Here is a 71,408-nt window from a genome sequence, read left to right as displayed (position 1 = left end):
TGCTCACTAGGGATGGGGGGAGTTCAATTCGGTTTGCATTTGAAAGCAAAGCTGCTTTGTTTGCACTTTCTGCAGCGGCCTGAGAGCTGACGCACAGCCGTCCTTCCAAAGGTGCACTTCTCCGAGGTTTGCAATGCAGTTCCGCACCCAAAGAGTGTTTACAAAGAAGCACATATTGGGGGAAGTGTGCATAAACATGAATAATTTGTGACACATGCATTATGTTTGGGGAACTTGCTTGCAATATGTACATTTGTTAGGAGAAATTTGCACTAAAATACTGACAAATTTTCTTGAGGGTTTTTTTTAAATTGGAAATTGCTGCAGAAATGTGAACTGAATTTAAGATTGGAAAAATAAGGATACTGAGAGAACGAAAACTGTCTGAACAAAAATTGATCAATATGTCCATCCCTAATGCCCACAAGGCGAAAAGTGGGGAGAGCAGCAACTCTACTATTCTATGATTCATAGAATCATGGAAGGGGCCTTGTAGGCCATCGAGTCCAACCCCCTGCTCACAGCAGGAAATCCACAGCTAGAGCATCTCTCGCAGATAGCTGTCCAGCCTCTGCTTGAAGACATCCAGCGAAGGGGATCCCACCACCTCCCTAGGCAGTCGGTTCCATTGCCGAACTGCCCTTACTGTCAAGAAGTTCCTTCTAATGTCCAGTCTGAATCTACGCTCCTGCAACTTAAAACCATTAGACCTAGTCCTACCCTCTGGGGCAGCAGAGAGCAAATCTGTACCCTCCTCTATGTGACAGCCCTTCAGGTACTTAAAGAGTGCAATCATGTCACCCCTCAGCCTTCTCTTCACCAGACTGAACATGCCAAGTTCCTTCAACCTTTCCTCATAAGACTTGTTCTCCATACTGGCTATCATCCTCATCGCCCTCTTCTGAACCCGCTCTAACTTGTCTATATCTTTCTTAAAATGAGGCGCCCAGAACTGAACACAGTATTCCAGATGAGGCCTGACTAATGCAGAATATAGTAGGACTATTACTTCCCTCGACCTGGAAACTATAGCTCTGTTTATGCAGCCCAAAACCACGTTTGCCTTTTTTGCCGCAGCATCACACTGCTGGGTCATGTTCAACTTGCGATCCACTACAATTCCAAGGTCCTTCTCACACGCACTACTGCTAAGCCGGGTATTTCCCATCCTGTACCCGTGCATTTTGTTTTTGTGACCTAAATGCAGAATCTTGCATTTGTCTTTATTGAATTTCATTTTATTAATTTCAGCCCAATTTTCTAGTCTATCCAGGTCCCTTTGGATTTTATTCCTGTCTTCCATTGTGTTAGCTATTCCTCCCAGTTTCGTATCATCCGCAAACTTCATAAGGCTTCCCTCCACCCCATCATCTAAGTCATTGATAAAAATGTTGAAGAGTATCGGCCCCAGGACAGAACCCTGTGGCACTCCACTCGAGACCTCCTTCCAGTCCGAAGCAGAGCCACCGACGACCACTCTTTGAGTACGGCTTTCCAACCAGTTGTGAATCCACCTGACAGTATTTCCATGTAGTCCGCATTTGACCAGTTTGCTAATCAAAAGGTCGTGGGGGACTTTGTCAAACGCCTTGCTGAAATCTAGATAGATGACATCTACAGCATTTGCACCATCTACTAAGCTAGTGACCCGATCAAAAAAAGAGATGAGATTAGTTTGACAGGATTTTTTCTTGACAAACCCATGCTGGCTCCTACTAATCACAGCATTGTCATCTAGATAGTTGCCAATGGATTCTTTTATTATCTGTTCTAATATCTTTCCCGGTATTGAAGTCAGACTGACCGGCCTGTAATTCTCTGGATCTTCTTTTTTACCCTTTTTAAAGAGCGGGATGACGTTTGCCCGTCTCCATTCCTCCAGCACCTCTCCCGTTCTCCAGGATTTCTCAAAGATGATGGCAAGAGGTTCCAAGAGTACATCCGCAAGTTCCTTCAATACTCTGGGATGCACTTCATCAGGCCCTGGAGATTTGAACTCATTTAGGTTAACTAGGTATTTCCTTACTATCTCCTTATCAATCTTGAACTGCAATCCTGACCCCTTACTGAGATTGCTACCGATGCAAGGTTGCACACTGTTCCCCTTCTGGGAGAAAACGGAGGCAAAATAGGTGTTGAGCAGTTCTGCCTTTTCCTTGTTATCTGTCATTCTATGATGGAGGGCTGCAGCAGAGGGGACTAAATCTCGATTCTGAGAAGGTCCTGCCCTTTTTCTCCAGAGTGGCCGCCAACATCAAGAAGGGCAGGAATCCCTTGCCATCTCTTTTAGGTGCTGCCCCCCTGCAAGGCTTCCCCTGACCCTTGCCCTCTAGCAATATATATTTCAGGCTATACTGCACTTATCCAGGGAAGTTCCATTTCAGCACTGCACCTGCTTGGCTGACTGAAGACAACCTTCCCTACCTTTTGATGTTGCTCGTCCACATTGACTAAAAATGTTTTGTTGGTCAGTGAAGCATGCTGTGAGACTCACAGACAGGGTTTTTTTAGCAGAGAGAGTGAAACCTGAAGCAGAAGGGTTAAGCTGTGAGAACAGAGTGCCAGGTTTGCCAAGGTCAGTAGCTGGCTGGGAAGCCTGATAAGGTGGGAAGCTTTGAAAAACAGAGAGTGGGGGGAAATGTCTGTGGAGAGAACTGTGTCTAATGTCTTTGCCTAGTAAAGACTCTTACAAGAAACTTGCCTGGCCTGGCTTATTCCTGTTCTATGCAGCTCTTGGATTCCATCCTTGTATGATCTACACACGCACACACGCAACAGGGGTTATGGGCCCAGATTATCATACAAAGTAGGGGGTTCGAGAGCTGTTGACGTGGCGTTGGTGCAGAGAGAAACAAAGTGCAAGTAAGAGGCAAGTAAGAGTGGGCAACATGGCTGTAAACCTGTTATCCGGGATGCCGATGGAGAGACTGAATGCTGTAAACTACTCCAGCTGGAAATGGAGAATGAGAGCAGTTCTGATTAAAGAAGAGTTGAATGATGTTGTAGAAAACCCCCCTCCGGCAGCTCCTTCAGCAGCGTGGTTGAAGAAAGACGAGAAAGCGAAGGCTTTTATTACTCTGGGGCTGTCTGATTCTCAACTGTTGCTGGTGAGTAATGAGCCGACAGCTAATCAGATGTGGGAGAAGCTAAGAGCCGCTCATGTGCAGCAAGCTGCTGGGAGCAGGCTGTGTTTAGCACGGAAACTTGATCAGATGCGTTTTACTGAAGAAGTGACTATGACAGAGCATCTGGCTGAATTTCGTAGATTAAATACTGAGCTGCAAGATAGAGGAGTGCATCATAGTGACATTCAGATGGTCTATATCCTGTTATCTTCATTTGATCTAAAATGGGACGTCCTGGTCTCTAGCCTGGAAACTTTACCTGACGGACATCTGAATTTGGACTTTGTAGAACAGAAACTTCAACAAGAGTGGAATAGAAGAGAAGAGAATAAGGAAACAGAGTTAAAAGAGACTGTGGCTGTACAACAACAACAAAATCAAAGAAGAAGGCAAGAGAATAAAATATGTTATTTTTGTGGGTCCCGTGGACATATACAGAAACATTGTTTAAAGAAGAGGAATAACAGGGACTTTGAAAGTCAGAGAACAAGCGTGAACTTTGTTACTAAGGAGGACAATAAACTCATTAACTCTAAGTGGCTTCTCGACAGTGGAGCGTCTAATTGCCTAATCACAGACTCTAGTTTATTTTACACTTCAAAGCTGATGCAGGAGAAGCTTTATCTGGCTGACGGATCGTCTCAGGACGCGATTGCAAAAGGCACTCTCAGGTTATGTAATTTGGGAACTATATTGACAGATGTATTACTGGTGTCTGGTTTAAAATATAACATTCTATCAGTAAGAAAATTGGCTCAAATAGGTTGTAAAGTTACATTTGAAGGGGATAGATGTTTTGTGAGAAAAGATGGTGAAATATGCATGCAAGGGAAATTACAGAACCAAATGTTTATGGTTGAGTGCAATCTTGATAAACCCACGTGTGCCTGGATAGGAGTTAATAAAGATAAACATGATAATTGTTTCCATGAATGGCACAGAAAATTGGCACACACACATTTTGAAAAGGTACAAAACACCCCAAAGCATAGTCAAGATTTGAAGTTAACACATTGTGAGCATGTGGATGAGTGTGAGGTATGCTATAAAACAAAAATGACTGTGACTCCGGTAAATAAGAGCTGTGAAAGCACAACCACTGAACCCTATCAGCTCATACATGTGGATTTGGCTGGACCTTTCCAGTGCTCAAAAGGTGGAGCAAGGTTTTATTTAGTGATTGTGGATGACTTCTCCAGATTTACACATGTGTTCTTATTGAAAAAGAAAAGTGAAGCAGAAGAGAAATTGAAGGCATTTATACAGAGGACAGAGACACAATATGGGGTTGTTATCAAGAATATCAGATCAGATCGGGGTGGTGAATTTACCAGTAATTCATTTAAAACATATTTGGAAAAGAAGGGAATAATACAGAATCTCACTGCTCCCTTCAGCCCATCCTCCAACGGAACTGCAGAGAGGAGGAACCGGTCATTGCAGGATTCAATGAGAGCCATGCTAGCAGATGCAGATATGAATAACACTTATTGGGGTAAATGTATTCTGTACACTGTTTATATTCAGAACCGTCTCATGCACAGAACAATAGGCATGTCTCCCTATGAGAAACTGACTGGAAGAAAACCCAGGGTGAAACACATAGAACGTTTTGGGGCTAAATGCTGGGTACATGTTGCAAAACAGAAAAGGCATGGTAAATTAGGCTCAAGAGCTCAGGCAGGACGCATTTTGGGATTTCAGAATTCATATTATAGAGTTTGGTTGCCTGAGAAACAACAAGTAGTGTTAAGCAGAAGCATAAAGGTGATAGATAAACCTTGGAGAGACAGTCAAACAGTTATCCTAGATAGTGCAAGCAAGCAGGAAGCAGCAGATGTTCCTTTTGGGCAGCAAATTCCATTAAGAACTGCATTGACTGATCTAATACACGGTGGCAAACGTACTGTAAAAAGGCTGAGAAGTGAAGACATGGCAATGCAAGATACAGAAATGCCAAGTACAAGTGCAGGAACAGGTGCAGGTCCAAGTAAAATAGAAAGTGGGGAAGAAATGGAAATAGTGTTAGAAGATCAGAAAGAAAAACGAAAGGTCAACCACCTCAGAGATTCACATTTAATGTTGCACAACAGAATAATGAAACAGACACATATCCAGTAGAATGGGGAAAAGAAGGACCAATGATAAAGAAACAATGGATCTCATGTGGAAGTTTTGTGTTGAGGAATGAAATATAAATGTATCATCAAATAAAAGTGAACAAAATGAATCTGTGAAACCTGTGTGAATAAAGAAATAAAGAAACAAGAACAGAACTGAAAATGTAAATAGAAACTGTAAGAAAACAAACCATGTACTGATATGTATTGTAATGAAAAGTTAATATTGTAGAAATGTAATGATGTACAATGAAGTTTTGTAATCTGTGAGTCTCAGGTGGGGGCTGTTGGTCAGTGAAGCATGCTGTGAGACTCACAGACAGGGTTTTTTTAGCAGAGAGAGTGAAACCTGAAGCAGAAGGGTTAAGCTGTGAGAACAGAGTGCCAGGTTTGCCAAGGTCAGTAGCTGGCTGGGAAGCCTGATAAGGTGGGAAGCTTGGAAAAACAGAGAGTGGGGGGAAATGTCTGTGGAGAGAACTGTGTCTAATGTCTTTGCCTAGTAAAGACTCTTACAAGAAACTTGCCTGGCCTGGCTTATTCCTGTTCTATGCGGCTCTTGGATTCCATCCTTGTATGATCTACACACGCACACACGCAACATGTTTGCCCTTAGTTACTGAGATTCCCCCCCCCCGAATATTGGTTTTTATTTTTTAAATGGAGCACTGCTGCATTTTTATGATGTGAACTACTGGGGTACTTCCTTTGGAAATTAAAAGCAGCACGGAAATCTTTTTGTTAAATATTTCTCCACTGATTCTCCCCCACTCCACCCCCACGCCATTCCAGGGGCAGAAGAGCTGGCAGCCGAGTCTTCCTTCCCCATTGGTGAGGGCCCAGGATCAATTGTCCAGGGTGGGGAATTGGCTCCTGGGACGCTGAAAGTCGGGGGAACACCCCCAGCTATCATCACATTAATAATGTTGCGTTCTCCCTGCTAAAACAAGATCAGCACAGCACATGTCTTATTTTTATTATTTGGGCTGATTGCAGGTGTTGCCACCACTCACCATATGCTTACCAAATTCTTCCAAGCTACACAGGAAGTGGATTGGACTGTGAAAGACTAACCCAAATTGTGTTTGCATTTTGACATGCAGAGGAGGTCAGGTCTCCTGCTCCCCACTATAGCTGCCCAATTCCCCTGCTTTTTAAAGCTTGATAGAAATATCTGTGGGCTATAGGTACATACTTAAACCGCAAGGTTTTTTGCCTATGAGTGAATTTATCTCCTTTTTAATCCAGGAGATAAGAAAGGGGATCCTGTGCAAGTTTGCTGAGAGTGGATTGATCATTTGCATGTTTATTGTGTTCAGTGGGATTTGCTCCCCTGCAATCATCCTTAGGATAGGTGAAACTGACCACAGGGGATGGGGAGGGGAGAGGAGGGGAGGGAGGGCGGAGGGCAGGACGGGGTGGGAGCAGGCAGAAGGGGGAGAGAAGGACAGGTTTGATCATCTGCATGCTTGGAAGAATTTAGTAACGTGCTATCCTTAGGATAGGTGAAACTGAGCACAGGGGATGGGAAACCAGGGTTTGAATCCCCACATAGCCATGAAGCTCACTGGGTGACCTTGGGCCAGTCACTGCCTCTCAGCCTCATGAAAACCCTATTCACAGGGTCGCCATAAGTTGGAATCGACTTGAAGGCAGTCCATTTACATTTATCCTGACTGTTATCTCTTTGAGGTGGCTAACTAACTACAAGTCTTTTTTGTATTAGTTCAGGCTAGTTAGTCCTGGTTATTCTTCTGTTTGTGATTGAACTCTCTCATGTTTTATGTTTTACATTCTCCCTCTTGGTGAGTTTCTAGGGCATATTAGGGGGCCATGTAAATGGAAAGATGCTCCAAGCACTGACTAGGTGGACCCTGGTCTTTTTTCTCCTCCTGTTCCTCCCTCATCTGAAAACAAACCAACCCTGAAGATTGGGGGTTCTTGTTCCTTAAAATGAAATTGCCAACTTATCTGCATTTATTGCTGCAGCCTAGAGCAATGTCTTTTTTGTTGCTCTGGGGGTCCAAAGAGAATAAAACACTGAGGTACTACTTGTGGCTGACTTAGCCCCTGATGTGTGTGCCAAGCTGAGCCAGTCTCTCAGAGCCAGGGGCAAAGCCAGATGTGGGATGCCTTTAGTGTGCTCTTCCCAGAATGTGCTGCGCTTGCCAGAGATTGTCAGTCGGGGGGGGGGGGTTGGGTGGTCTTATTCGGCTTTTTAAAAAAATTTCTCCAGAATGAGATGGGAGCATCTTTCCTTCACCCTCTTGCTTTTGTGTCTGTGGTGGAGCTGGACGAGATCATGGACACAGGATACAAAAGCAGAAGTGCCTACAGCAGGCATCTCATTCTGATTTTATTTTATTTTATTAAGTCATTGACAGATTTGCAGAAGTTAAGGCTCGAAAACAGAAACTAATCTTATTATTCATTACTGCAACAGACCAATCTGTAGGTATACGTTTCCCTCCCTTTTTTCAAAAAACACATTAATGTAATTAAAAAGTATTAATCCATTACTTTTTCCTTTTTTGTACTGTAATATCTTTTTATTTTTATTTTTTTTTACTGGCATGATTATATATACGAAGTTCAATAAAAGAAAATTTTCACTGTCTGTGTTTCTTTTCTGGCCATAATTATTATTCGTTTCATTTCATGATTATTACTGAATATAATTTTGTCGTATAGAGGAAAGGTAAAGGTGTCCCCGCACTTGTAGTGCGAGTTGTTTCCGACTCTTAGGGTAACGTCTTGCGACGTTTTCTAGGCCGACCGTATATATGGGGTGGGATTGCCAGTTCCATCCCCGGCCTTTCTTTACCCCCCAGCATATGCCGGGTACTCATTTTACCGACCACGGATGGATGGAAGGCTGAGTGGACTTTGACCCCTTTTACCGGAGATTCGACTTCCTCCTTCCGTTGGAATCGAAATCTGACCGTGAGCAGAGCTTCGGCTGCGCTGCTTACCGCTCTGTGCCACAGAGGTATAGAGGAGTTGGGTTGGCTGTCAAAGTGAGTTTATAGCAGCTCACAGGGTAGACAGAAAGGGTAGAGAATCTTCTTACTCTTACTCATTTCTCAGACTTCTTTCTGAAGTGAAGGGTCAAATCTGTAAAGAAGTTTGGAGCAGCCACGTTAAAAGATAAGGGCAGGGCATTGCCAACCCTGCTTGGATATGGATGTCTTTGCAGAGGATCCCTAGTCAAGCTTTACCAACAGCACAATCCAAACTATATCTACTCAGAAGTAAGTCCTGTTGAGTTCTATGGGGCTTAGTCCCTTAGTAAGTGTGTTTAGAACTGCAGCCTTCAGGGGCATCCGTCTTTACTCCTCAGTGCTCCTATCTAACATCTCCACAACGCTAGGCTCCTTTCTTCCTACAGTGGCCTTCTGGTGACTGGCCTGGACTGAAGGCACTTAAACCCTTCTTGCCGAAAGCAAGTAGGCTAGATTAAATGTTCCCTACCCAGGCTGCATCTTTTAGCTAAGATTTCTATCTTATTTATTTATTATTAAATTTGTTAGTCGCCCATCTGGCTGGTTGTCCAGCCACTCTGGGCGACATACAAGATAAAACAGTATATAAAACAATTAAAATTTAAAAACAGTAAAAAAAACTAGCCCATCTCAAACGCCTGCCTAAAAAGCCAAGTCTTCAGGGTCCTGCAGAAGCTCATTATAGACGGGGCATGGCGTATATCACCTGGGAGAGAGTTCCAGAGGGTGGGGGCCGCTATTGAGAAGGCCCTCTCTCGAGTCCTCACCAGCCTAGCTATTTTGACTGGTGGGATCCAGAGAAGGCCCTCTGAGGTCGATCTTGTTGAGCGGCATCCCTGTCGATGCTGGAGGCGCTCCTTCAGATAGGCTGGGCCACAACCGTATAGGGTTTTAAAGGTTAAACCCCACACCTTGAATTGGGTTTGGTACACAACCGGTAACCAATGCAACTCCTTCAACACAGGAGTGATGTGATCTCTACGGCGGCTGCCTGCAATCAGACGCGCCGCTGCATTCTGTACCAGCTGTAATTTCCGAACCGTTTTCAAGGGTAACCCCACGTAGAGCGCATTACAGTAGTCTAGGCGAGTGGTGATCAGGGCATGTACCACCGGTGGGAGCAGATGATTGGGAAGGTAGGGGCGTAGCCTCCGTATCAGATGGAGTTGATACAGAGCTGCTCGGCTCACAGCTGAAACTTGAGCCTCCATAGACAGCTGGGAGTCAAGAATGACCCCCAGGCTACGGACCTGGTCTTTCAAGGGCAATCGTACCCCATTAAGCACCAGGTCTATATCTCCCAGCCTTCCCTTGTCTCCCACAAACAGCACCTCAGTTTTGTCAGGATTCAGCTTCAACTTATTCCTTCCCATCCAGCCACTCACCGACTCCAGACACTTGGACAGGGTTTCCAAAGCCAACCTTGGTGAAGATTTAAATGAGAGATAGAGCTGCGTGTCATCCGCATACTGATGATATTGCAGCCCAAATCTCCTGATGATTGCTCCCAGCGGCTTTATATAGATGTTAAAGAGCATTGGAGAAAGGATAGAACCCTGTGGCACCCCACAAGTGAGGGGCCAGGGATCTGAAACCTCTTCCTCCAATGCTACTCTTTGGTATCTCCCAGAGAGGAAGGAATGGAACCACTGCAATACAGTGCCCCCAATACCTAACCTCTGCAGGCGATCCAAGAGGATAGCGTGGTCGACGGTATCAAAAGCTGCTGAGAGATCGAGGAGGACAAGGAAGGTGCCTTCGCCTCTATCCCACGCCTTTCTCATATCATCTACCAAGGCGACCAAGGCTGTTTCAGTCCCATGTCCCGGTCTGAAGCCCGACTGAAATGGATCCAGATAATCTGCTTCTTCCAAGTGTGCTTGCAACTGTTTAGCCACCACCCGCTCAACTGCCTTGCCTAAGAATGGCACATTTGAGACTGGGCGGAAGTTGTTCAGATCTTGAGGGTTCAAGGAGGACTTTTTAAAAATTGGTTTTATTATCGCTTTCTTGAGCACTGATGGCATTATTCCCTCTTCAAGCGATGCATTTATCATCAGCTTGATCCTCTCTCCCAGTCTATCTTTGCAGCTCATAATGAGCCACGAAGGGCAAGGATCAAGTAAGCAGGTGGTCGGCCTTAGAGTTGAAAGCACCTTGTCCACTTCATCAAAAGGAAGAAGCCGGAACCGATCCCACGCCACCGAAGCAACACTGTTCACCTCTGGCTCACTCTCTGTATCCACAGTGTACGGAATCTCGCTTTTAATATGATCGATTTTATCCACAAAGTGTTTAGCAAACTCGTCACAGGAGACCTTATCTTGTTCCATTGGTTCCGGAGCAACTGGGCCGACCAGGCTCCAGACCACTTGGAATAGTTTCCTGGGACAGCACTCTTAATTTCCAGTCAGATATTTTTTTAATTGTATGCTCCAAGCAACTGTGATTGATGCTTAATGTATCATGCTTAATGACATCACTTGGGCCCGCCCCATGACATCACTCGGGCCCACCCCATGACATCACTCAGGCCCACCCCCATGACATCACTCGGGCCCACCCCTAAAATCTCAGGCTTTGGGATGCTTCTGACCTGGCAACCCTACATGTAAGTGATGAAAATTATCTCAACTGATGTTTGTCTATGGCATGGGCACCACCACTTAAGGCTTGGCCAGCTCCAGTGTGTGGGATGGGGCTGGCTGCTGTCAGCTAGTGACCGCAGGCAGTGAGGCCGAGAAGGGAGGCAGTGCATAGAGCCCAGGAAGGACAAGATGAATCTCCAGAGGGGCCGTCTTTATTCCTAGCATAGTGGGCTCATTGCTTCTACGCCACTGTACAAAAACACAAGGCAGCTGCATTTATCCATCTCTCTGCAGACTCAAGGAGGGGATCTCAGATGCCCTCGCCTGGGGTGGCAGCTACGCAGGCCAGGAGCAGCATTTCAAATGTTACAGTATATATGTGTGGGAGAAGAGACAAATGGATTTTTAGTAGGTGAAATAAGATTCTCAACAGTATTGAAAGGCCCACTCAAATGGGTATGCTCAAGATTAAATTGCAAATGCACACATACACTCAGCACTGCACGCTAACATAATAGTGGGATAAGAACATAAGAACATAAGAAGAGCCTGCTGGATCAGGCCAGTGGCCCATCTAGTCCAGCATCCTGTTCTCACAGTGGCCAACCAGGTGCCTGGGGGAAGCCCGCAAGCAGGACCCAAGTGCAAGAACACTCTCCCCTCCTGAGGCTTCCGGCAACTGGTTTTCAGAAGCATGCTGCCTCTGACTAGGCTGGCAGAGCACAGCCATCACGGCTAGTAGCCATTGATAGCCCTGTCCTCCATGAATTTGTCTAATCTTCTTTTAAAGCCATCCAAGCTGGTGGCCATTACCGCATCTTGTGGGAGCAAATTCCATAGTTTAACTATGCGCTGAGTAAAGAAGTACTTCCTTTTGTCTGTCCTGAATCTTCCAACATTCAGCTTCTTTGAATGTCGATGAGTTCTAGTATTATGAGAGAGGGAGAAGAACTTTTCTCTATCCACTTTCTCAATGCCATGCATAATTTTATACACTTCTATCATGTCTCCTCTGACCCACCTTTTCTCTAAACTAAAAAGCCCCAAATGCTGCAACCTTTCCTCATAAGGGAGTTGCTCCATCCCCTTGATCATTCTGGTTGCCCTCTTCAGAACCTTTTCCAACTCTATAATATCCTTTTTGAGATGAGGCGACCAGAACTGTACACAGTATTCCAAATGCGGCCGCACCATAGATTTATACAACGGCATTATGATATCGGCTGTTTTATTTTCAATACCTTTCCTAATTATCGCTAGCATGGAATTTGCCTTTTTCACAGCTGCCGCACACTGGGTCGACATTTTCATCGTGCTGTCCACTACAACCCCGAGGTCTCTCTCCTGGTCGGTCACTGCCAGTTCAGACCCCATGAGCGTACATGTGAAATTAAGATTTTTTGCTCCAATATGCATAATTTTACACTTGTTTATATTGAATTGCATTTGCCATTTTTCCGCCCATTCACTCAGTTTGGAGAAGTCTTTTTGGAGCTCTTCGCAATCCCTTTTTGTTTTAACAACCCTGAACAATTTAGTGTCGTCAGCAAACTTGGCCACTTCACTGCTCACTCCTAATTCTAGGTCATTAATGAACAAGTTGAAAAGTACAGGTCCCAATACCGATCCTTGAGGGACTCCATTTTCTACAGCCCTCCATTGGGAGAACTGTCCGTTTATTCCTACTCTCTACTTTCTGCTTCTTAACCAATTGCTTATCCACAAGAGGACCTCTCCTCTTATCCCATGACTGCTAAGCTTCCTCAGAAGCCTTTGGTGAGGTACCTTGTCAAACGCTTTTTGAAAGTCTAAGTACACTATGTCCACTGGATCACCTCTATCTATATGCTTGTTGACACTCTCAAAGAATTCTAATAGGTTACTGAGACAGGACTTTCCCTTGCAGAAGCCATGCTGGCTCTGCTTCAGCAAGGCTTGTTCTTCTATGTGCTTAGTTAATCTAGCTTTAATAATACTTTCTACCAGTTTTCCAGGGACAGAAGTTAAGCTAACTGGCCTGTAATTTCCGGGATCCCCTCTGGATCCCTTTTTGAAGATTGGCGTTACATTTGCCACTTTCCAGTCCTCAGGCACGGAGGAGGACCCGAGGGACAAGTTACCTATTTTGGTTAGCAGATCAGCAATTTCAACATCATTTTTATTTATTCTTCATAAAAACCATAGAAGTATGATCAGATCAACACCCTCTCCCAGAGGAAAGGGATTTGTACCTCTGGCATGCATACATATATATAATACTAGATGTGTAGAGGTAGTTAATAGGCCAGAAATATGGATGATGTTGAGAAACAAAATCTGCTCTGAGACACTGGTCACGGTGGGGTTGTGGGTAATGCCCTTCCACATTCACTAGGCATACCTAATTCTAACTAACTAACTAAGTTGGAGGCTTAACGCCCAGGTGTGGGCGTTACCCTCATGGCTAGGAGAGAGACAGCAAAGACAAAAGGGTGTCTTCTCTCTCCCAGACAGTCGGAGAAGAGAAAAAGGAGGAGGGGCAGGTAAGCTTCCCTAAAGACGTATCAGTCTAACAGCTGGAAGGAAGTCAGTCAGAGCATCACAGGTAAAGGTAATCAAGCCTATCCATCTGGAGGACCCTAGCTCTATCTCCCTTCTGGAACATAATCAAAAGAACAAAACAGGAGTTGCTCTTGCCCCGCTTCCAACAAGCACCATCTAGTGCTGCATATGGTATAGTCTATTCACAAGGTTTTCGTGGTAAGAGGTACTCAGAGGTGATTTACCATTGCCTTCCTCTGAGTCTGGACACATCTTAGTCTGGCGTCTCAGCTTTGTCCATTCTGCCTTGAGTGACCCTGCTAGGAGTGTAGCCCCTTGGTCTAGACTCCTGACGGCATTGCACTCAGCTTCTTCAACACACTCAAACCGCCTCACCACGTTAAGGTGTGAGGGAGAAAAACTTGCTTCTGTCCAATTTCCCCACACCATGCATAATAATATACCTCTTTATCATGTCCTTCCTTAGTCATCTTATTCTAAACTACAAAGCTGCAGATGTTTTAACCTTTCCTCATAAGAGACCTGCATTTTAGTTGCTTTTTTTGAACCATTTTACAGCTCTCCAATGTCCTTTTTCAGGTGAGACAGCTAGAACTCTATACACTATTCTAAGGGTGGAAGCCATGGTGGTTCTGCTTCAGAAAGACTGGGTTCTTCTATAGGCTTGGTAATTCTATCTTTATTAATACTGTTTTCCGCTAGTTTTCCTGGAAGAGGTATTAAACTAACCGCCTCTAACTTCCAGTATACCCTTTGGATCTCCCTGTTTTGAGTTCTGTATTACATTGGCCACTAACCAGTTGCTGAGATATGATAGCCAACCTCACGGTCAAGTTAAATATCTTTGTTAGACGATCTGCAATTTCACTTCTGAGTTCATTATCAACTCTTGCATAGATACCATCACAACCCAGTGATTTGTGAAGGAATAATCTCCACTTGCCACATCTCCAGATTGTGAGTGAAGGATAGAGAATTTCCACACCTTTCCTGGGAGCGTTTATGAGGAAGGTATTTGTTTTCTTATTTCAGGATCCAGGGACATTTGAAGAGGTGGGCTTGCAATTCACAGAAGAGGAAAGTGTCCTGCTCAATCCAGGACAGACAGCTCTTCACAAGAAGGTCACCGTAGAGTTTGATGCAATGATACGTTCTTTGTGTAAGGATCCCAATTAGATCACTGGACGGGTATTGATGGGCTTACCCTGGACGTAAGAACATAAGAAGAGTCCTGCTGGATCAGGCCAAAGGGCCATGGTTCTGTTCTTATAGTGGCCAACCAGATACCTAAGGGAAGCCTACTGGCAGGACATTCAAGTCATTCATGAGCAAGACACTCATCATCTAAAGAAAACAAGAATGTCTTCCGACTGCAGCAAAATCTTGCAAAAAGCCCCAAATACACGTTGGAGAAGACATATGAGAAAGAAACCATATAAATGCTTACAGTGTGGAAAGACCTTCACTCAGCTTTGCCTCCTTACTTCTCATCAAAGAATTCACACAGGGGACAAACCTTATCAAAGCTTGGACTGTGGAAAGAGCTTCAGTGAAAGTGGCACCCTTACAAAACATCCAAGGACTCATACAGGGGACAAACCTTATAAATGCATGGAGTGTTCAAAGAGCTTCAGTGTTGTGACCCAGGTTGGGAAGGGAGACTTAGAGGAGCCTGACACCGACAGTGAGGACTGGGACAATGAGCTGGGGAAGGGTCTAGCAAAGGAAGAGGTCCCAGCGTGTCCAGATCCCTGTCACTGACAGCTCAGCTCAGCTTCCCACCGATCCTGGCCCCCTTGCTGGAGCCCTGTTACAGACAGCTACGGTAGACACCCCCCCACACACCCGCACCCGCGCCACTGCCTGGTTCACCTGCTGTTTCCCAGCTGGGCACCCCGCAGCTTCTCACACTTGTTAGTTGTTAGGAGAATCTCCTGTCCCCTTCATTGAGCTACAGTTCTCTTGAGTAGTTTAACGATCAGTACCTCTTCCCAGGGAACTCGGAATTATAGCTCTGTGGGGGGAATAGGAGTCTCCTAACAACTCTCAGCATCCTTCACAACCTATCCTTCCCAGGATTCTTTGGAGGAAGGCATGAGTGCTTAAAGTGGAATAGTAGAGGAATAAAGGTATGGTGTGAATGTGGTCTAGGTCAGGGCACTGACTTTCCCCGTGGGGCTCATATGATGGAATACTCTTCCCTGCTAAGATAGATAAATGCATCCTTACACACCCTTTTTGGGGGGCATAATTTTTCCTTATGGAGGCTTGTTGGCTTATCGGGTGTATCCAGTGCTAGTCCTCCTCACCCATTCGCATGAGTAGACGTGACTCACTCAGGTTTGTTAATTTCAGTGGGTCTGCTCTGAATGGGTTGGACTCAACCCCATGTGACCCTGCCCACCCACCACCTGGAGGGTTACAGCTCAATCCAGGAATAGATGTACGGTGGGGTGGAGCTGCAGCAACAACCTTCCAGCAGGGGCATCAATACTGCTTACCTGGTGGAGGGGCAATAGGGCAGAGAGGGCGGGACTGCACAGCTGCACTGGGAGGAGCCTCTTGCTGCAGCTCCACCCCACCGGACAAGCTGCTCCTGGCTCTCACTCCAAGTGATTACCTCGGTAAACACTTGGCCTGAGTCAAGCAGGCAGACCATCATGACCACGGAGGAGAAGGGGGAGAGTCACTTCTGAATAGAAGCCAACCTGGTTGCTCCTTATACGCAGGAGGAATGCGTTAGGAGGGCAACTCGGAAACTGAGATTCTGCAGGCAGCAGAGCTACACTCTGCCATGTTCATCCTGCCCCAGTGGCTTCCTTGGGGGGTTCTTCAGAAGCTCTTGAAAGGTTGCCCAATGGATGTATCAAGCAAACCTTTCTGATGACAGCTGCTGAGTCACCAGCACTGATGTTCTCCTGCAAATCATGGCCAGAGGGTGTGCCCCGTATAACCTAATTCTTTGTGACACATGGGGCTTCTTTGATAGGAGCGCTGTTACAGGAAAAGGTTCCCTGAAGACAGATGGTCATAGCTCAGTGACACCTTGCATGCAGAAGTCCAAGGTTCAATCCCCAGAAACTCCAAGTAGGGTTTGTCACAGCAAACTCACTTCCCCCAAGTATCTGACTTTCTGTGACAACGAAAGCGATGGGGAAATGCACTGGAAACTGGCATAAAACTTGCTTTGACGCAAACCCATCTAACCTCCCTGCAAACAGCAGAGTGAATACTCACTGAATAGTCAATGTTGTCTAATTTCTCTGCAGACAAATATGAACGTTCACTGAGGTCATCTAGAAGCACCCCGAAGGTGAAATGCTGTCCCGCGGATCCCAGCTTTGAAATCCTGGAGCCCATCTCTTCTCCACCCCCACCCCCCTGCCCATCACTCCCTTCCTGTTTGGAGACGAGAGAAGTCCGTATTCTTGGAGAAAGACCTGCAACTTCTGTGACTGAGACAGTTTTTTCCCTTTTTGCTTCTTTCTGCTTTTGGTTGCAATGTGATCTTGAATATATCCACGTAGCCATATTAAGAGGGAAATTCTGTGTGAGGGACAGAACCTGGTTAGAACTTCTGGGTGTCTCCATTTTTCTTCATATTATTCTGTGGTTCTGGCCTTGGTATAATAGCAACATTGTTATTCAACTCTACTCCGGCCTGTGACAGAAGCGAGGCAAAGAGAGCCTGCCTACACCCTTCCCTGCCCAACTGCTACCTGCCTGCTCTGCAGAGTAGGCCAGTTGGTCTTAAAGTATCCCCTAATCACTGCCACCCCTCCCTCTTCATGCCTACAGCTCCCAGATGAGGGGGGAGTTTTGAGCTCTCAGGTCAAAAAATTGAATGAGGACTTCTAGGTAGCCTCCTCCTCCCTTGGCCCTCCCTGAGGGAAAAGGAAGTTGATAACCTCCACTAAGAACTGAGTTTTTTAGTATGTTCAGATGCATACCAGGTATCTTCCCATGTCTAAGAGATCTAATAGTTACGCTGTAGCTGAAATGTATTGTATTTCTTTCACGCATTCAGATATATTGACAAATGTACCATCTTGTTATATATTAGAATATTTAGTTTTTGTCTTTTTTTTTCAATTAATTTTTATTCAAATTTTCAAAACCAAAACAATACAAAAAGAAAAAACACAAATCAATAACTAATACAAGAAAAAAAGAAAAAAAGATTAAAATATTGACTTCCGATTTGTCGTAGTTCAGCTATAAGTCTATAATATATAACAAGCCTGTCTCTTAATAGATTATAAAATCACCTTCCTCCAGCGGTTATCTTAATTGGTATCAAATCTCATTAACATCATATCATTTTATTCTTCCACAAAAAGTCAAAGAGAAGTTTCCAATCCTTGAGATATATGTCCATCAATTTTTTTTTCTAGATAAACATGTCAATTAATCCAACTCATCAAGTCTACTAAGTCCAGTAATTTCAAATTGCTCTTCTTCCATTATCCATATTGGTTCCATCTTCCATCTTTACGCACCCAATAATCTTGCTGTCATAGTCATATAATAAGAGTCTAATAGGAATTTCCTTTATCACAGATATTTCCTTGCCATCAATTCCGAACGTATCACTGAAGTATTGTTGCAAAGCCGCATCTCTGTTCCTCTTCTTTACAGAATACACTAGCACATCTCTTGAAGATTTTTCCATTGACACAAAACAGGGATTAATTCTGTTAACTTTCTCCATTTCAAGTTCCATCAAATCCTTCCAGTCCAGGAATTTTTTCGAACTGATAATATCTTTATCTCCAATCTCTTCATCAATTCCTTCAGGGACAGCGCTGAGTTCCAAACCGTAATATTTGTCTCCAGGATCCATCACAGCCAGGAAATCCAAATCTTTTTCCAGGTCCATATTTAATCCAATCTCCATAGTTTGAACCTTGCCTTTAATTTTTCTTTCATCCTTTTTTGGTTTTCCAGATCTATCTTTATTCTTCTTTCTCATAGAATCCTGAATTTCTTTCAGCTCCTGTCTCATTTCGTCAAATTCAATTCTCAACGCTTGACTATTATTTCTCAGTTCTTGTTTTACTGACTTAATCCCATTCATTATTTTCTGAAACATATCTAAAGATAAAGTTCCTTCTTGTACATCCATGATCTTCTTAATTGTCATTCTTAAAACCAAAGGAACAAAACTCCTTCAATTTTCAATGTCCCAAGCAAAGAGCAATTTATTTTTTTATCCAGTTACAAAGGAGTTAATCTTTCAAACCAACTGACGTCACACTCTAGACAGCCCTTATCTCTTATATGCCCAGAAGTGCAAAAACAGCTTTAGTTCACAGTGTCCAAATAACTAGTAGCAGAAAGAATGAGCAGATTCGTCAAAAAAAAAGTAGACCAAAAAAAAATAGTCCCAGACATATATTACACAAAAGTCTTATAAATCAAAAAGATTTTTATTTTCTCTTCCAATCAGAAACCCCTCATCCGTTGTAATCTTTATAATGCTAATTTCCATGTCAGCTTTTTGCAATAAAAAAAAGATAGGCTATTTTTATTTTCTTCCCCCTTAGTTCCGTGAGTAAAAGAGAAAGTTTTGACTCACCCAGGTTTTCTTAATTGCTGGTTCTTTGACAAATCTCTTTAGCTGTATAGATAACAAAATAATGAGCGTAGACAGGAGAATGCTTGCCTGTTAGACCGTTTTTCTTTGAAGAAAAGAAAAACGGCTCACTTATTCAGCTGAGCTAGCTAGAAATCCTAGCTCCGTCTGAGCTGCTGGAAGACCTTCTTTCACAGACAATTCTGACGAATTCCAGTCTCCAACAAACACAACAAAGCTGTGTGGGAAATCTCACGTTTCTTCCTTATCCGGAAGAAATTATCCCCAGTCAAAAAAAACCCTTCTGACTGGATTTAAAACTGAAAAAGTTTCATCCAAGACGGGAGCCCGTCTCAGAGGCTGCACAGGCGGAGGGATCCTCCTGGGAAGTCCTAGAATATTTAGTTTTTGTCTGACCATTGTAATAAACACCAATTAAAGTAGGAATGTTTCATAAATTTGTGATTTCAAAGGAAAATTTAGTATATGTGTGTTTTAGTATCAAATCAGTCTTCTCCTAGGCGAGGTTTACCACTCCAGGTAGCCTTGTAAGATCCAAGTAACTAAGTGAGGTCCTTCAGCTCTGCATCAAATAAGTTACATAAAATGTAATAAAATATTCATTAATTCAGCAATACAAAGAGACTTTAATTGAGGTTTGCCTCTTTAAAAAAATGGCCTTTGCCTCATGCTTTTTAATAAAGCACCCTGTTTGGGCAAATAATTTTTTTCCTGACATTGAGATGTTTCAGTGAGGAAAATCTTCCCATGCAGGAAGAGAGCAGGAAACCAATCAGGAGGCGAGTTTCCTTAAGTCCCGGTCTCTATGCTCTGAGGGAAACTTCTGAAGGAGCTTGAATAAAGCTTCTGGGTCTCCATCATTTATTATCACATTCCCTTCACTGGATAGCCACCTCGTAGTGGTGAGTGGGCTTGCGTGTTCCAATGAACCTTGTGAGCGATGCTGTCGGGAGTCATGTACTCCCAGCAGTGTCACTCATGGCGGTCAGGTCAAGGGAGAGGAACCAGACAAAGAACGATCCAAGAAAGTCCTCAACGGCAGAATAGGCGGAGGATAACAATATGTATGTTGCAACGGCTGTGAAGGCAGATGAAGGCTGCAGCAGATAAGACTTCCAATCGTCATGGTACCAATGCCATTGGATCAAAGCCTTTTTCTGTCAAGATTGTGTGTTGATCGTGGTGCACCGATCTCCCCACATAAAACAAATTCATGCACAGGCGTCTTCCGTAACAAAAGTCCCATGGCGATTGGCAAATGGCGACGGGGGCAGGATTGTGAAGACCAGCAGCCCCTAGTCATGAACTGGTACATCGGCGGTGGATACAGATTCAGACGGATCCATTGTTAAAGACTATATTTTGGAAGACAATCCTACTCGATCACGAGTGATCGCCAAGAATTAACACATTCCCCTTAGGAGAGTACACATAACCCTGAAAGATAAAGGAAACAAGGCATTAAATAAAACTAAAGCTGTAATCCTATGCACATTTACTTGAGAGTAAGCTCGACCGAACAGTTAAAGTCACTTTTGAATAAACCTGCTTGTAATTATGTTGTTAAGACAGAAGGGATAACTATTACCCTCTGCTGACTGTGTTGTTGTGACCCACAGCTGCTTTATGTATAGCACGTGGTGGCCTAAACTGGCTATAGACAAAAGAAAACAAAGACACGTTGGAATCTGCAGTTTCTATCTGTTGAAATTAAAACTAAAGCCATGTTTTCAATGTTTCACTTGTAATAAGATGTAAGTTAGAAATAGCAGGAAGTCCTTTCTTTGTTGCGTCCGCCCGCCCAATTACCTAATCACAACCAAGGCAAAGTTCTCCGCTTATTGCTATAGACAGCTCTCACTGTTCTCGAACGGGAACCGGGAAGTGACCTATCCACACAGTGCAACACTTCTCCAAGACTTCTTATCTCCACGGTCTCGCTGGCTCTCGCTCTCCCCGCCCTCTCTCACGTGGCGCCGTCCGTCCGCCCTAGACGCATTATCACTACGAGGCTCCGCCTCTCTTCAGTGACGCAATATAAGGGAGGGGCGTGGCCTGCGAGGGGCGCCGTCCCGTTCGTGGACTAAGCCGTGCTCCGACTTGCTTTACAGCCGCCTCGCGCGACGCCCCTCCTTTTCCTCTCCTCGCTAAGATGGCGGCGGCCGGGGTGAGCTTGCGTTTCCAGCCGGGCCCCTCGGCAATCCATTTGCATCCGGCTTTAGGGGCGGCCTTTGGGCGCCAGGAGTGGGGGGCATGGGGGGGGAGGGCCTTGGCCGGTTGTTGTTCTTTGTGGGGAGGGGATATCGGTGGGGAGACGTGACTGGGCAGGTACGCAGGGCCTGGGTGGGAGTGTCGAGTTACTTTCTCCGTCTCCCTCGGATTGAAGTTGCATCACGGGGGGGAGGGAGGCTTCCCTAGATCTGTGGGGTGGGCTTCGGGGAGAGACTGCCGTTCTGGTGTGTCTGGCGAGGCTTGGGCAGGAAGGGTGTTGAAGGGGGTTCTTGGGTGCTGGGATCTTGAGGTGGGGGTGTTCTTCAGGTATCATGTAGCTGAACGGATTATCTGTGTGTAGTGGCAGTCTACCACTGAATAGAATCATAGAACAAGTAGAGTTAAAAGGGGCCTGTGAGGTTATGGAGTCCAACCCCCTGCTCAATGCAGGGATGCGACTTAGAGCATCCTCGACAGGTACCCAAATAGCAGGCGATTTAAAGTGAAGAAGAGAGGGTTTTTCCTTTCTTCCCTGGGAGTATCCAGAGGCTTGCCCCCGTTGAGATATGTACTGTGGACTAGTGGGACTCTTCTACAGGCTACCCGAAGAGATACAGGTCTGTCAACAGCTCTTGGCAATGATGGGCAAGTGGACCCTCCATGTTAAGGGACAGTCTGTGTTGGGAGGGGAAATGGGGAAGACTGTTGCTTGCGGCTGCTGATGGGAAGTGAATGCTGCACTTTGTCAAGTTCTCCTTGAACAGACGTGTCAGAGGAAAAGGTGGGAGTGGTGAGACATAACTTGTGAAGGGGGTGGGGACGTCTGGGGTGCAGGGAAAGGTCTGCTGGGTGCTGAGTTCCCCGCTTGGGCCATCGCTCAGTGGTAGCGCATCAGCTTTGCATACCGAGGGTCCCAGGTTCAATTCTCAGTTACTTCAGGTAGGGCCGGGAAAGAGCCCTGTCTGAGACCGTGCAGCTCTGCTGCCAGCCTGTGTAAGCAGACAATGCTGAGTTAGATGGAGCGGTTGATAAGGCCATTTTCTGCATTGCTGGTGTGGGGTTTCGGGAGGCCAGGTTTCCCAAACCCAGGGAAAGCAATGCAGGCGGTGCTCCTCCTTGGTGAGTGTGGCCCCGTGTAAGAGGGAGTATCTTTTGTGTCTAGGAAGTGGCTTCTTTGGGCAGAGTTTCATTGGGAATAGAAGGCTGCTGAGATAAGTTCATAGTGATGAGACCACATTAGGCGGGGAAGGCTCTTGAGACGTTCTGCAGCAGTGCAGTGTCACAGTGTTGCAGCGGCTCAGGGTAGGAGGTGGTGAGGAATGATGGTGCCGTAGGATACCACAACTTCATCTGCAACCGTAAGGTCTGACAGCTGTTAAATCTGTGGGCCTAAAAAAGCACTCCCTCAAAAATAACATTGAGCTTTCTCTGGAGAGCAAGCGCAGGTATACTCCTCTAGGAAGCCTCTCTTGGGAATCAAAGCACTGTTGTCTTGGTCTCACCCCACTTCCTTCTCTTACAGACTCTTTACACCTACCCCGAGAACTGGCGGGCATTCAAAACCCTAATCGCTGCCCAGTACAGCGGTGCCAAGATCAAGGTCCTCTCCACTCCGCCACAGTTCCACTTTGGGCAGACCAACAAGACCCCGGAGTTCCTGAAGAAATTTCCAGCCGGGAAGGTGAGCGGCTCTCCCTGCTTGGGTTACTCTCTTCCAGTTCCCTCCCTCTCCTGCTGAGCTTGTGTGAGTTGGTGAAATGGGAGCTGCCTGTGAGCCGGCCTGCTGGGGTCACCTTGGCTCTTCACAGTGTGCCAGGAGGCAGCTGGGTCTGGTGGTGAAGGTTGGCTTGATACGCCTTTGAGCAGCAGGGCCTGATGCAAACACCCACCATTTTCTCATGGTTGGTAACACTGCAATCAGCTGAAACCATTGACTTTGATCTCCGTCTTGAAGACATCATTGTTGGCTTTGGACCACTACAGGGTTGTTGAAGGCTAGTGAGTGCAGATCTGATCAGCTGTCTGTATGGGAATGCCACGTGGGAGTAGCATAGGCTTGTAAATAAAATGTAAATGTACTGCCTTCAAGACGATTCCGACTTATGGTGACCCTACGAATAGGGTTTTCAGAGGGGGTTTCCCATTGCCTTCCTCTGAGGCGGAGAGGCAGTGACTGGCCCAGGGTCACCCAGTGAGCTTCATGGCTATGTGGGGATTCGAACCCTGGTCTCCCAGGTCCTAGTCCAACACCTTAACCACTACACCACACTGGCTCTTCATAGGCTTGTAGACAAGTGGAGAAAAGTTACTGTTTGGAAAACAGTGTTCTGTGGGTGAAGAGCAGAGCGATGCAAGACTCCCTCCTCCCTGCAGCAACCTGCTTCATCTCTGCTGCTTGCACAGGAAGGCCAGAGGTCTTGCTTCCATCCCTCCTCCACCAGCCCACTCTGACCTGCATGGGATTTCTTTTTACTTATGACTACTAGGCCAGGGCTTAAATATAGTCGTAAGTACGACAGCATTTATGTAGCCCTGTAGAGCATTCAAGGTGTTTCACATACTTGTGTTTCTCATACACCAACCCTGAAAATTTGGAGCCACCTCACAAGGTCATGGCAGAGGGAAGAGTTGCTCGAGGACTTCCTGATTTGCAGCTCAGTCTCTTAGAGTAGCTTCATTGCACCAGTTCTGTAAGAGCAGGATACAAGCTTTTAAAACAATGTTTTCTTGAAGCTTTCTTTTGAAAACTTGCATGCAGATTCTTTGTGATCTGTGGGGTGGGGCTGGTATGAGTGAACTGGGCTTATATAAAATTAGCCCTACTGAGTTATGTCAGCTGCACCCTATCCATCACAGGGGCAGGCCCTTTTAATAACTAAAACATGCGTGTCAGGTAGAAGCATCAAGAGCAGCCCCTTTAGTCTGGAGGGTCGCAATCCTGAATGTGTTTGAGAGGAGAAACTCCCTGCATTGTAAATTGTTGAGGGGCGCCTCATGAGAAGTGATTCATAAATGAAATGAAGAAAATGTCAATGGACTAAGACTAAGTTGAAGTCTTCCAGGTGGGTTATTTCTCTTACTGGCAGGGAGTTGTGTTTTTGTAATAGGGAAGCATTCAGCCGTCCACCTGCAGCATTGCAGTTCCAAGTAGAAGCTTTGCTACTTGACTCTCATGACAAATTTGTGCCTGTTTGGACAGCCGGCGGTTGGTATTGCGCTGGACCGCTTTTGGAGTGCCGTGCATTGGTTTCTGCATACGTTGGTGATCTCTCAGCTCAAGCTGTAATTTTCCACGTGGGATTTCTCCGTATTCTGCCGGCACTCTAGTGTGGGGTTGGGTTAGTCTTGGCAGGGGTTGGGGTTGGATGGCTGCTCTGTTCAGATGGGACCCCCCCCCCCCGCATTTGACAAGTCAATGGCTGTTTTTTCTCTGTAGGTTCCAGCCTTTGAAGGGGATGATGGATTCTGCGTGTTTGAGAGCAATGCCATTGCACACTACGGTAACTCCAGTTGCTTCTGTTTGCTTCTTGACTTCACAAAAAAGCACCCGGGGGGCGGCGATTAAGCAGTCCTTGGTTGGCAGCTCCCATCAGGGTTGAGGTTGGCCAGCAGCAAGCGTTGGGGAGCTGTCTGTGGGTTGCTAAACCTATCCCAGTCTGCATCTGTGTCAGAATTATTTAATGTTTTTAACCCTTTTTAAGGTTGTTTTTTAAAATGTTTTTAATGCTGTTTTGTTTTAATGTATTTTAAGATCTGTTTTTATGATGTTTTAAAGTGTTTTCAGTGCTTTGTTTGCCGCCCTGGGATCCTGCTGGGAGGAAGGGCGGGATACAAAATAAACAAATAAAGCTTGATTTCTAGGAGTCTAACGATATCTTTCAGCTATCTCATCTGTTCACCACAAATGAGGTTCTGAAATGCCACCTTAGAGGCCCTCCTTGAGAGACCCCTGTGGCCTCTCCCCACTGCCCCAGCCCCAGTCATTCTTCTGGGGACAGGTTAAAATCTTTTGTTGGGCCTTCAGAAGCTGAGTGTTTTAGCTATTTTTCTCCTCTGATTGTTTTGGTTCTATTTTACTTTCGATTGCCCGGTTATTAAGCTTTCATACTCTTAGCAGATTTGGTACTTTCAGTTTTTGACCATTTTGCCTTGGGGAAATACACAGAAAGGCAGAAGAAACATCTTTAGGTATAAGATGAAGGGGTGGGGGTGGGGAAACTGGCTTTACCCTCACAACAATGACTCCTCTCCTACTCCAGTCAGCAATGCAGAACTACGAGGAGCAAACAAGGAAGTAGCTGCCCAAGTCATCCAGTGGGTAAGCTTTGCCGACAGTGATGTTGTCCCCCCTGCTAGCACGTGGGTCTTCCCCACTCTGGGCATCATGCAGTATAACAAGCAGGTGAGTCTTAGACATAGATGACGTTGCCTTTATGGGGATCCTGTGGGCCTACAGGCACAGGTGGACTGTGACTCCCATCATCCTGGACCACTGGCCATGGGGGCTGCAGGGGCTGATGGGAATTGGAGTCCCAACAGCATCCGGAGGGCTCCACCGGTTCCCTGTCCTTTATCTAGCTCTCCAGGGTTTCTGGTAGACTCTCAGCAAGCCGTAAGAGCAACCCTGCTGGATTGCACCAAAGGTCCATCTAGTTCACTGGTGAGGGACCTCCACTCCGCCAGGCTGTTTTTTACAAATTTTACCCACCTTTCCCATACTTCAATGTCTTATGATGTCAAGCATCAGAAAGGAATAATTGGGACTGGTAGAGCAACAGGGAAAGGTGCTAAGTTGAAGGAGGCAGTTGCATTTTGGCTGCAAGAAAAAGTCAGCAGCCCATGTCGACTGCGCTCCCAACTATTCCTTTGCAGGTCCAGCTTGCGCTGTCATATATGATTGACAGGTGGGCAGCCCTGCCCACCTGTCAAAGTGGGCCACGGAAGGCTGGCCACGTCTGCTCTTGACCTTCCAGCTGGATCCATTTCTCCATCCCAATCTAGTCCAACGTGTTCTGGAAGCAAGGTGCCTTCCAGGAGGCCCACATGGCCAGATACAAAGGCAGCAGTCCACTCGGTTTCTTCACTTCCTAGTGGTATGCTGCCCCTGAACTTGAAGGTTCCATTTAGTTGTCATGCATAGTACCAGTTAAGGAGACTCTTCTACCAGGGGTCTTTTACACTAGAGGTGCTGAGGAATTAATTGGGGGGTCTTTTTGTGCTAAGCATGTACTTGACCACTAGGTGGGCTTCGCTTGTGCATGTAGAGTTGGGAGGGGGCAGACACAGAAGATGCACTCCCTGTCCTACAAGCAGTACATTCTTATCTCCAGGCCACAGAGTACGCCAAGGAGGAAGTGAAGCGGATTCTGAGCCTCCTCGACGCCCATTTGAAGACCAGGACATTCCTGGTGGGGGAGCGCATCACATTGGCCGACATCACTGTTGTCTGCACTCTCCTCTGGCTTTACAAGCAGGTGAGCCCTCCCTGGTAACCAGCTGAGGAGTACAATAGGCAGAACGCTCTCAGTGGGGCACTTCCCGGGGGGGTCTGTGTAGGTGCTGGCATGGTGCTGGCCTAGACGCTATTCCCCCCTCCCCCCTAGGACGTGGTGGGAGGAAAGAAACGGGGGGGTTTACTTCTTTAGGCAGTCAAAACTCTGCAGAGCCCATCTCTGCTCATCTCAGCAATTGAGACTTGTGGGGGGCAGATCAGCAAGACAGTAAATGAGCAAGGGAGAGAGCATGTGACAAGATCTTGAGGTCCTCTGGCAGAACCAGTGGTAGTGCAGAGATGGAGGTGGTGGAGGCCTGATTTGGGGGCTAAATGCCATGGCCCCTCACCTTTTGTCTAGCTGTGCTCTGAACTTGGGCAGTAGAGCTGTCTGAAGATAAGAGAGTAGGAAGACAGGAAAGAGCAGATGGTTGGGACTGCTGGGATGGAAGTCTCACTTCCCAAACATCGAAGAAAGAAAAATCCAGGTTTTGCTCCAGTGTTGCCTGAATAGTCATATGCAAGAGGTAAAACAAACCACCCACCTTAGTTCTGCTTCTTACGTAATCTCCTGCTTGCCACGGAGGGAGAGGAAGCATTAAATGAGCAAGGCTCAGGCTTGCATACAGCAGGGCCCTGCTTTACAGCGATTCACTAATACAGCAGTCTCACTTAGACTAAAGCCCCACTCATACAGCGCTTGTTCCACTTTTACGGTGGTTTTCAGGCATCGCGCGCTATTCTATTCAATGGGTTCCACTTTACAGCGGTTTTTGCTTTACAACTGGGGTCCGGAACGTAACCCGTTGTATGAGTGGGGCCCTACTGTATTCACCATCGCCCCTTCTCTGGCATGGCCACGAGGGGGAGATGTGAACCGTTCACCGCTACATTGAAACTATTAAGAACTCCCAATTGCATCCAAAACCGTGGCTTGTTCAGCACAGTCAGGATCATAACTGATGGTTTGGTTATGACTTCGTTGGAACCATCGCTTGTTCAGATAACAAATTCCCCAAGGTCAGATGCAGTGGGCTGCTCTGGTTAGTTTAAAAGTGAAAGCTTCCAGCCTCCGTTAGACTGAAGAAGATTAAGGGGAGACACATGATAGTGGTATTCAAATAGTTGAAGAGCTGTCTCATGCAGAAGATGGAGCAGACTTGTTCTGTTGCTCCACAGGGCATGACTAGAGCCAGTCAGTGGAAACTGCCGGGAAGCAGATTTCAGCAACACATTGGGACACAGTTTATAATTGTAAGAACTATTCAGCAATGAGGCAGACTACTTCGAGAGGTGGGGAGCTCTCCTTTGGAGGTATTTAAGCAGGGGGTGGCCACACGTGACGGATGCTGTAGTTGTATCCTGCCTTTTGCACAAGTTAGACTCCCTAGATGATTTCCAAGGTACCTTCCAACTCCATGATCCTCTTTGTGGCCATGCCAGTTCTAAGGTTCATTCGCACATCACTAAAACCATTAAGTGTTACCCCAAAACCTGCTTAGCCCAGATCATACGCCACTCGAGCTGAGCTTTGCTGGTTCTCCCTGACTTCAGGTACTGGAGCCATCCTTCCGCCAGCCTTACGAAAATGTCAATCGTTGGTTTGTAACCTGCGTCAACCAGCCACAGTTCAAGGCTGTCCTGGGAGAAGTGAAGCTGTGTGAGAAGATGGCACAGTTTGATGGTAAGGGAGCCGGAGAACCCTATTTAATTGGTATTTTATTTAAAATGTTTGTAAATGGTCCTTAGTTGAAAGGCAGTCTAATCTTTTATAAATACAAATGTGCTCTTCAACTTGTGGGAGAACAGGTGGTATCTGTCTGGCAGTCCTTATCCTCTTTGGTTCTGTTCCTTGTCTTACTGAAATTCGGACCGGGTGTGGAAAGGCACCATCACACTGTTGTACTGTCTCCTGGTCTTCTGGAAGTTGGAATGCTTCAGAAATTGAGAGCTCCTTTCATAAGTTCCCCAGGACACAGTGTGTCTTAAAAGCATTCTCTGCTGGCAGCAACATATGCAAAACCATGAATGTTGGTTGATGTTCTTTAAAAGCTTACCAAACGTCTCTGCAAATTGAGCCAACTGGTCCAAGATGAATCTCCCTGGCTTGGCTTCTTAAGACATTAATCCATATTCTGTCCTTAGGGTTTTGCAGAGCTGCTGACCGGGCCCTTTGAGACCTTGGGAATTAATAAGATCTGCTTGCTGACATAGAAAAGCTTATACTTGAGTGAACCCTGTAACAACAACTAAAGGAGTTAAACAAGGCTGTGTCCTTGCGCCTTTACTGTTTAATATATATATTAATGATGTAGTTGAGAAATTGGCCTCCTGTTCTCTACATCCTCCAATGTTAGCTAATGGACCCAGAAATGCCTTATTTTATGCAGATGACTTAGTCCTCCTATCTAAAACGCCTATTGGCCTAAAGCATCTAATGACAGGAATAGCTGATTACTGTTCATCTGAACTTTTGGAAATTAATTATCAAAAAACGAAAGTTATGATATTTACTAAAAAAAAGATCTGAACACAGATGGTATATAGATGGACGCTTAATTGAACAGGTAAATTCTATTAAATATTTAGGCTTCATCTTTCAAGCTTCAGGCAGTTATCGTTTTCATTTTAACTCACTTTTGCTTAATGCAAAAAAACCCACCAAAGCACTATTATCCTTTTTTTCTAAAGGTGGCCAACTTCCAATTCCAGCCCTTAAGGTTTTTAAAGCTAAAATTATTCCGCAACTTACTTATGGAATATTAACTACTACTTGTGATAAATTTAATGAATTGGAGTCAATTCAGAATTCCTTTTTAAGAACTATCATGGCTATTCCATCTTGTATCCCAAGCTGTGTCATTCGTTTAGAATCAGGGTGCCAGACGTTAGAATCAAGAATTTGGTTTTTCAGGATAAACTATTGGTTAAAACTTATATTAGAACCAAATGGCCTTGCGACGCATATTTTAAAAGATAACTATAAATCCAAATGGGACACTTTAATCCGAAATAAATTGCAAGAACTTGGTTTTTCTCCCCAAACTATATTAACGATGGACCTAGAAACTGCCCAGTCGAATATTCGTCAGCGTATTAAGGACATAGATTTCCAAATACATTTAACTCAAGCGAGGAAATATAGACATAATCCAAGATTTTTTGATTCAATGCCGTATTATTCCAATTTATCTTTTTATAAACATAGAAAAGCGGTTACCCTAATTAGACTGAATGTTCTTCCTTCTGCTTTGCTTGAGGGTCGTTTTAATAAAATACCTTATGCAGACCGTTTATGTCCTTGTGGAAAGGGTGAGGTTGAGACTAATGCACATGTATTGTTACGATGTCCATTTTATCATCAATCGAGACAACAAATAATTATGCCACTTTTAAATTTTATTCTGTATAAATCTGAAATGGACCAGTTGGACTATCGACGTTGAAGGCCCTTCTCCGGGTTCCAACTCATAGGGAAGCCCGGAGAGCAATAACTAGATCTAGGGCCTTCTCAGTGGTGGCCCATGAATTATGGAACCCCCTCCCTGACGAGATACGCCTGGCGCCTTCTTTGTTATCTTTTCGGCGCCAGGTAAAGACCTACCTCTTTGCCCAGGCATTTTAATCTTAATTTTAATTTTAATTGTAATCCTATTTTAATCTTTGTCTTCACCTTGTTTTTAAAATGTTTTTATAGTTGTATTGTACCCACATTCACCTGTATTTTAATGTGGTTTTATTCTGTTGTACACCGCCCTGAGAGCTTGTCGCTAAAGGGCGGTCTAAAAGTACAATAAATAAATAAAATAAATGATAATTCTCCGAGGACCACATTTCTGATGGCAAAATTTACAACAGCAGTATTAAAAGCTAGAAATGCGATCCTCAATATTGACAGATAGTTTTCAGGAAATTGTACTTGGAATAGTTGAAGTATAAATACATATATATCTTAAATAATTGCTATGCCTTGATTTTTATCAAGAATAATTTGATTATTTTAATCTAATTTTAATTTAAAGAGGTAATTACTTAATATTTAAATATATTATTTGTTTTAATAACTGTAACTCAGGAAACTGTATAATTTGTAATTGTAAGTTTTTGTTTGTTTGTTTGTTTATTTATACTGGTCAGATGACCGTAATAAAATTTCATTCATTCATACTTGAGTGGGGTAGAGGACTAGACAGTGTTTTGCAACATAGGCTAGTATTTAGTGCGCTATGGTTTAGCAGCCATGAATTATAACCTGCCTACCCAAAGAAATTGCTTGGAATAGGCCGGAATTGTCATTGTTACTGCCACTCTTGCCTAATGCAGGTGTGGATATCCTCTGGCCCTCCAGATGTTGTTACATTTCCCGTCATCCCTGGCCATTGGCCATGCTGGCTGAGGCTGGGGGCAGGGAGTCGAACCACATTTGGAAGGCCGCAGGTTCCTCCATTCCTGCCTTAGCAGTCCTTCTTTGTGCTTTGCCTCTGATAGGCGCTCCTCTCTTTTCCTCCTTGTCCCTCTTGGTGCAGCCAAGAAGTTTGCCGAGAATCAGCCCAAGAAGGAAGTGCCCAAGAAAGAGAAACAGCCCAAGGAGGAGAAGAAGTCAGAGAAGAAAGAGGAGCCGGAGGAGGAGTTGGACGAGTGTGAGCAGGCCTTGGCCGCCGAGCCCAAATCCAAAGACCCCTTTGCTCACCTCCCCAAGAGGTGAGGCCCTGCCGGAGGTGATGTACTGGAAAGGGACAGGGGTCTGGGGGACTCCTCCGTTCCGGGAGAGCTGGAAGCAGTCCTGGTGCCGGAGAACTGAGTGGAGGAGGGTTAGCCAAGCCTAGAGGCAGCTTAGCCAGTCAGTCCTCCTGAGTCTCTTCTGTGTTAAAAAAAAACGAAGAAAACCCCAGCTTGTGATATGGAAAAATCCAGGAGTTGTGCGGACACTAAAGGCACCTTTATCCTCCCATTCACTTCGTTTTACGCTGCCATCAGGGGCTTCTCAGATTTTGCCCTGTGTTGTTCAAGTGTCTTTGCCTCCAGAATAAGGTCTGGAGACGTTGCTTCTCCCAAAGCAGGCATCTGCATCCTAGACTCCGTGGCGGGCCGAGCCTTCACTCCTGGGCCCTTCCTGAGTCCGGTGGCCGCTTGTGGGCAGGGTCAGAAGCACTGGCTACCCTGGCATACTCTTTTAAAGCCATCTAAGCTACTGGGAATCACCATATTGTGGCAATGGTCAGGGCACTTAAGTGCATGAATTGGGCGTAGCATCCTAAATTGGAGCACCACAGATGACCTTTTAGTTATGTCATGCCTTTGAAAGCAGCATACAAGTCACCTTTAAACGACTTTTTTTTAATTGGCTTCATTATCATGCTAACATACGTCGTTGGGATCCTTCCCACAGGGCAGTTGGTGATAGACAGGAAGGGGAAGGGGATAGTTCAGCTGCAGCAGGTTCTGGAATGGTCTTCATCTGCCTCCTCCTGCCCCAGTTGATGGTAGGTGGTCCTGTGGGAAGGAGATAGGCCAGCGCGTCTTCTGCAGGGTGGGCAGCCTGCTGTGGGGCTCGGTAGGAAGTGGAGCGGCTGGCCTCCTCGGCATGTTGGGCTTCAGCAATGATGGTCACTGTGCATCAAGAGCAGCAGCTCAAATTCTGTCTCGAAGGCAATTGGGTGGTGCAGAAGGAGGCATGCAGCTGTGATAAAGCCTTTGGGACAGGCGATACCTCCTTTCCTCCCTCTCTTCCCCGTCCCCTTTTCATATAGACAGCTTAGACAATTGTAGGGCCCCGCTCATATGGCGGGTTCCATTCTGGACCGCCGCTGTAAAGCGAAATCCGCTGTAAAGCGGAACGCATTGACTAACATTGACAAAAATGGCACCCGACACCTGAAAAAAGCCGTAAAACCGGAACAAGCGCCGTAGGAGCGGGGCCTTTCTACAACTGACAACTGCTGTATCGGTGGAACGCTGTAAAGTGGAGCCCCGCAAAGCGGGGCCCTATTGTACTCATTTAGGGAGAAAGGTTGCTGAAACAGGCAGCCCACAGCCTTATGTGCCAGTTGTCTTTCAGAATGTCTATTTTGGGGGAGCACCGATATGTCTGCCAAGAAACTCGGTGCGCTTCTGCCTTGTGTTGTAGGGCAGACGAGGGTTGCCAGATCTACATTTTTCTTTTCTTTTTTTTACTAGTGCTCGGAGGTCCACTAGCTCAGGAGGGCAACCATAACACTAAGAATTAAGCACGGGATTAGCCGGAGACAAAAATCCACTCTTGGCTTTTTCCTGGGGTTTCTTTCTTCAACTTAATTTGGGGCAGAGCCTTTTAGTTGCCATTGTTAGACAATTAGGAATCTGAAATGCCTGGAGATCTGGCAGAGTGCCCCCCTTCCATTGCAGAGAAGAAACTTGGTTCATGTGAAGCCGTTGCAGTTACTCACATGAGCAGAGTGTCTTAGATGCCCAACACTGCGCTACAGGGGAAGCGTGGTGGTGGGCAAGTGCCCTTCCGGGAAGTTTCTCTCACTGCTGATCATCCTATTGAACAATCCTGGGATTCTGTGCTATACAGCTTTGAAAACCATGGCTGTGTATGAAACTCAACGACAGCACTTCTAGAACAGATGTGAGCAGAAAGTAAATTGTTGATCTCAGGGTGATCTGAACTGGATCAGCAAGTGTTTCTGATTCCCAGTTGCTTAGCAGTGGCAGTCACAAATGACCTGCCGCCTAAATTATACTGCTAAAATACAGAATGTAGGGAGGAGGTAACGGGGAGGGTGTGTGGTCAGTTCTGGTACTAAAAACAAATACCTTTGGCCAGACTTCTTCAGTCCTAAGTGTAGGTATCTTGCACCTGGCTCTTGTTGGATCTTGGGATCCCAGTAAAAAAAGATCACCCAGTCTGGACCTTGTACACCCCCCCCCACTCCAATCATCCTACTTGGTTATGGATTTATACCCCACCCTTCAGTGTAAAAAGAAAAGGCGACATTGGCTTTCCAAAACATTGAAAAACAGTAAAATAAAAGCAGCAATTCTCCCACAGATTAAAAAATTAAGGTTTAAAAGCCCAGGAGACTAAAAGCAGGTGTCAGATGGGCTTCTCTGGTGAGAGCGTTGCTCAGATAGGGTGTCACAACTAAGGCAGGGCCACCCTCACGTTCTCACAAGCCTCTGGGGCTAAAAGTGTTTCTGAACAGACAGCGGCCCTACGTGTAACACATTATTGTGCTCTGGTCTGGAGGTGACTCTCAGGTAGGGGGTGGGATCTTCCACTCCTGGCAGCCCAACATTCAGAGTGGAGGAGGGCCGCTCACCTGTCCATGTTACAGTGGTGTCAGGTGGTGCTTCCCTTTGAAACCCCAATTTCCATGACTTCAAAGTGAACCTGAAGGGGCCCTCTGGCCTGCCCAGAATGGGAGCGTGCCATCAAATGCCCAGCCTCCCCCCAGCACAGAGAAACACGGAGGGGATTGAAGGGTGGGTGGGAGCGCACGTCAAGCGCCCTCCTCACTCGTGGTGTCAGCGGGTGGGTGTGGTTTGGGACATGATTGTCCTGGAGTCTGGAGGTTCCTCACCCCCCATAAGAGAATGGGTCACCATGGCCAAGTTGTCCTTAGCCATAAGAGTTTCAGCTGACGCACCAGTCTTACCTGGTGGGAATATCGCTTAGCCACAGAGGCTCTAGAACTGCTCCCAGGCAGCAAACGTGCTCCCTCGGGCAGGGCGCCCCTGTCCACCCTAAGTTGCCCAGCCCGACATGACCCACCCACCCTCAGTGTCTGTCGGCCCATGGCCAGTCCATCGCATCCCCCAGTTCCCTCTCCTTGCCTCACCAGCCTCAGATGAAAAGGAGATGTCTTCAGCTTACAGATGCCCTGTGATCTACTTCATGTAAAAACATGGAGCATGAGGCAGTAGTTGGTGATTCTTTCTGGAGCCCTCCAGGTAGGAGGGAAACCAGGGCAAACTTCACTATTTGGCATCATACAGGCGCACTCCACTGGCTCACCAAGAACAGCCACTAGAGGGTGGCAGAGGAACCTTGTTGGACTGCCATTGCGTCCCACGCCCTGCCACGCGCCTGGGGCTGCTTTTGCTTTAGTTCCAGCCAGGCTGAGCCCACATTTCCTGCTAGGCAGGGAGGAAGAAACTATCGGCGACTAGGCATCTTGTTTCTCAGATCATCCGGTGGCTAACCAACCTGGTGCCCTCTAGAAGTTTTGGGCCACAATGACCACCGTCCCCAGCTACCACTAAAACTTCTGGAAGGGCTGAAGAAAGAGGATGTGTGGGAGGGCGAATAGTTCTGTCTTCAAAATGGACGTGGCCACAGTGTCAAGTTGAACTCTGAAAAGCTTTGATGTGCAACATATGGTGGGATTAGAAAACTGGGTTTGTCTTGGCCCATGAAGCCTGATTACTCGCCCTCGGTGTGGCTGCTGTCCTCAAGTACTGGATAGAGGAGGCCTCCTCAGTCTCAGGCAGGGGGAGTTAGGACAACTGAATTCATACCCCCTCCACCATGCAAAACATGTTCCACCCCTGAGCTAAGTTTGGTGTGTTTCTACAGCAGTAATGCGCTGGCCATGTTGCAGCACTGCAGCTGAGCCCTCCTCTGAGCCAATATAGTCTTCAACAGTAACCAACTTGTTTTTGGAAATCCCCCCCCGCCCAACATGCTCTTTGTCAGGCGTGACAAATAGTCCCCTTCGGTCTATCAAGGCAGATGGGTCATAATGCTGCTGAATCCCTTCTCCCCGAAAACTGGTTTTTCCAGACTTTCAGCCGGCTTTCCCCTTGAATTTGGGGTGGGTGAACTGGAGTTTAGGCGCTCTGTGGACTTCAGAAGAATTAAAGGCTGTTGGTCTAAGATACCCCCCCCCCAAGTCCCTGTTGGACACACGGAAGGGGAGGAGAGGTGGCTTTCTGGAAGAAACAGTGGCAAGGGCCTGCCAATTTGGGGGCGGTGGGGGCATGAACCATGTCTTCTGACCTCCCACTCTTGGGCTGCTGCCTTTCATCCACCTGCTGCTCCAGGTGGGCACGTGTGTTCCTGCCGCCTTCTCATTCAGAATGAGGGATTGGCTTTCCAGACTGACGACGGTTCTGCTCTCTTTCTACAGTTCCCTTTAGAAACCGGTGTTTCAATACAGCAGCCAGGCTGCTCGTTGGGATTTTGGCTATATTACAGTTGGACTATATTACACCAATTTTGCATCAGTTACCTGTTCACTTCCAGGCTCATTTCAGGGTGCTGGTACTAAGAAACGCTGAACAGTTTTGGACCAGGTTATTTGAACCTGCCTCGATCCGAAGGTTGGTGTCAAGAGGCCCTGCCCGCTAGCCTGTCGTGACACAAGCCACGTTGTTAGGATGCCAAGGACGTGATCCGTCTTTTATTCCTTTTACTGCTAGCTATATGTAATCGGCTTCACTTGATGCAGCTTGTCACATCTGTGTTCCCTTTCTGTATTGGTGTTTAGTGTTTTGTACTGTAAGCTACCTTGGGATGGCCTCTTTTAAAAATGGGGTCCCAAATGGCAGCGCCCCCTCAGTGCCGCCCAGAGAGCTCCTTCCCTGTGAGTAGAGGCTGAGTGGCCCTTTCCTGTTCTCTTCCGTCAGCCCTTTCAGCATGGATGAGTTCAAGAGGAAGTACTCCAACGAGGACACTCTGACAGTGGCACTCCCCTACTTCTGGGAGCATTTCGATAAGGAGGGCTGGTCCATCTGGTATGCGGAGTATCGCTTCCCTGAGGAGCTTGCACAGAGCTTCATGAGTTGCAACCTCATCACAGGTAAGCCTGCCATAACACCCCTCAATCTCACACACACACACACACCCTTTTTTCCTGGGCTGGCAGCCTCCGAACCGGGTCAGACGCTCAAGTAACCCTTTTCCTCCCCTCCCGGCTTTTCTGGCAGGCATGTTCCAGCGCCTGGACAAGCTGCGCAAGAACGCCTTTGCTTCTGTCATCCTCTTTGGCACCAACAACGACAGCAGCATCTCTGGAATCTGGGTCTTCCGAGGGCAAGAGCTGGCCTTTCCGGTGAGTTCGGGACTTGAGGAGACCCACACCGGGGTGTGAGAGTTCACCTGTGCAGGAACTGGTAGAAGTGGCCCATCTTGGAAGAGCCAAGCATAACTGTGGCTTCCCGGCTCATTTCTGCTATAAGAGGATCTGGGAGGCCTGACAGCCGCCTTGCGCAGTCAGTGTTTTTTCTCTCTCCAGCTGGATTTTTAGTTAGCTCCAGCTAGGCTAGATTTGGGTTGCCTTCCCAGAAGAAATTGTGTTCCAGGGGCCACACGTGAAAAACAATACCAGAAACACCTTTCAAGATGCAATGCCAAATATTTAAATATTCAAAGAAACTGTTATGATTCAACAGTTTTTTGCTTGTTTTATTTCAGTGTTTAGTTAAGGGGCCATTTGCGCAGTGTGGTTGGGGGGGGCTGTGGCTAATGGGGAGCAAAGCCAGAGCAGGCAGAGTTTGCAGGATTGCAACGCCTTCCTTCTCTGCAACTGCCCATATGAGACAGAGAAAAGGAAGCGATTCCTAGAGGAATGATCTGGAGAGTCAGTGGTGGATCTGCAGCGTCAGGAAAGTTTATTTATTTTATTTATTATTTTATTTATACCCCGCCCTTCCTCCAGCAGGAGCCCAGGGTGGCAAACAGAAACACTAAAAACACTTTAAAACATCATAAAAAGACCTTAAAATACATTAAAACAACATTAAAAACATTTTTAAAAAACTTTAATAACATCTTTTTTTAAAAAAGGTTAAAGATATTAAAAGACATATTAAAAGCAATTCTAACACAGACTGGGATAGGTCTCAACTTAAAAGTTGGGTGACCTCTTGAGTGCTTGCAGATTCTCTCTTCCAGGTGTAGTTGGTTGAATCTGCATTTGCTTCCATGAAGAAACAGTTCTAAAGAAAAATGCAAGACCTTTGCCCACATCTTCCAGCAGTGGCATTCTTGAGCCTGGTCCCTCCATCTGTGAGAGAATAAGAAATGCCGACTAATTGGTGCTTGCCCCCTGCAATTTTTAAGTACTTGAGTTAAGTAAAACTTAAATCTGCTGCCTAATCACGGACACATTTTCAGTCTGAATCAACGCTTGTCCTAATACTCACTAAACGTTCACTCCCTCTAACAGCAGGCACAGGTGGCTGAGTGTCTGTCAGCTAGGAAGTGAACAGAGCCATCTCAAAATTCAGGTGGCAGCTTCTGCATACTTTGGGGGAGGATGCAAAAGTATAGAAGCTTGTAGACTTAGAAGGAAAACTAAGCTTTAAAAAAATAAAATCCTGACCCCACTTGTGAGGTCCCAGAAATGAGGAGAATGTATGTTTGTGAAATTTATATCCTGCCATTCCTCCCAGAAGGAGCCCAGAATGTCTGTCTATTTATTTATTTAAAGTATTTCTATCCCGCCCTTCTACCCTACAGTAGGGCACTCAGGGCGGCTACAATAAAATCGCACACATATATAATAAAATACACAATAAAACATAAAACATTACAGTAAATTAAAATACATAAAATGCATTATGCACATACATACACACATGTATATATGTGCATACTCATATAAGAAAGTGAGAATAAAAGAACTGAAAAGATTAAAAAAAACTTAAAACAGTGTCAGCCTGACCCGTCAGTCCCAACCAAAGGCTCTCTGGAACAAAATAGTTTTTACAAGTTTCCAGAAGACCATCAGGGAGGGAGCAAAGTGGGCTTCTTGGGGCAGGGAATTCCAAAGTATGGGAGCCACAATTGAAAAGGCTCTCCTGCATGTTGATGGGAGCTGAGCTTCTGGACTGGGAGTAGACAGGATGGGGCCCTCTAGATGCTGTTGGGCCCATGTTCTTGGCTGGAAGCCTCTAGGCCCTAGGGCCAAGACTGCAGGGTGTAGAACGAGCGTCCTTTCTCCTTGACACCCGCCGCTGCTGCTGCCGCCACCCAGGACTGCAAGACTCTTGGCTTTTAGGCTGTCTGCAGCTTTGAATAGAGGCTGGGAATATTCTGCAGCATTGTTTCAGGTCCTCCCGCATATCCTGTCCATGTCTGGTGCTCCTGTGGTCTCCCATCCAAGCTGCCAGTCAGGTCCTCCCCTGTTTGCTTTCAGTAAAGTTGCTTCATCTGGCAGGGCCCAAATTTGCACCTCGCTGGTATTGCTGAAGGCAAGGGATGCACTATCAACCATACATGGCATCTGCCCTAACGAAACCCACACGTGGGTGCTCCCAGTTCTCTTTCAGACACATTGGCAAATGAGACGCATGGGGCGGCAGATTCTCTGTTGTTCCACGCGGTGAGTGGCCTTCTCCCCAAAGTAAGAAGGGGGGCATGCAAGAACAACCCTGAAGCGATCTTTGTCCAGTGCTGCAAAGCTCAATTCCTGGTGTAAGAACAGGGAGTGAGGGGACAGGGAAAGGGGGTGAGACGAGGGCAGAATAAATCAGGGAGTGTGCTGCTATTTGCCTGACTTAGCCTCCAAAAATCTTGGCATGTTTGCAGAGATTTCTAGTTTTGGCTTCATCGGGCTGGCCTGGCCTTGTGGTTAAAAGGGAGGTGAGAAAGGAGGTGGCCCCCTTACTTTTCCTTCCTTCCTTCCTTCCTGCCCCTGCCGTACTGACGCTGCCCCCACCATGTCTCCTTCAGCTGAGTCCTGACTGGCAGGTGGATTACGAGTCCTACACTTGGAGGAAGGTGGACCCAGACAGCCAGGCATGCAAGACGCTGGTGAAGGAGTACTTCCTTTGGGAGGGGGAGTTCAAGCACACCGGCAAAGCCTTCAACCAAGGCAAGATCTTCAAGTGATGCTGCAGCCAGAGCTGGCGGGGAACTGTTTCCAACACATGGACCCAAGGAGGGACATAGTCTCTGGAGCGCCAACAGCTGCCAGTGGTAGAAAAACAACTCAACAGGGAGAGACATCGTGACGATCTAAGATGTGAATTAAAAGCCCACGTGTGCTAGTTGTTTTGATGTCTTGTCTGTGCTTTGATTGCAGGGGCCTCAAGATACTGTGTGTGTTTAGGGGACTGCAAACCTTGGCTTGGCTGGCTAACCAGCCAGCCTCCCTTGTGTTCCTCCAGATGCACCCCCCACCCCAGCCGCTTCAACTTCTCTGGCCCATGCTCACTCTGGGGAGCAGAGGCACTAGCATGAGTTGTGTTCGTTGGCATGTGGAAAAGTTAAGAAGCTAATGAGAGCTTGCCCCTTTGCTCTTACCACCACCTTTAGCACAAGTCAGAGCAGCCCTGTTGCTCCTTGGAGCCTTCTGGCGAATACAGAGGGCTGGAGAAAAAGCAAAGTACAATCTAAAGTGATAAAATAGAGCATACAACCCTAAAATAGCAACAGACGGTTTAAATAGATGAGGAAAGTCAGGCTTATTTAAGTTTAACAATGCTTCCATTAGCAGTTCTTTAAAGGTTAGGGAAACAGGGCTGTGTTTGCCTTGAGCCTAAACAATAAAGTGAGGGGGTCCCCAGCGCCGGGAGGGCATTCCAAAGGCCAAGGTGCATAGATCTATGCTCACATGCCTGTTTATGTAGAACACCATACATTTTTTCCACTCTAAACTGTCATGGCTTCCCTCAAAGAATCCTGGGAAGTGTAGTTTGTGAAGGGTGATGAGAGTTGCTAGGAGATCCTATTCCCTTCATAGAGCTACAGTTGTCAGAGGTTTAACAGTCAGTCCCTCGTCCCAGACAACTCAGAGAATTGTCTCCTATAATTTCTCAGCACCCTTCAGAAACTAAACTTCCCAGGATTCTTGGGGGAAGCTATGACTGTTTAAAGTGGAATAATAGCAGAATAAATGTATAGTGTGATTGTGCCCTGTGAATCTAATTGAATCTAATTGAAATGAATGTTCTTGCAGTATTTGCACTACTTGAAAATAGATACATACACACATTATATGACAGACAAGGTATCTGTCTGCTGCTGCTCTTTCCAGTGGGGGTGCAGGAGGGCCTACTGTGCATCACTTCCTACCCAGTGCATCCAAATGAGCCATCAGGGCAGCAGCCTTGAGGAGGCCTTGCAGCAGTAGCTAATAAGGGCCTTTGCTTGTCTTCTCCTGTCAGATCTCTTCCCACACCTCCTTTTTGTCACACTGTGATAATGGCCACCTCCTTGGTTGGCCAGAGAGCTAATCTAGTGTAGTGGTTAGAGTGTTGGATTACGACCTGGGAGACCAGGGTTCGAATCCCCACCCAGCCATGAAGTTCACTGGGTGACCTTGGGCCAGTCACTGCCTCTCAGCCTCAGAGGGAGGCAATGGTAAAAACCCCTCTGAATGCTGCTTACCATGAAAACCCTATTCAGAGGGTCGCTATAAGTTGGGATCAACTTGAAGGCAGGCCATTTTCCCTGGTTTGCTTAAGCCAGGCATAGGGAACCTTTGACCCTTCAGCTGTTGCAGGCTTACAACCTCCATTGTCTCTGACTGTTGGCCATGCTTGCTAGGGCTGATGGGAGTTGTAGTTCTGCAACTTCTGGAGGGTCCCACTGTTTCCCAACCTTTTTTATTTTTTGTTGTTGCTGGACTACAGTTCCCATAATTCCTGACCATTGGCCATGCTGGCTGGGGCTGATGGGAGTTGTAGTCCAACAACAAAAATATAAAAAGAGGTTGGGAAACACTTAAGCCAACCGCCTCCCCTGTTCCCAGGCTTGTTCTGGTGCTTGGAGGCCCGAGGTCAGTTTTGCTATTTGTCCTTAAGGCAAGGCTGGAGAACCTGTAGTCGAGCAACATCACATGTGACAAGGATCTTGGAATTGTTGTTGATCACAAGCTGAATATGAGCCAACAATGTGGTGTGGCTGCAAAAAAGGCAAATGCTATATTAGGCTGCATTAACAGAAGTATAGTTTCCAAATCATGTGAAGTATTAGTTTCCCTCTATTCAGCACTGGTTAGGCCTCATCTTTAGTACTGCACCCAGTTCTGGTCTCTGTACTTCAAGAAGGATGCTGATAAACAGGAACTGGTTCAGAGGAGGGCAACAAAGATGATCAAGGGACTGGAAACAGCCCTGTGAGGAGAGACTGAAAGAACTGGGCATGTTTAGCCTCGAGAAGACTGAAGGGGAGATAGGATAGCACTCTTCAAGTACATGAAAGGCTGCCACACAGGAGGGCCGGGATCTCTTCTCGATCGTCCCAGAGTGCAAGACACGGAATAATGGGCTAAAGTTGCAGGAAGCCAGATTTCGACTGGACATCAGGAAAAACTTCCTGACTGTTAGAGCCATACGACAATGGAACCAATTGCCTAGGGAGGTAGTGGGCTCTCCGACACTGGAGGCCTTCAAAAGGCAGCTGGACAGCCATCTGTCGGGAATGCTTTGATTTGGATTCCTGCATTGAGCAGGGGGTTGGACTTGATGGCCTTATAGGCCCCTTCCAACTCTACTATCTTATGATTCTATGAACAGCAGGGAGTGGGCTGAGGGCACAGCTCCCAGCGTCACCAGCCAGGCTGCCTGGGGCTGGGAGGCCTCCCTGCCCTTGGGGGGGTTTCTAGGGCTGCTCTTCAGGAAGCTGCCTTAGGCTGGGCCAAACTTTTTTGCCCATGCAGGCCACCCTGGCTGGCAGCAGTTCTCCAGGCTCAAAGGCAAAGAGGGCTGTCCTGTCCACACCTGGCCTTTTTAATGCAATGTCAGGAGCTGAACATTATCATTGTTAATTAGATTTATCGCCCAGTAGAAGCCCAGGGCAGCAACATGCCCTCAACCACTGAGCTATTGGCGGTTCTCAGCTCCTTTGTCGCATGCCGCTCTGCAGAGGGAAATGGCAGTCTGGACAGCGACGCCAAAGGCCCAAGCCTTGCAAAATGGCTAGGCTAAACAGGTGGCTTGCAGGCTCTAGAGCAGAGCTTGGAAAAGTTACTTTTTTTGAACTACAACTCCCATCAGCCCCAGCCAGCATGGCCACTGGGTTGGGCTGATGGGAGTCATAGTTCAAAAAAAGTAATTTTTCCAAGCTCTGCTCTATAGGCTTGTTTAGCCAAAGTCTAAAAACGGGGAAGGGGTGGGAATGGCACTTTACAAAGTCGCTGGACAGGATTTGAAAACCTGCCCCCGCCCCTGCCCCCCCCCGCTAAACTATTTATGGGACGAAGTACGGATGCTTTGTCAAGAGAAGCACAGGAACACCTATGGAATTGGGGTGTGATTTCTCCCCGCCTCTGGTTTTCTTATCAACACTAGGTGGAAAGGGCAAGGTAGAGCACAAACATAGCTACGCCTTCAGTATTGATTCAGGCCTTGCCTAGACAAATAAGATGGGCTGTTGCCTGAGTGTTGCTGACATCCCTTGCCCAAGTAAGCAAAGAATGCCACCCGGGGATTTTGGGTATTCCTCCTCACCTCTATACTTGGCTTGAGCACGGTGAGTCCTCAACAGGTAACCACTGAATGGATCTCATGAATCGCAGACAAGCAACCGAGCATGCCGATGTCTACCTAGGAAGCTGCCTTATGCTGAGTCAGATTACTTGTCCATCTAGTTCAGCATTGCATGCGCTGACTGGCAGCGGCTCTCGGGTCTCAGATGAGGTCTTTCCTTGCCCTTTCTGGAGATGCCATTGGAGACTGAACCTGCCACTGAGCTAGTAGTGTCCTCCTGTGTAGTCTTGGCTGCGCAACTGACCCTGTAAATCTTTTTAAGAAGGAAAAGAAGTGCCCGGCCATTATGGATTGTGCACCAGGAAGCCGCAGCCATCCAGGCTGGTACAGAGAAGCGATTGTGCTGGCTAGCGAGTGCCCCATAAAGGTTATGCAGAGGGTCCTTTCAGGCTGTGTCAGCGCTTTGAACTTGATCCAGACTTGGTGCCTCTCAAGGCTGGGTTTTTATTGTCCTGTAACTGGATGGGCAAAGTCCAAATCTGGTTCTTGTTTTAGCCCGGAGAAACGAAAAGAAACCAAATGCACAGTTATAAGATGGGGATACTTGGTTCAGCAATACTACATGCAGGAAAGATATGGGGATTGTGGTTGATCACAAGCTGAATGTGAGCCAACCGTGTGATGTAGCTGCAGAAAAGGCAAATGCTACTTTAGGCGGCATTAACAGAAGTATAGTTTCCAAATCGTGTGAAGTATTGGTTCCCCCTATTCGGCACTGGTTAGGCCTCATCTTGAATATTGTGTCCAGTTCTGGTCTCCACACTTCAAGAAGGATGCAAACAAACTAGAACAGGCAACGAGGATGATCAGGGGACTGGAAGCAAAGCCCTATGAGGAGAGACTGAAAGAACTGGGCATGTTTAGCCTGGAGAAGAGACAACTGAGGGGAGATATAATCACACTCTTTTAAAGGACGTCACACAGAGGAGGGCCGGGGTCTCTTCTCGATCTTCCCAGAGTGCAGGACACGGAATAATGGGCTCAAGTTGCAGGAAGCCAGATTTTGGCTGAACGTCAGAAAAAACTTCCTAACTGTTACAGCAGTATGACAATGGAACCAATGACCTAGGGAGGTGGCGGGCTCTCCACCACTGGAGGCCTTCAAGAGACAGCTGGACAGCCACCTGTCAGGAATGCTTTAAGTTGGATTCCTGCATTGAGCAGGGGTTGGACTAGATGGCTTTTGAGGCCCCTCCCAGCTCTACGATTCTGTGATTCTAACTTCCATTTGGCCACTCTGTAGCATCAAAGCATCTCGTCCCTTTTTCCTCCCAGTTCATGGGTTTAACTCTGTGCCGTTAGCCGCAACAGTTGATCAAGGCCACGCCGTTCAGAAGCGTGCCTGCCACTTGCCACAGGGCAAGGTGGTCATGCGGGCGGGCGTCTGTCTTGGCAGTTGTTGGAAACAATGTGGATGTCAATGCCCCTCTTCTGCCCACTCCATAACGGCAGAGCTGGCCTTGCAGGGCCCTGCCGGGTGCCCCAAGGCCTGACCCTCGTCACTGGGCTCCTGAATGTGACTGCAAGTTCCTTTCTGGCACAATGGCTTCTCATGGAGGCAGCAACCGAGGCAGGGCAGGGGGAGGGGCTCGGAGAAGGTGGGATGGCTTCAGTTAATCACCTCCATCTGGCTTCTTGGGGGCCCTCAGGAAAAGTGAATCATTTGCGCATCCTGCTGGCGGGCGGGGCCTGGCTGCAAGCAGCTCTTTATTTATCATTTGGGGCCAAATGCAATGATGGGAGGAAGCGGGAAGGGAGCAGAGTGCAGCCCTGCGTCCAGCATCGGGGACCCGAGTCGCTTCCTTGGGACCTTTTTCAGACAGGGCTCTCCTCTTTCTCTTGCCCTTGCTGCTCCCACCTCCTGGCCCTGTTAGCATGCAGCTGGTGGGATAGTCTGGTGTGGTGGAGCTTGCATTACTGGTTGCGGGTGCAACAAGGAGGCAGCAAAAACTCATGAGCATACCAAGAGTGCCTCTTTCCCCAACACTGAGGATCCGCCATCACTGCCCCCCTTCAGGTCCCCAATCTCCACCGCCACCACTTCAGCCACCCCAAATGCATGTGTACCATGACATGTCGATGGGCTCCTTTGAGAGGGAGGGTGGGATAAAAAGTTAACAAAGGCTGAAATTGTTTTGTCTTTAATTTCTCAGCAAGCGCAGCTCCTGGGAATGGCCTTTGTACCATTCCAAATCTACAGCTAGATTTGGGTCTTTAATCCCACAACGTGCAGTGGTGCCTGGACTTAATGGTCTCCTTGTCAGTATGTCTGTATTTGAGGGGCCCTCCTGTTTGTTCTGCTGAGTGGGGCCCTGGACGCCTGCCCTAAAGTCCTGCCCTGGTGGCACCACTGATAACACAGCCCTCGGCTCTTGTGAACATTATTCTCATTTAGCAGAGTGGGGGGGCAGTGGGGGTGCTGAGATGGGGAGATAATGGCTTCCATAAGGCTGCCCAAGTCCGTGCATATCAGAAGTGAGAGTTGAACCAGGGTGGGGGTGGTGTTTTTGTCAAGCTCGATTTAATTGTGTTCCTTTTGGCTTCCATAATTATAAATACTGTTACAGCCCATAGGCCCAGGTATAACAAAAAATCCAACAGATTTTTAAAAGCATATTTCTGTATAGATCAGATATTTTAACAACAAAAATAAGAGTAGTGGGTTGGAACTAAGAGCAAGTGAAATGGCATTGTTTTATTTGCCGATGGAGCTGGTTTGGTTTGTTGACTTGCTGTGAAGTTAGCCTCTGATGGAGGAAGGAATGGAAAATTATGGGTGGGGGGAGAAGTGAGCAGCAGCAAACAACAGGGGCCGGCATGACTGTATCAACAATTCCTGCTCTAGTTTTTAACTTGTTGCAATAAATTCTGTGGCTGGTTCTGGAATCTGGGCGGTCATCCAGAATTCCTTGATAGATTATTGCGAAAAGTTCTCTCTCTGTGTGTAGTCTGAATATGGGGATGATGACCATGGAGTTAAATCCCCCGTCCTCTTCTCCCTTCCAAGTTTGCCTTGACCGACAGCGCTGGTTTCCTCCCTGTGCAAAAAAGCCAGCAGGGTGCTCCGAGATGGACCCCAGCTGGCGAGGGGGGAGCACTTTGGGCTCCCTCCAGCACATCTGGCATTCATTTTTCCCTCAACCACAGCCCCACCCAAGCGCACTCTCTGTGTGTGAGAGATCAGGCTCTCTGCAATGACTCATCCAGGCACAAGATTTTTGGGGAAGGGCACTGCATGTGCGCTCCGCTCTCCACCCCCCACCACCAGCACTCTCCTTGCCCTGCCTTCCTGCCAGACCTGATTGTTGGGTTGCTGTCACTGGAAGACTCTTCTCCCTCTCTCTCCCCTCCCAACACACCCTTTTCTTACTGCCACACACAAAATGTTTCCCATTCCCCTGGCTTGCATCTCTTCTGGTCAAAGACAGCCCCTTGCAGCTCCCAGCTGGGTGGAGGCTGCAGCAACGCATGTTCCTCAATCTGTTTTGGAGCCTTCAGAAATGTTTTGGGCTACGGTGGTTGCTCTCTAGGGCTTCCTCTCCTGCACCTTCTCCTACCTTGCTTGTTTTGTGGGAGGGTGGGTGTTTGCCTTGCCCCCTTCAGTCTCTGTCCACAAACTGCAAAACTGGATGACGGAGGGAAGGAAGCGGCCACTGAATGATTTCTAAACAAACAAATAAATTGCCAAGCAAAATTGTTCCTTCTCCTGGCTCAGAATTCTGAGGATGTGCAGAGTTCACATAATCACTGAGCAGAATGACATTATTTATTTATTATTTGATTTATATCCCGCCCTTCCTCCCAATTGGAGCCCAGGACGGCAACATAATTAAAGTTCCATCAAGTTTGGCTGTTGCCAGCCATATATCCCTGAGAACCTCACAAAGCAGAGTACAGAGGCAACTGCCCTCCCTCTTGTTTACCCCCAGCATGTAATATGCAAAGGTATACCACATCTGAAAGTGGAGGTTCCAAATAGCTGATAGGTGTTGGTAGACTCCCATCCCTGAATCTGGGCAGTCAGTCCAAAGCCACATCTTGTGACAGTGAGTTCCACAAGATAATAATGCATGAAGTAGTACTTCCTGTGGTCTGTCCTAGAACTTGGGGTGCAGGGTTGCCATCTTTTTGTCTGGCTCAGGCTTCTATGCCTTGAACTGTAGTCTGTTGTTAAGCAGGGGAGGCTTTGCCGTGGTGCCTGGATAAGCGTCACCCATTACAAGTTTCCAGAAGGATTTGTGCATCCTTCCTTATAGTGCTAGAAGCTTGCTCCCTCAGGGAGAGATTGTTAACCCTCCCACGCTGCCAGCTCCTGCTCTGAAATAAGAGCGTTATTTACAACTCCTTCCCAATTGGAAGGTTGGGGAATGCAGAGCCGGGCAGGGAGGCGAGTTCAGTTTATGGGGAGTGAGGCTTGGGTCTGGCACGGATCCCCACCGGCATCTGGCTTTGTACAGCGAGGCTGGAATGCAGGCCTGGAATACAGCCCTGCTGAATGTGTCTGTTTTCCTTGGGAAGTGGCGGAGGGTGGATTTTGGCTCCGGCCACGGTGCCGGGACAAAGGGAGGGCAGAGCTTTGAGTCCTGGTTCCTCACTAAAAGGGGATGTGGCTTTCACGGTGTTCAAGTACCCTCACTGCCACAGACCCATCAGAAGGCCTTGGCTGTCTTGCCTCAGACTCAGTGCTTTGCCTGAGAAATGGGAATAGAATCATATCATCAGTCTTTATTACAGTCAAAGACCAGCCAGAGTATACAAAGCACAAGATATACATCAAAAACAGTTTCCCATCGATACCTTTAAAATATAGCTTTAAAATTTATGGCCTCGTATTATACTAAAAAGAAATAACAGTTAGAGGGGCTGTCAACTCAAAGTTTGATTTTCAGTAATTTCTTTAAAGTAGAGTCTATTATGAGAAATTAGATGGTACTAAAAACTTTCTAGAGCGAATTGCTGCTGCAGAAAAACTGGCCACCTTTGATGTAACCTGTCGAATCTTATCCACTAGAAGATAATCTACTATCATTTTTTCATCATTAAAAGGAATTTGGTTCAGAATCGGATCTAAAAGCGTATTACACAAATCATGATAAAAAGGGCAATGGAGTAATACATGAGTGACCGATTCTACCACATCAGCACCACACGGACAAACTCGTTCAGAGTAGTCAGTTTTTTTATACCGGCCCTGTAAGAGGGCTGATGGGAGTACATTGAACTTTGCTAGTGTAAAAGCCCTCCTGAGTCTAGGGACTGTCAAATTAGATAAATACCGGGGCAGAGAGGATGATTTTAGATTGTATCCTGGGTTAGGGACAGATGTCGCCTGCGTTAGATGATTTTGGAGTCCTATGTCATATATTCTCTGTCGGATCTGTGATTTAGCTTTTATAAAGCTCCATGACAGTATTATCGGTATGGAAAACCCTAGAGAGGGTATTTTGTCTATTAGAGATTTTAACCATTTAGAACAAAAAGCATCAGTTAGAATAAGAGGGGTAAGGCCCACGGGCATAAACAGCATTTTCAACCATAGGTTAATCTTGGCTAACCAGATGCGGGCTTCCAATGTTATGAGACCAGCTTCCAAGAGTATAATAGAGTTTGAAACACAAGTAGGGGTGCCAAAAAGTGCCCTTAAAAATTTTGTCTCAATCAGATCAATCCGTTTATTCGACCAATTGGTCAGCATAAAACATAATAAAACAGGGTGTACATACTAAATGCTAGATGGCATTTTAGTAAAATACATACATTTGAATTTAAAATAGATATAAAAGGAGTAAAACTATAGATTTTTAGTTAAGTTTCTAATAGATCGAGAAAGATTTACAGTTGCATAATAATGTTGATCGAGATGGGTTCGAAGTGGCATCGAGTGAGTCAAAATAGGATTTTTTATGTTCTCAGTTAAAAGAATTTTTTACAATGTTGCATCGTAGATTTTGGGCAGCGGCACTAAACTTTGCTACTTGCACAGTTGTTTTTGAAGATGTGTCTCCTAGGAGATATTCCAACCAAAAAAGTTCAGATTTATGAGAGAAAGGCGACAGCAGAGGGATAATTAGTTGTTGCCTTAAGGTCTTATAAAGAGGGCAGTATAGAAGTACATGTGTTGTTCTCAACTGCATCTTCCCCACAGAGACACACACGATCTTTGTACGGTATTTTGGATAATCTGCCTTCCATAACAGCTGAAGGTAAGACGTCCATTCGGATCTGAGAAAAAGCTTTACGATATTTGGGGATTTCTAAATTCAATAAGTATGGCATCGGAGTAAAGAATTTAGAATTATGTCTTTGTTTTTTGATTAACAATAATTGTTGTTGGTAGTCTATGTCTTTCAGATGCTGTCGTATGTTGACAAAAGCTGCTTCAGGTCTGATGAGAGAAATAAGTTGGGAGGAGAGGCCTATCTTTGAAAGTTTATCTGTCACTAGTGACTGAGATGAGGAAAATGTGCAGAGGGACTTTTAATTCCTTCTAGGGTTCAGCCGTAGCATTGAAACTCTGCCCAGGGATTAATTGTGGCTGGTAGTGGGCACTTAGTCCAGCCTTGCTGATGCAAACAGGTGTGCCTTTTGAGGATCTTCTGGGGGGGGTGTGTCTAATAAATTCATTACCGAACTAGACAATATATCTCTGAGTGTTGTAATATCTCTTGGACCTGCTATGAATGTTAGCCCCTAACTTGTCGCCTTGGAGGAGTCAAGGAATACATTGCACAGCAAGCATGGAAGAGCCAGCATTCATGCGCCACAACAGCTTGGGGGAGAAACGTTGCAAGTGCACCAGCCATGAGTGCTTCCAGATTTTTTGGAAGGGGGGGCATGCAGACAAGGAGTTGTGGGTTTTTTATATTTCTGCATACTTATTTTTGTGTATTTTTCCTCCACCACATTTAATCTGGGTTCACACATTCTGATGAAAATCCAGTAAATTAACAAACCTTGTTGCCAGTGAGTTGTTTGCAATATCTCAGCAACCTCTTTGCAATTTTTTTTAATTTTATTGAAGTATGCCATACAACAATAAACAAACAATACAAACACTCATCTCAAATCTGCAACTTTTACAAAATGTAAACAGCGTTGTTACAGTTATACAGTCCAGTCAGGAATACCACCTGCAAACTCCCTTTACCCTAGCAAATAATTCTGAAAGGACATTTGAGAAGGGTTGTCTCTTGATGGCAATCCATATACATAATGACGGGAAAATTTCTCTCAGAACATTTATCCTCCTCGGTTTCACCCCTGGAGCTATGTGAGCTTTTTAGCCACAGTCATGTACCTGCATTAAGCCCCCATCAGGAAGCCCCTGTATCTCTCTCCCTCCATCTGCTAAACGTGCAGCTTAGCCCTAAGAACATCAGTACAGCCCTGAAGCTGGATCCAGCCCAAGGGGGGCCATCTAGTCCAGCACCCTGTTCTCACAGGGGCCAATCCGATCTCCCAACGGGGAGGTTGCAAGCAGCAACACTTCCCACCTGTGATTCCCAGCAACTGGCGCTCGGAGGCCTCTGACCGTGGAGGCAGAGCACAGCCATCGTGGCTCGTAGCCACGGACAGCCTTTTCCTCCATGAATTTGTCTAATCCTCTTTTACAGGCATCTAAACTGGTGGGCATCACTGCCTCTTGTGGGAGTTCTGTCGTTTTAATTATGTGCTGGGTGAAGATGGACTTTCTTTTGTCTGTCCTGAGCTTTCCAACATCCAGCTTCACTGAATGTTCAAGAGTTATGAGAGAGAGAGGGGAAAGGTCCTGACCTCTGGGAAGGAGGAAGCCCTGGCAGTGCCCCTTCCTACATCTGATCCTCACCTCTTTTGTTGAACCACAGTGCCAATATTTTAATGGGCATCTTCACCAGGCAGTTACAAGCTGCTTCTCACTCCCTTTGGGCCTCCTACCAGAGTTCTCTCCCTTCTTCTCCCCCCCTCCCGGGTCCCCATTCTTGGCACCGTCTGCCGTTCATGCTCGCTAAGAAGGCGGCTTTCTTCCCCTTTTTATGAGAAGCATCCCATTAAAGCTGGCACAGCTGCCATCCAAGAAGGCTCTGTTGTTGTCGCTGAGGTCTCTGTGGCTCATATCTGCCCATCCAGGGGAGGGCACTGCCACACTCAGCTTCCTACTGCTGCAACAGATGCACACAGAGCTCTGTGTGCAATAGGAAAAGTGCGCACTTGCTTTTTCTCATACTCCTGTCACAAGCTGGCTGGAGCGACGCCCATGTGGCCCAAAGTCATTATGCTTTTTCTCCACTTGCATAATTAACTTCTGCAATATCTGCAGCTACTACTTAAAGATGGCCTTTTAAAAATTACTCATCAGCTTGAAGACAAATGAGAAAGGGGCTGGCCAGAAAACTAAGAGTAGAGCGTCCACGTTCCTCTTGATGGGTTGCTTGCTTGTGAGCTTTTCTGAGCATTTGGCTGGCTGCGTTTGGAATCAAAATGCTAGAATGATTCAGTAGGGCAGCCCAATGGAACCTCCACATTCAAAGACAGTCTGCCTCAAAATACTAGATGCTGGGTACAAACAGAAGGGCTGTCATTTTCATGATCTGGTTTTGTGGCCTTATAGACTGGGGGGGAGCAGCTGTGGCCCTCCAGATGTTGGGCTTCCAACTCCCATCAGCCCCTAGCCAGCCGGTCCAACAGTCAGGGAGGAAGGGATTTGCAAGTCAGGAACATGTGGCAGGCAAAATGTTGGCTAATCTAGACTCCTGGCCATGGCTGGAAAGAAGGATGCTAAACCCAATGGGCTTTGGGTCTGATCCTATGTGCTATACCCCCAAGCACCTTTATTCTTTTTTTCCTTTTCCTTTTTAAAATATGTCTATCCCGCCCTTCTACCCTACAACAGGGCACTCAGGGTGGCTACAATAAAATTGCACACATATATAATAAAATACACAACATAAAACATTACAGTAAATTAAAATGTATAAAATACTATTAAAATACATAAAATGCATTCCTCCCTGCACAGCTCAGAATTATGGTTGCCAGCTTTTTCTCTCTCCTGACAAAGTTTCTGTGCTTTTAAACAGCTGTGTAACAAGTAGAAATCTAGGTTATTTTCTCCCCCAGTATGGAGATCAGCCTGTAGTGGAAGGGAAGGGACTTGGACCCCTAGATTTCTGCCGGTTCTAGCCGTCCGTTTTCCCCAAAATTTATTTATTTATTTATTTATTATTCAATTTATTAGTCGCCCATCTGACTGGTTGGCCAGCCACTCTGGGCGACGTACAAGATAAAAACAGTACATTAAGCATTAAAATTTAAAACATAACAATAAAAGCCTAACCCATCCTAAAAGCTTTCCTGAAGAGCCAGGTCTTCAAAGTCCGGCGGAAGCTCATCTCAGAAGGGGCATGACGGAGATCATTTGGGAGAGAGTTCCACAGGGTGGGGGCCACTATTGAGAAAGCCCTCTCTCTAGTCCTCCCCAGTCTCGCTGTTTTTACCGGTGGGATCGAGAGAAGGTCTTCTGAGGCTGATCTTGTTGAGCGGCATCCCTGAATGTTTCAGCTTCCAGCCCCTTGCTCTTAACGAAGTAATCTTCCTTCCCATCTGAACAAAAAGAATGGCATCCTTCCATCCTAGCTTCTTGGCAGTCTCACTTGTCACCTTCGAGATTACACCCCCATTCTCAAAGTCACCAACTGTTTTAGCCACTCTTGTGCCTTTTAAACAGCAGACAGAAAAGGAATTGGTGCAGGATTAAAAGGGTGGGGAAAAGCCTTGTCTGCTTAATTTGACTGCTGTTAAAGGTACAGGAGCAGGACAAGATAAAAGAGTTGGCAACCTCTGGTAACAACTAGGAGATGGAAGATCAGGCACATGGAGTCCACCCCCACCAAATCTCCCTTGATAATTTCTTTTGCTGTGAAGGTGCAGAGGCTGTTTTGGTTCCTCGCTCCATGTGGGTCAGATGCCTAATAGCAGGGTTGGTGAGTATCTATCCACCCACACTGCTAGCTGAGATCAGACAGGGCTCGCCACCACAAAAAGGTGACCTCATCCTGCTGGATCTGTCTGCTTACCCAAGTGAGCTGCACACCTACCTTCCTTCCTTAGCTGTCCAGGGAAAGCTCTGACAGGAGGGTGAAGATGCCGGCTGGCTGCCCGTGCAGGAGGTAAAAAGTGTCCGGGGTGCTAATTTTAGCTTGGCAGCATCTGTCAGGTAGAACATAGGCCCACTTCTAGTATGTCAGGTGCAGAAGTAAGTATAGGTGGGTGGGATAAAGCGAAAGCAGAACGAGGCGTTTGCTTCCAGCCGACTTGGGGATCGTGGCAGGCCCCAAGGGAGAATTGTGGACACAGCCACTTCCAGAGGGGCACCTGCAAAATGAATGTTCTGAAAATGCTCAATTGACAGCAAGCATTTTGTCTCACACATTTAGTTCCCAAATACTGTCACTCTAGAACTTTGAAACTTGTTGCAGACTAGCAGAACAGCTGGGCTTGGTTTAGGGTTGCTAGGCTCAGGGCCTGAGAATGATTCTGTATCTTTAAGAGAGGAGAAAATTCAGCCAAGTGCAGGTTTCCTTGCACACTGTAATGGGAAAAACCACAAGGTGGAATTCTCCTTTCCCCTGCACAACTTTTAAAGATGCAGGGGACCTCTTGGTTGCCAGGCCCAGCCTCCAAAAGGTCTTCTGTATCTTTAAAAATTGTGCAGGAGGAAGGGAAAATTTCATCTTGTGGTTTTTCCCATTACAGTGTTGCAAGAAAACCTGCACTTGGCTGAAATTTCTCTTCTCTTAAAGATACAGAATCATTCTCAGGCCCTGAGCCTGGCAACCCTAGTTTGGTTCCAAACAAGAAAGACCACATGCTTGAAGTTCTTAATCTAGATCTGAAAAGGGGGAAGAAAAGTCAAAACAGTCCTCTGGATTAAACAGCCATCCCAGGACTTCATGACTCAGGCTCAGGTAACATTCAAACGGGCCTGATTTTCTCCAGAAACAGCTCAGTTTAGAGCACCACCCACAAGTTCCTGCTGCCACCCACCCACAAAAACTCTCCCCTCTCTGCCTCTCCAAAATGCAGAACCAGTTATTGCGGTGTCTAAATAAGAACGTTGGACACACTGGGGTGAGTCACTCACTGCCACAGGAGTGTTTACATGGCAGGAGAAGATCATCCGATTAGAGAAGTGGGCTTGGCATCAATCAGTGCTCAAAGGAAGATGGGTTTGACCATTTCGCCTCGTGGGTTGGTGGGCTTGCCTCTAACAAGAGCGGAAGTACCTCCCTAACACTTGCCTTTTTGGGCTTGCTTTCTCTTTTTGTGGGGGTCCATGTGTGTGTGTAATGTTACAAAGAGCTTTCCTAACTACAGGTGCGTGGCAATTTAGCTAAGATAAGCTTTTCAGAAGGGAGGCTGTTCAGTGCAAGCAGGACTCTTTCACATGCTATGAAAACTGAAGCAGGATATTCTTTTTGTGAGTCCCTTTGACTAGCCTGGCAAGAGCTCCCCTGCAGGTTTACTTGTGATGTGATAAACTTTGAAAGTGGTCATTTGCAGGTGGGTTAATTTACGGAGGCAATGAAGCCAGCAGCCAGACCAGCCTTATCTCTACCACAGTTCAGTGTTTAATACGACAACAAGAAGCATCCCCCTGTATTCTATAAACTTGTTTAGATGTTTGATTTGAAAATATGAAATTGCTCAGTTCCTGGCCTGATACTTGTGGTATTTTTAGGTCAGGAAGTGGGTTAACGCATGCAGGGTTTTTTTCAGGGGGGCAGGGGCGGGGGCTGACAGGTGGCCCTTTCAAGCCTCTGAGTTGATTCTGGCAAAATCTCTGAGCAATCCTCACAGATGGGGATTGAAGTACCAGCCTAGCTCATTACAAAAAGGAAATTATTTGCTGATCTCCCCAAAATGGCACAAAATCTGCTCTGTCTGTGTTCAGAGGCATTCTCTATATGGTGTGACTAACCTTATTGTTGCTGTTGTTATGTGCCTTCAAGTCAATTACAACTTACGGTGACCCTATGAATCACTGACGTCCAAGAGCATCTGTCGTGAACCACCCTGTTCAGATCTTGTAAGTTCAGGTCTGTGGCTTCCTTTATGGAATCAATCCATCTGTTCTTTGGCCTTCCTCTTTTTCTACAGGCGGGCCCCGCTTATATGGAAGGTTCTGTTCTGGACTGCCGCCAAAAGCGGAAACTGCCAAAAAGCGGAACCCATCGAAGATAATGGTGTGCGTTGCGCGAAAATGATGCGAGACGAGCAAAAACTGCCTTAAAGCGGAACAAGCACCTTAAAGCATGGACTTTCCTTAATTGAAAGCCACCGCATTAGCGGAACGCCGAAAGACAAAGCGCTGTAAAGCGGGGCCCGCCTGCATCCCTCTAAAGTGAGGGATGCCTTTTAAGTTGAGACCTTATCCCAGTCTGCGTCTGTGTTGGAATTGCTTTTTAAATATGTTTTTAAACCTTTTTTAAAAAAAATGTTTTTAACTTAAAAAAGTCTTGAAAGCTTTTTAAAAAAAAATGTTTTTAAAGATGTTTTGTTTTAATTGTATTTTAAAGTCTGTTTTTAAAGATGTTTTGGAGTGTTTTTGGTGCTTTTGTTTGCTGCCCTGGGCTCCTGCTGGGAGGAAAGGCGGGATATCAATCAGATAATAAATAAATAAATAAATAAATTAAAGTGGAGAGCTGTCTCTAATCCGAGCTCTGCTTCCAAGGCTTCCAATTTATAGGAACCTGCTTCCAGCATTGAAAAGATGGACTCAGCAGAAAGGTATTTATTACAAATCTATTTAAACTGCCCTTCATTGATTAGATACCAGGGTGGTGTACAAAATATCACTGAAATGGTCATGCAACCATTAGAAATAATAAAATGCAGTTGAAAGTACTTTAACCGAGGCAGTAAAACAGGCTAGGACAGACTACCCAATTAAACTGCCCAATCAGAAATATTTGAACTGGCACCAACTAGATAATGCAATTGGCGCCAGTCATACTTCTGCAGGAGTGGGGGAGTCCACAGTTGAGGGAGCCATGACAGAGAACTGTCTCTCCTTGTTGAGCTGTACCGTGTATAAAGTACTTTAAGAACACCTTAAGACATGGGCAGGCTGGCTTGAGGGCCACGTTTCCTTCTGTGCAACTTTCTGGGAGCCTCTGAGCATGTACAGAGCACCTCACTCTCATCTCTGAGTAACCCCAGGCAGCTCCCATGTGTCTGGGATCTGAGGGCAGAGGATATGCATTTCATACAAGTTTGCCTGATGCATCTCTCTCTTAAAGAAAGAAAGAAAGGCAGCATTTGTCCTTGGTGGGATTTCCTGATGTATCGCTCTGCTGCAATGGAGAATCGTTGACAAGGCTGGTGAGTTTGCAGTGCCTTGCATCCGGCCTAGCAGTGAGTCACAGAGCCTGTGCCGCCTGCCTGGGCACATTACTGCTATTCTCTCTGAATTCTTTGTCTTCTGTTGCCACAGCAACGCAACCCACTAGGAAGGATATAACGGAAGCCACTCTGTAAATATGCTCCAGAGCTGTCTTGAGGTTGCCATGTTCTGAAAAGCAATGGCCTTACGCACAGCTTCCTCTTTTGGGCTTCCCCTGAAATGTTTTGGTTGTTATGGCTACAGCCCATGTGTGGAAGAGTGGGCTGAGCCTGCCAGCCACTGGAGCCACCCTTGACTTATATTGCCCCAGACAGAGATGATGAAGATGATGAGAATAAACCTAGCCTCTCTAAAGGGGCTTTAAAATGTATCACAGCAGTTCTTACAACAATCCTGTAAGGTAGGCAAGCAAGAACATAAGGAGAGCATCGGAACAAAGGGGGCCCATCTAGTCCAGCTTCCTGGCTCCCACAGTGGTCAAGCGGATGTCTCTGGGAAGCACACAAGTGATAGCCACTCCACCTGTAGCTCCCTGGCAACTGGTGTTCAGTGCCTTACTGCAAAATAGCACAGGAGTTGTGGGGAACTTTTTTCAGCTTGAGGGCCACATTTCCTTCTGTGCAACTTTCTGGGAGCTGCATGCTAGTGGTGGGTGAGGCCAGAGACCCAAGCTGGTGGAACAACAAACATTAATTGTACCTTTGTCCACAAGGCTATTTTCTACACCTGTTCCTGCACTTTTTTCTATCTCCATCTAGGCAAGGACGAGGCACTATCAGAGTTAAGGACATGATCCAGCCAGTCAAACAAACGTTGCTTCCAACAGCAACCTGTGAGAAGCTTCTGGGAGTCAGGAAGAGGGCACCAGAACAGGCACCCTCCCCTGTGCTTTGGTCCCTGCCATCTGATATTTAGTGGTAGACTGCCTCTGAAGAGGGTGGCTCTGTTTAGCTGCCATAGCTCATAGCCATTGTCCACCCTCTCTTCCTCCATGAAAACTTTCTAAGCTAGTGGCTGTCACTGTATTTTGTGGCAGCAAATTCCCTGAATGTGTTTGGTGAAGAAGAGATACCCACTCTCTTGTGGGGAGTGGGGATGCTGAGGGGAGGCTAAGGGGCCATCAGCCAGCCCGAGGCAACCTACGGAGCCCATGGCTTTATCATCACAATATTGTGTGGTTTCTATTATGAACACACTCCTGGCAAGGAGCTTTCGACAGAGCCTCTTCTCTGGTGAAGGGGTCCAGGTTTTGCTGCAAAACAAACATCTGGGCCCTAGGCGACTGTCCAGAGAATGGAGGAGAGCGGCAGAGCCGGGCCCTTAGCGTGTGCAGGCAGAAGGTCCCAGGACAATTTCCGGCATCTCCAGTTAGAGGATGCATTGAGCAGGGGGTTGGACTTGATGGCCTTATAGACCCCTTCCAACTCTACTATTCTCTCTCTCTCTCTCTCTCTCTCTCTCTCTCTCTCTCTCTCTCTCTCTCTCTCTCTCTGTCTGTCTGTCTCTCTCTCTCTCTATATATACTTGGCCATCCCTAATCTAGTTGGAATTGCTTTTTAATATGTTCTTAAACCTTCCTTTTAAAATGTTTTTAATCTTAGATGTTTTGAAAGCTTTTTTAAAGAAATGTTTTTAAAGATGTTTTGTTTTAATGTGTTTTAAAGTTTGTTTTTATGATGTTTTAAAGTTTTTGGTGCTTTTGTTTGCTGCCCTGGGCTCCTGCTGGGAGGAAGGGCAGGATATCAATCAAACAAACAAAAAATAATAGTTGATTGATTCTTCATTTAGGTCAATGTAATTGCTGATCAAATTGGGTTAGAAATCACGGAGGGGAAAACAAATCTTTTGCAAGGCTTTACATCTGCAAGACCAGTGCCACTGGGGTGGGGAGGGCTAGAATAGGTGCATGTGGACCCTACCACGGGAATGACATGAGTCAGGGCGGAAAATGGGCACGAATGACCACATGCGGTATCATTGGGCACTGTGTTCTTTTCAGTATGGGATGATTAAGCATGTTTTCAAGACAGCAGGTGAAAAGCTTGATCGCAGCGGCCAGGAGGCTCAGCCGGAACAGCTGGCCAGGTAGGATGGCTCTGCTGTGGCTTCTTGCCAGGCTTGCAGCCTAACACGGGAAACCATGTTCAGCTATGGGATGCTGCTCTCAGGTGAGGGAAAAATAAGAGACGTGTAACTCAGACCAGCTCAATGCTTGAATCACTGGGGGTCACAGGGTGTCCCTTGTTATGTAAATTTGTATAAATGTTAGCAGATATCTTCAATGGTCTGAGCTGCGTGTGTGCCAGTGTGTGCCTTTGCCTAAGAAAGCAGGCTTTCACCCTGCATTGAGATCACGGAGACTTGAGACTTAGTAAAATAAGAAAAGCTACTTTATTTATAGAAATGCATAGTAGATAGAAAGGCATACCTAGTTCTAAGTAAGTTGGAGGTGCAATGCCCAGATTTTGGAGTCGCCCTCATGGCTCAGGAGGGAGAGAGCAGAGACAAAGGTGTCTCCTCTCTCTCGGACAGTTGAAGAAGCGAAGAGAGGAAAGGGCAGAAGGAGGAGGGACAGATAAGCTTCCCTGAGCATATCAGTCTAAGACGGAAGGAAGTCAGTCAGAGCATCACAGGTAAAGGTAAACAAAGCCTATCCATCTGGAGGACCCGAGCTCTATCTCCCTTCTGGAGCACAAACAAAAGAACAAAACGGAAGTTGCTCTTGCCCCACTTCCAACAGTGCAAGGTTGACTCCTATGTTGCTATGGGTGTGGTGTAAGGAGCACACTCTCCGTCCTTGGTAGACCTCACCCCATTAGGATCCTTTGGGTTACTGTTCTGGGTGAGGACAGGAGTGTAGTGGGGTTGTGGGGGGGTCATAGAAGAACAAAAGATGGTCCCCTTTGCTACAGTGTTTAGAAGAATGTGGAAGGCATGGCTTGGCTAACACCTGACTTTGGGATTTTATTAAGCTTCCCCCACACACACTTTTTCTCCCCTAATTTGAGGTCAGGTGCTGCTAATTATGCTTTTTTGGCACAGTGCCTTCTAAGTTAGGAGTAGTCTATCCGAGCAGTGAGAAATCTGAGTAAGCAGCAGCGCCCTGAAAGACCTACATTCGAGCCGTTTCCAAGGAGGGTGTCTAGTGGAAGTGGAACAGAAGCATTTAGCCTGGAGTTAGACATGGATCATGCTGCGGGGTGTTAAGCTGTGAATGCAGCAAGGGGGCTCACCTGTATCTGTGACAGAAGGGGAAGTCCAGGAGAGCCCTCCTTACTCCCTTCCTTTGCACAACTGCCTAGCAGGGTAGGCCAGCTGTGCATCTACAATCATCTGATAGAGGGCCACCACTTCCTGCATCCCTTTTTCCCAGACAGGAAGAATATGGGCCCCCCAATTTAGTTCTAGATCCTCAGGATCCTGGACCAGCACCTCTTGCGTTTCCAGCCAAACCCTTTGGAATTACTGCAAGAGCTAAAGCCAGCACCCCACTCCCTCCGTCGCTCCCAGCAACCTGAAGAGTCTGCTTTTCTTGAGCACCCTTTAGCATATTTTCCCCGGTGGCAGGAATTCCCGACCACTCTAGAGACATGGGGGCTCTAAATACCCAGAGAGGTTTGGCCCCCAGGCACACATACCTGATTTCCAAATTATACAATGTTTAGTAAAAACAGCACAGAAAGGAAAGAAACACAAAATCTTGAAAGGAAAAGGAGCTCTTTAGCCCACCTGTCTGATCCAGCTGGACAGCCATCTGTCGGGAATGCTTTGATTTGGATTCCTGCATTCAGCAGGGGGTTGGACATGATGGCCTTGTAGGCCCCTTCCAACTCTACATTTCTATGATTCTATGATCCTAAGCAGTCTACTTTGAAAGTAGGTGTCTGGTCTTCTCAGGTGTAAAGCTGGCTGAGGGCCCCTGCAGCCCTGAAGGGCCCACAAAGCCCCCCTCCCGAGGCTGGGAGAATGGAGCTCCCACTCTGATCTTGCCAGCATCAGGTTATGGGACCATGGATTGCGGAGTGGGACCTACTGGGCACCACACACATGTGATACAGATACGGCATGGGTGTATGGAGGAGGTATGTGGGTGGGCGGGCCTATTTAAGCCCTGCGCTGCCTGTATTGGGAGGGAGTGTTGGGCAGTATGACGCCACGGGCCCAGGGCAGGCTTATCAGGCTGCTGGCACAGGGCTAGGGGAAAAAGTTGGCAGCCCTAGTCCAATTCCATGCCTCACCAGTAACATCTGTAAAGTGGAACCATGTGAGTCTCAAAAACATAAGTTGTTTTCTCAGTAGGGAACACTGTGCTCCACAAACCACGCTGGCTAGCTCTGAGGTGAGCACTTTGAAACATCTGCAATTTCTCCATAATTGGCGATCATTCTAGGTTGCCAGCTGACTGGAAAAAAGCTGTACAAGCCTGCTCTTCTGCCTTTTAACAAGCAGCCTAACCTGCATAAATGCTCAGCAGGGCGAGCATTATATGGCATGGAGATAGAGCACCATGAAAAAGCACAGGAGCCCTTGCCAAGAAAAAACACCAGCAGCAAGAGAAGTGGCAACACTAGTTCACTTACTTGAGTGTCCTCGCATTAAGGGGCTATTTATACATTTATTAGATCCCTTCCTTCCTGCATGCTCTCCTAATAATATTACTGTAGCTGCTGACTGCCTGTTCCTTTATTTTGATTCACGTTTTTATCACACAAACAAACAAAGCAACCAACCAGTAAAAAGAACCCATGCAAAGGTATACAAGAGCCCAGATATTACCTTTGGTAGACTCGTGTTTGTTAGTGGACTGAGGCCTTCCACAATGAGCCACAATGAGTCAGTGGCTTTGCAGCTGAGTTATTTGAGAGCCAGTGTGGCGTAGTGGTTAAGGTGTTGGACTACGACCTGGGAGATCAGGATTCGAATCCCCACCCAGCCATGAAGCTCACTGGGTGACCTTGGGCCAATCACTGCCTCTCAGCCTCAGAGGAAGGCAATGGGAAACTCCCTCTGAATACCGTTTACCATGAAAACCCTATTCAGAGGGTTGCCATAAGTCCGGATCAACTTGAAGGCAGTCCATTTCCACTGTTCATGAGTGATTTATGAACAAAGTAAAGACAATCCATGTCGCTTCAAAGTCCCTTTTTAGTCTATCAGTGAGTTTTTCTGCCAATGCTATTTGCCAGACATTGTGATACCACCTGTTAAGAGTTGGTTAAGTTCCAGTTTTCCAGTGCCTACTTGTTAACTGTCTTGCTGCTACCATAAAGTCTTTGTTAAGTAAATTCACATTGTTGCCATCAAACATAGCCAATAGGGCTCACTGGGGAGTAGCTGTAATATGTTTATGCATAATTCTTGAACTTTCCAAACATATTTCTTGCCAAAACTTTGGATTTTTAGACAATCCCATCAAAGAGGTAGAAAGGTACCAAATGTGTCACATCCTCTCCAACATTTCTTCCTTAGAGATTGACTTATATTGCTTAGTTTGATTGGTGCTAGGTGCCAGTGATGTATATTTCTGAACACATTCTCCCAAACTGCAGTTGAGACAGATGTTAATGGGCTTTATTTCTCCAGAGTTGTTTCCATTGTGTATCTGAGTTTGCCTGTTCCTTTGTTCTGTGGATTGCTGGTTTTAATTGTCCAAAATACTGTTGATGTTTCATTAATGGAAGGTAACAGCTTCTGATAGCTGAGAATCACTCAGAGATGTCCATCAGCGTTTAGAGGAGGTGACACTTCTGCAGTTGAAAGAAGAAAGCAGGTGGGGGGAAGCAGGCCCAGTGCCAGCAGTCAGCCAGGGCGGGCCCTGGCTGAGGGCCCCTGCAGCCCTGAAGGGCCCACGAAGGGCCCCTCCTGAGGCTGGGAGAATGGAGTTCCCACTCTGATCTTGCCAGTATCAGGTTATGGGACCATGGATTGCGGAGTGGGACTTCCCAGGCACCACACACATGTGATATAGATACGGCATGGGTGTATGGAGGAGGTATGTGGGTGGGCGTGCCTATTTAAGCCCTGCGTTGCCTGTATTGGGAGGGGGTGTTGGGGAGTATGACGCCATGGGCCCAGGGCAGGCTGGTGCCCAAGGGCCTGGTTATGCCTGGTGCCAGCCCTGTGGGGGAGGAGAGAGAATGAACAGAGAGTTTATAGCCGAGAGTAGGAGTACAGTCTTCTTTGCAGTAGTGCTGTTGCAATTGTAACGGTAATTACTACTTTTTGGGCCATGTAATTGTAACTGTGATTTATTACTTTTTAAAAGTAATCTTACAAGCTCTGCACATGCCCATCTAAAGTGGGGGACCCCCCATAAGACCACAGAGTCTAAACTCCCATTTTTTCCTCTAGTATTTATTTGTTTGTTAGTTTGTTTATAAAAGTATTTATATACCGCCTGCTCGCAAAACATCGGGGTAGTGTACAGCAACATAAAATCATTTAAAAAGCAACACAAAACAATCACTAAAACAACTGGCTTCTCGAAAAACATCCTAAATAGTTGCATAGGCCTGTTGGCACAAAAAAGTCTTCAAGAGTTTCCTGAAAGTCAGAAGTGAGGGTGCCTGCCGGATCTCTGCTGGAAGAGTGTTCCGCAGCATGGGACTGGCGGCATGAAATGCCCAACTTCTGGTTGAGGCCAGTTGGGCTTCTATAACGGGGTGGGGACACAACTAGCAGCACTCCTCCCATTTTGTTAAATAAAGCAAATATTGCAAAGACCTTTTAAATCTCCCGGCTTCTCTGTCGTCCAAAGGAAAACTCCGCTTGGTTGTGCTGCTGTTGCTGCCGCCTCTGGGGCTCCTCCCTGTGCTTTAGGAAGTTGGCAACAGCCTCCGACCCCACGTTCCTCCTTGCTGATCCTCTCACTAGCGATGGCACCCCCCCCCCCCCGCCAGCTGTGCACACTGGAAAGGAAAGCCCTTGCCAGACATGAGCAGCTTAAAAGCCTGGATGGAGACATTTCCGGCCTTGCATGATTTCACCAGTGAAGCCACATCTGGAGTAAATTGAGCTGTTGCTACAGCAACAGGATGTCTCCTGCATTCCAGAGCCCCCCCCCCTTTTTACGGATTCCTGCTGTTCAAGTCCACCAGCAGGCAGGCCCTAGAGCGCAACTCTGCTGTGGCCATCCAAAGGGAAGCCAGGATTATTTGCCCCATCTGATGCATGGACCGGTGGTGCTGTCCAGCCCAGGACTGTGGGGCAGAAGTCCAGGGCTCCACTCCGAAAGAATGGCCAGGAGGGCCCCAAATGCAGCAGGGCTGGCCAGGGCTGTGGAGTCGGAGTCGTGGAGTCGGAAGCAATTTTGGGTGGAGTCGGAGTTGGAGTTGGTACATAACGACTCTGACTTCGGCTTCAAAATAAAATTAATAATTTAAATTTTTTGTTTTAATGTATTTTAAGGTCTTTTTATGATGTCTTAAAGTGTTTTTAGCGTTTCTGTTTGCCGCCCTGGGCTCTTGTTATTTATAATAAATAAATAAATAAATAAATAAAATAATATACATTTGCCATTTATGAAGGAGTCGGAGTCAGAGTCGGAGAGTAGAAAAATAGAGGCGTTGGAGTCGAAGGTTTGGCGTACTGACTCCCCAGCCCTGGGGCTGGCTTCCCACATTTCGAAACAAGTGCAGCAGTATATGCTACCACCTAAAGAGCCCTGTCTCTGCTGCCAGACCATTCATCTAAAATGCCCTAAACTGTGCACCACTGGCAGAGACAGCCCCTTTTTAATGCCCCTTTTGCCACTGCTTCGCTCCTCTTTTTGCCGTTTGCATCGCTGCAAAATGACTGCAGCATGAAGTGGAACTGACTGAAATCTTGATGTCGAGCTTTTCAACATGGGCACTTTTCTAATTCCCATCGCACACCTTGAGCTTGATGAGAAGCAAAGGGTTGTGGTTTTTTTACCAGTTCCACTAAAAATGCAAACAATGATCACAAATTATATGCTTTATTATATGCATATTAGATGTATAATTGCTTTACAACCAGGTCCTCGGGACAGCCATTCAAGTAGGATAAAAGCAAACAAATTAAAAACATACCCAAAGAAACAGATCATCAGTGAAACCTAGAAAAAGAGCTTAACCGAAGGACAAGAAGGCAGCCTCTTGTGGTCCAGGGGAGGGGGGGCATAACTCAGTGGTAATAAGAGCAACTTCAGATGACCCTGGGCCAGCATGCCCAGTTAGAAGGATCTAGGAGCCAGTGATGGGAAAGAGCCTTCTCTGCAGAAGACATTAGAAAGCTGCTGCTGCTGCCAGCCAGAGAAATCAATACTAGGCTAGATGGACCAGCCTGATATCAAGCAGCTGGCCGTGTTCATCAGTGCCAGAAGCATCTGGTTGCTGGCCATAGTTGGGCACTGGATGCTGCAGCGTGATCCTTCCATTCCTTAACTGACAGCCAGGAAACAGCCAAGGGAAGGGACATATATTTGGAAGGTCCAAAGATCCACCCCTCTCATTCCTCTCCCCCAGGTCAGTCACCCCCTCAGGAATCTCTTGCATCCCATTAGCCGCCTTTTGAGAGCTCCTTTCCAAAGCATGCCGGTCATTGTAAAATGAGGCTGGAGGTGTGTCCCACCTTCTGGGCAGCCTGCCTCTGTGCCCCTGTATGAGTCGCTGAGCTGGGTGTGCCTCCCGCTGGGGAGGCGGCAAGGCCAGAGCAGTGACTCAGGCCAAGAGGAAGTGAGGCCAGCCTTTTGTTGGTGGACCTTTTCGGCTCACAGAAGCCTTAACGTGCTTATTTAATCAATTCTATGCAGCACGTGATCACACCCGTTGTCATTTGAAAAGATAGTGGGGGTTCAGCTGACACCCCTTCTCATGCATTCAAAGAATGTGGGAGGAGGCTGCATGGGCTAGCCCCACCACTAAAGCACCTAGTGGCCCCAGGCACACACATTCTGCAGGATCGGGACATGTGAAAAGGGGCTCCGGGTGCCGAGAGCTCTGTTGCACAAGAGGGGCTTCCCTCTCAAACGTGCTGCTCTGTGGACAGTAAGTCCCAGCTGCAGCCTCGCCGTGGCTCTCCCAGTGGCCTCTGGGCTGCTTTGTGAAATCGGCAGCCTGCCATCTTTTCAGCCTCCTTTGGCCAGCTGGTGCCTTCCAGATGTTGCTGGACTCCAGCTCCCTCGTCCCTGACTGGCCACGCTGGCTGGGCTGATGGCAGTTGTGCTCTCTAGCGGCTTTGCACAGCCACTCCCATCAGGCCCTGCCAGACATCTGGAGGGCCCAACTGGGGAAGGTTGCTTTGCCCCCCCCACCCCCAAGAATCTCCCCTCAAGTGCCTCTGAGGCTTGCCTGCTTTTCTGCGAGAATGACCCCGTGTGGTGGAGGGCTGCAGGGGGAGGGCCGGCCGGCTGGCCGGGTCTTTCCCAGACAATCAAGCATAGCTTGGTGGTGGGCAGGGATGTGGCTAGAACAGCCTTTCTGGGATGCTGGCCCATGGGATTGTTGCCTAATACAACCAGCTGCACCCTGGTGCCCCCTTCCACAACCTGGTGCCCCTGGGAAGTTTTGGATGGCCACACTGGCTGGGGCTGAGGGGAGATGTCGTCCAGAGCATCTGGAGGGCACCAGGTTGGGGATGGATGGCTTAGTACCCTTTCTGTCACAGGCCCCTAGCAGCTTGCCCTGCAGCATCCTTGAATTTCCAGCATTGGTCATGCAAATTCACAGGGGAGCATTGACCAAACCTCCTCTCTCTCTCTCTCTCTCTCTCTCTCACACACACACACACACTCTCTCTCTCTCTCTCTCTGTCTTGGCCTCAGTTCACCAATTCGTAAAATAGGCATAAACAGGAAACTGCCTCAGAGGGTGACTTTGATGGGAAGGCTCGACATCTGGTGCTGCATGAGACGTGCTATCCTAAGCCTTGCAAGGGAGCCCCCATATATATGAAGATGGAAATTGGAGAGAAGAAAGAAAAAAGATAGTCAGAGAAAGCAGGCGAGGGAGGGAGGGAGGATGGGCCCTGTTCAGATGCCGGAAAGGGCTGGGTCTCCTGGACTAGATCCTCAATGGCCAGCAGGAGCCAAGGAAGTGGCCAGTTGGCACAATGATCACTCTCCTGTGAGTACTCGGAAAGGGCGCCCCTCTCCCCCACCCTGGGGGTTTCATAACCCGGCTGGCTTGTTTACGAAGCGCGGAGGGGGCTATTTCTGGGGGTTGGCCGCATGTGAATGTCCTCCCTTGTTGGAATGTGCCTGGAGTGGGGCGCAGCTGTCATGTGAGAGAGCATCACTTTCCCTGCTCGCTCAGCCCCTTCACAGGATGCTTGGCCAAGGCTGTGAGTGTGTGGGAGGGGGGGGGCAGCAGTGCAAGATTGACAGGGGCAGAGTGTGAGCTAGCAAAACAAAAAGCCCTCCACACTGCTTTCTTGGCTTGCCTGGCGAGGATTTTTTTTTTTGGAGATTTCAAAATTATTTCAACATTACAATTCATTGACATTCAACCAGAATAAATCTTTTTCTCTACCCCCCATCTTCTTATTTTTTCTCTCTCTCTCTTCTCAAAGGGAGAACATAAAAGAAAAAAGGGGGGAATTATTTACTTTTCCCTTTAAAAAAAAATGAATTAGCAGGGATTTCTCAAAGGGGGAAATGCCGATCTCTTCATTTCTGTCCATTCCTCACCAACCAAATCAAGCTGGAGTGAGGACTGGGGTGTGTGTGTTTCCCCACAGACACGCTGAGCCTCTCCCTGCCAGGGACTCCCTTTGTAAGAACTGAACCCCTTAGCTACAATTTCCAGCTTCTTTTTCATTTAGCCAGCTGTAAAAAAATTATACATGTGAGAGATTTCTTGCATTTATTTATTTATTTATTTATTTATTTATGAGATTTGTTAGACGCCCATCTGGCAGAGGTTAATCTGCCACTCTGGGCAACTTACAATCAAACACAAGTACATTCCATATAGACATAATCAAAATCCTAAAAATTAGAAATTAAAAATTAAAAGCTTAAACATTTAAACCGCCCAAGCTGCAAGCTGCCAGCCTAAAATTGAATTTAATATAGAGGCCATTTCCCTGGATAGGGCTCTTAAAGAGATTCCCAGGAGGCCAGCCAAAGGCCTGGCCCTGGGCCAAAGCCCAGATGCTCCACATGGCCAGACTTTGACTGGGAGTGAGAGAAGGTCCTCTCCTGTTGAAATGCAGCCTCGGAGGCCTGCAAGGAGGGCCTGGGATGGAGTGGGCCCTCCTTGGGTGGCAGTGCACAGTCCAAGCCAGTCTTCCCAGAGGTCTTCTTTAGGCTGAGGATCCTCGTAACCCTGGGAGGGAAGCCCGAAATGGCTCTGCCGCACCAAGGCAGGCAGGGGTGCCCCAGGATCTTGCAGGGGGACGTAGGCAGCTTCCTTCACCAGGTTGGAGGGCTGGCCCTGCCGTGAGGCAGAGCAAGGCAGCTCCGGCAAGCAGCTGTACTTGTGTTCCGTGAAAAGGCAGCACATGTTTGTATATTCAGTGTGGGGTTGTGCTTGTCTTTCTCCTGCCAGGGAGGGGGAGAAGACCTTGTGCAATTTTCTGCCTAAAGGGTCAAGGATCTTGACTTGGGGAGACAGCCATTTGCTCCTCCACCTCAGGCAACCTGCTCACTGGCCCACCTTCCAGCCCAGTGCCCTGATTTCTGTGTTGTCTCAGAACAATTGGAAGGGGCAGTGTTTTATTGGATATAAATAAATTGATGGGATTTTTTTAAAGTGTTCCAGCCCCTCCCCACAGATCTGAGAAAAAATTGATAGGTTTTAATTTATTTATTTATTTATTGAATTTCTTAGTCGCCCATCTGGCTGGCTATCCAGCCACTCTGGGCGACATACAAAATAAGCATACAGATACAATAAACATTAAAAATCTGGACACAAGATAATAAAATCTAGCCCACCCCAAAAGCCTGCCTGAAGAGCCAGGTCTTCACGGCCCGGCGGAACCTCAGTATAGAGGGGGCATGGCGGAGATCATTTGGGAGGGAGTTCTACAGGGTGGGGGCCACAATTGACAAAGACCTCTCTCTCGTCCTCACCAGTCTGGCTGTTTTGACTGATGGGACGGAGAGAAGGTCTTTTGAGGCTGATCCTGTTGGGCGGTTTCTGCTTCCTTGCTCTCCCTTGCTCTCTGTGGCACACTAAAATCAGAAAGGATTTGCTTTCTAGAATAGTAGATTAATCTGTTGTAGTAAAAAAAATCCCCTGAGAGTAACCCAATATGAAACCCAGTGCGGCCTCTTTCTGAATGGACCTGCATAGGATTGGGAATTCAGATTTGAGGTGCCCGTGGTAAAATCTGAGCAGGTCAGCTGTGACCCTTGATGCCCTTGTGTTCTAATACCGCCCCCCCTTCAACCATGCCTGCCCACTTAGCATCACCCCACCCCCATCTTTGGCCACACCCCTTCTTAAAAACACACATACACACACTTAAAGCAACATATCAAGTGTATCTGAGCATGCTGAAAGCGCCTTATGTTTACCACCAAGCAACTGCAACCTGTCCTTGCGCAAATAGAGTAAAGCAGCTATCCTGAGCCTGGGTGACTTTCCTCTTAAATTGAACACTGCCCCCCCCCCAACATTTTGAAAACACAGTACAGCCTTTACGGAAAGTCCATAGCGGTTGGTGGGGGTCCCATCCTGCTGCCAAACCTTGTGCTGATTCTCTGTGCCTGTCCATACCTACTCACCATCAGCCCTGCAAAGTACATTCTGCATGATCTCAGAGGCACCCTTCTTCTTCCTGGCTGGGAATCACTCGGAGCTGTATGGGGATGATGAAGCCAGAGGGGCTTTTCTCTCCAGCTCAGCTGCTCTATCACTGCCCATCTCTTCAGGAATTCAAAGTGTACAGCAGTAGGCAGAAGTGCTGCGGTTTCTTCCTGCTGGGAACTCCTCTCCCTCTGTGCGTGTGTAGGAAGAGTTGGCAGCTGGCTGGAGCAGCTCTCTTTTGATGCGCTATGCTTCAGGCATGCTGTTACTCACTGGTTCAGGCTCTGGCTTTGAACAGAAAGCAGCAGATGGGAGGGATCAAACTTTGAGCAGAAAGCAGAGTTGCCCTGGAGGCCTCCCCCCTCCTCCACGCAGCCAAAGGCTCCGCACTGACACGGCCTGTGCCAGGTGGATTCTCCTCGAATGCACAGCAGCCACTTCCCAACATTCCAGGTCTCTCTCTCTCTCTCTCTGCATGTCAGCAGGAGAATTTCCAGGAGGAGTCTGTTCTCTTTCTCCAATACGCAATCAAACCAAGGGCAACAGTTGTGCTACGTGAAGAGCCACACGGAAATATCAGTTAGGGTAGCCACTTCGCATCACCAAAAAAAGGAGACTAAAGAAGAAGGGGACAGATCTGCATATGCAAAGTTGCATGCATAGATGCACATTTTATAAGTAATTGGACTGCCTTCAAGTCGATCCCGACTTATGGCGACCCCATGAATAGGGATTTCATGGTAAGCGGTATTCAGAGGGGGGTTACCATTGCCTCCCTCTGAGGCTAGTCCTCCCCGGCTGCCTAGGGCCTGCTCAGCTTGCCACAGCTGCACAAGCCAGCCCCTTCCTTGTCTGCAACTGCCAGCTGGGGGGCAACTGGGCTCCTTGGGACTATGCCACTTGCCCAAGGCTGCACAGGTGGCAGAGCATGGAACCCGTGAGCCACTCGCTGTGGGGGTGATCTTTAGCTGGCCCTTGACACCCAGGAGACATGAGCGGGGATTTGAACTCACAGACTCTGGACTCCCAGCCAGGCTCTCCTCCCCATAATGCTGAAAAACTACTATGCATACAATTATTTTAAATTATAGTTACATATACTAATTCACTGGTAATACACAGTGCAAAGATTGCTACAAATTCAAATATACAAACTAGACTTTTTGTTACAATTTGTAAGCATCAGCACTGTCAATATAGAGGTCTGTCTCTGTGTCAGATTTGCTTAATATTGTTTAAATAATGTTTTTAACCTTTTAAAAAGTTTTTAAAATGTTTTTAACACTGTTTTGTCTTAATGTATTTTAAGATTTGTTTTTATGATGTTTTAAAGTGTTTTTAGTGCCTTGTTTGCCGCCCTGGGCTCCTGCTGGGAGGAATGGCGGGTTACAAATCAATCAATTAATTAATTTAATTTAATTAAACATAATGAAGAGAAAACCTGAGCACCCAAGTATTAATAGGGCACAGGGACAAAGTGTCTTCGCTGCTGGGAGTTGTGGTCCAAAACATCTGGAGCGCATCATCTTGGTGAAGGCTGCACATGCAGCATATGTTAAATAGTATATTTAAGTACTGTTGACTGTCACTATTTAGGAATACTGTTTGTGTGTTTGTGTGTGTTTTGCCAATGTATTTTTGGAAGACTTGGAGATAATTTCCTAACTGGTGCGCCAAGGAAGCTCAGAAATAACACTAATCGCCTTCCCCCAGAGAAGGCTTAGGGCGACTCTGTGGCTGGGTGTCTGAAGCTTTGAGTGATATGCTGGGCGGGAAGCAGCAGTGTCATGGCAAATTCAGAACTGCAGGGTCCCTTCATGAACGTCATGCCATGCCCCCTCACAGCCATGCTGCCTCACTCGCTTGCTTGCTCTCCATCATAATCTCCTGTGCCTTCTCCCACAACAACAGATGTCCTCAGGGGCCAGTCCGCATGAAAAGGGAGAATGTTAGCTATCAAGAAGAGTCTTCTCAGTGGCTCATTCATCTCCTTTCACTTTGATTGGCTCCAATCAGCAGGAAAGGATAAGAAAACAAGTTAGAAGACTCTTCTTAATGGCTAACATGCTGCCTTTCATGCTGATTGGAGGCATTCAAGAGGCAGCTGGACAGCCATCTGTCGGAAATGCTTTGGTTTGGATTCCTGCATTGTGCAGGAGGTTGGACTTGATGGCCTTATACGCCCCTTTCAACTCTATTCTATGATTCTATGATTGGC

The 71,408-nt window shown here is 46.9% G+C and overlaps 1 protein-coding gene across 1 annotated transcript; it reads left to right on the top strand.

The window, feature by feature from the left end:
- Nucleotides 1-21,027: 21,027 nt before the first annotated feature.
- On the top strand, nt 21,028-39,659 carry EEF1G (eukaryotic translation elongation factor 1 gamma). Its single transcript, XM_061605616.1, has 10 exons — nt 21,028-21,136; nt 22,703-22,861; nt 24,617-24,680; nt 25,440-25,582; nt 26,511-26,654; nt 28,226-28,355; nt 31,198-31,372; nt 36,284-36,456; nt 36,584-36,708; nt 39,333-39,659. The coding sequence occupies exons 1-10, from the start codon at nt 21,122-21,124 to the stop codon at nt 39,489-39,491; spliced, it is 1,287 nt and encodes a 428-aa protein (XP_061461600.1). The 5' UTR covers nt 21,028-21,121; the 3' UTR covers nt 39,492-39,659.
- Nucleotides 39,660-71,408: the final 31,749 nt, after the last annotated feature.

The sequence above is a fragment of the Rhineura floridana genome, chromosome 22 (genome assembly GCF_030035675.1).
Source record: "Rhineura floridana isolate rRhiFlo1 chromosome 22, rRhiFlo1.hap2, whole genome shotgun sequence".
Taxonomy (NCBI): Eukaryota; Metazoa; Chordata; class Lepidosauria; order Squamata; family Rhineuridae; genus Rhineura; species Rhineura floridana.
Note: the sequence above shows the minus strand (reverse complement) of the source record. Positions and strands in the feature narration are given on the sequence as shown.

Bases quoted from the DNA above. Each gene is read 5' to 3' on its own strand.
- EEF1G (XM_061605616.1), top strand. The intron at 22,862-24,616 runs GTGAGCGGCTCT...TTTTCTCTGTAG, and splicing joins AGAAATTTCCAGCCGGGAAG to GTTCCAGCCTTTGAAGGGGA. The intron at 36,457-36,583 runs GTAAGCCTGCCA...CTTTTCTGGCAG, and splicing joins GAGTTGCAACCTCATCACAG to GCATGTTCCAGCGCCTGGAC.